The sequence below is a fragment of the Neodiprion pinetum genome, chromosome 1 (assembly GCF_021155775.2).
Source record: "Neodiprion pinetum isolate iyNeoPine1 chromosome 1, iyNeoPine1.2, whole genome shotgun sequence".
In the NCBI taxonomy this organism is placed as follows: domain Eukaryota; kingdom Metazoa; phylum Arthropoda; class Insecta; order Hymenoptera; family Diprionidae; genus Neodiprion; species Neodiprion pinetum.
In genome coordinates, this window is record NC_060232.1 from 8,767,780 (window position 1) to 8,839,868 (window position 72,089).

Here is a 72,089-nt window from a genome sequence, read left to right on the forward strand (position 1 = left end):
AATGTCGTTGCAATTGGAAAGTGAACAACCTGCAACTGCAGACTTGACTTCCCCAACGCGACGATCAATGGTGTCGCCAGAAATTTCTCTGATCATCCGGTATGCGTGCAGTTGCAACAAGAAAAAGCTTTCTTTCAATCGCTGCGCGTAATAATCGTCCGGAGACAATACGTCAAACTTGAACGATATTGATTCTGCGAGAAAAGGACCGTTCGTGTCAACGATGGGAAAGGACAGCATCGATTCGCTGAGGGAAAAAAAAAATGTTCACCCACTCAAATGACATCCGTCTTCTTGCCCACACGGCGACAAAGGATCTCCGTTATCCTGGACTGTGTTTCCGGGGGTTTGAGATATCGGCAGGTTGATCTTTGCCATCGGTTCTAATGTCAACCCCCGGCGCAACTGGCGCTTTGTTTGGCGGCTACGGAATGCCGCAGTTCTCCGACAAACTCCTCGGTCAAGGTTCTATGCTAATCGCCCGTGCAAAGTCATCCACTCTTTCTGTATCACGAGCTATCCTGCAGGCTCTTTGACCGCCGCTTGAACACGCGCATCGCCGCAATTTCCGGTGACAAATTATGCGCAGAGACGCCTCGCGTTTTTATTCTACGAAAAGGAAAATGAGTCGAATTTATTCACGTTCGATCCAACCGATCTGATTGAAGAGTTTTTAACGTGAATTTAGTCAAACTCTCAACAATTAAGAAGAATCGTTTCCAATTTCGATCGTACGAAGTGCTATCAAACTCACACCCAACGATGAACATGATTTTTGCCCGATAAAAAACGCTGAAATTTCATCAGCAATTTTAGATTAAAAAACAGCTTCTTCAACGATTCGTGTTAGTTTACGTTTACTCTCTCTATCTGGGTCAATTTGCGCGATATTCACGTGATAAAAAGAATTAGATAATACCTCGATCGACTCGGGGGTGAAACCGAGTGGCTCTAAAGATTCGCGGGCAACTTCTGACTGCTTTTTCTCTACGTTCCTTTTTTTCATTTCTTTTTTTTTTTTTTTTCTTTTGTCACTCACACCGTCTTATTTGTTTTTCCAGCCTTCATCCGCCACTCGATAGATCCTTGCAGTTCTATTCCCCGCATCGTCGGTCGGTTTTCGCAACTGCGAAGGTCCTTGAGAAACGGAGCTTGAGGGACCCCCCGAGGGGTGGGAAAATTTCGACCAGCAAAAACACGCTCGCGGTGAACAATGATCGGGAGACCTTGACTCTCGGCGTCCGAATCGAACGGTCAGGGCGACTGGTCTCCAGGTTTCCGGACGATATTTGAGAGCGAATTGTCGGATACGGGGTGAAAGCGGGGAAATATTTCCGCCCCCGCGACGCTTTCATTGCGTCCTCATAAGAGGCCGAATATATCATTCGTAAATAGGTTGCCTGTTCGCGGAGGCTGCAAGTCCAATTGTAATTGGTTTTAGCCACCGTGCTCCCGTTACCTCCCGCTCAACCAGCTGTGTCATGGCCAATTGCCTGATAATTCGAACAATTTTACTCAACGAACTGCTAGCACTTCACCCCCCTTCCTCCCCGATACAACCGTTACCTACGACACACCCACGCCTTAACGACCCGCCTGATTTTTCATACAAATTGCTTATTTTATACGTACGGTATGCTTTAAGGGGACCGGTTGTAGACTTTTTTTTTTTTTGTCTTTTAATGTCAGTCGGTATGAGAATGATGTATATTATATTAAATGATGACAATTACGATCAACGGTGGAACAAATGAAGACAACGTGTTATCGTGAATAAACGAACGAATGAATATTTTATAGAGATTTTGTAGAGATAAAAAAATTCTACGAAACTTTTGCAATGGAAACGTATCGAATGACATACAATTTTTAACGTACGTGAAAATAACACGGGTCAAAAAAAGGAATTGTTGTTTTTTTTTTTCTTTTTTTTTTTTTGTTTTTGGTTTCCTGGGTTTATATTTCAATCAATAAATTTTGGTTCTATACATCGAATAGTAATCAAAATCTTCATTTATTATTTATATTGTTTACTTTTTTCTTTTTTACGTTCATATATGAGTCTTGAAGTTTTTGGTTAATGGTATAAACAGCGGGTAGTAGCACGGTGAAATAAAAAGCATATTTTGTGCAATGAAACTGTTTTTTCTTTTATCAGTTACGTGAAAGAAATCAAAATTTGATATCTATAATCTAGATTCAAAATTCGTATTGACCGGTGTAAGTTTCTTATTAACCACGAATATTGTCTCGTTATTCCTCGATTTCATTATCGAAGAGCTATAAAGAAACGATAGAATTTAAAATGTTTATAAAGTAGCATATATGTATATGAGTGCTCAATGAATAATTGTATAAATTGATAAAATATGATGCTGACATTTTATCCTGGTACCTGAAACCCTGTACATGGTGACGAAATTCGGACACTAACATGGAGGCTTTTTAGTATTATATTCCTAAATTAAGGGTGTAGTTTTAGCGAGGAATCGATGAAAATGATCGACAATAACTGATGTATAATTTCCTGAAATTTTTTGAAAAATGATATTCAAAGGACAAGCTTCTCATTATCTTTAAGCTTCATATTTTTCACAAATCCCTTTCGACTCATCTTCGCTGTGAAATATATTACATAAATTGCTGACCTGACAAAATTAATTTTTCAATTGACAAATGAATGATGAAAAAGAAATAAAAAAATGGAGACATTTTAATTGATTATTTTTTTTTTTTTATTACAGATATATTATCGTTACGATTATTGTTTATGAAAATTTACAGATCAATATACAAATAGTATGATACATTAACAGTGACTGAATACGTATAAAACATATTATATTGTTCGAATGAAGTCTTAAATCCTATTATAATTATTACAAGTGCACGAATCGACGGGAGAACTTCTCCGCAATCTTTGCTGCTGCCGCTGCGTTTGACTTTACATAATTATTACAATCTCACTACAATTGGGTTTACGTGATTTGACGCAGAAAACAGATGAGTAACAATATACTGCAGAGTTATGATTCTAATTACAATAAATATATTACAAAAATAGATGGATGAAATTGCGCAGCATGTTTCGAAGATGAGCTCATACACAACGACGGTATGACTACATCCGTACATAACTTCATCTTTAACGGAAAGCACCTTTGAGCTTTTTCGAGTACACTTGAACCTGACTCCGTGACGCACGCACGAACGCTCGTCAAATCAGCAAACAAAGCTCTTACGCACGCGGAAGAATGATGATTTTACACGAAACGCGTATAATAAACGAGAATATTCAACGTGTAATTAGGCACGCGTATGAACACTTGTAGACTTTCGACATGGATTTTCCTACGAGTTTCACCTTTCACACGAATCGTTAACCGTGTCTAATTACACCCTGAAATTATACCTAAGCAATCGTGAGCATAAATCGACGAGATGATACCCGGAAGTTGGAGAATAATTGATGGGAAAAAAAAGAAAAAAAAAAAAGAAAAGGGAAAACAACAACATAAACAGGAAAATCAACGTCTCGTCATATTTACAAAACTGAAATTGAGGAATCGCTGACCTGGGCAGTTTTGTACGTTATCTGAGTAATTCCATGTGAGATAATCATCTTACGTTAATTCACCTCGTGTATACCGTATTATGGAGGTAATGTACTAATTTAAGTTTATCTTTCATATTCACCTGCAGATATCAGCAGCTGTACATCTTCGTGTCTTTTACGATGACGATGATTAACAGCGCAGCGAAACATTACAGACGACGCTGTTCGGCGTTTGGACTCTAATTCGATTTTCCGAAAATAAATAATTCGACAAAAACGTACTTCTGAAAAAAAAACCGAAAAGAAAAATGAAAAAAAAAAAAGAAAAAAATACGAAGGATCGTTTGAGCCGCGAGAATATTTTTCTTTCGCCAATGAAATTGAAAAAATCAACCGCTTTGACCTAAATTTCCTTCGACCTCAATTAAACTTTTGTCATCACAAGATTGACTGAACAAAAATTATCTGTCGTGACAATATATATTTTTCCACAGATCAAGACGAAATATGGTATTTTGAATCAGCAATTTTTTTTCCTCGGTGCATTAAGGATCTCCGATTATTGTCGTTATCTTTTCTGCGATCATTGAGATGATAATGAGAGATAATTTTATTTCTTATCAAAATAATTGCATATCTTTGATCTTATCTAGATGAAATTGTATGTGAGGACCCTCAAACACGGTACAAATGGATATTGATGGGACCCAGGTATGGGTTAGAGAGTTTATGCACTACGGCTTGGTTGTGGATTTTTGTATTTCTGTATTTGTTTTTTTTTTTTTTTTTTTCATAACGGTACCTGTTTCAATTTTTTTATTTTTTTCTCTCGTTCACGTATCCAATATTATTAAATATCAATAACAAACATTGCATCAGCAAGTTGCGGGGAAAAAATTGCCATGCAACGTACGATTTTTGGTACAAGTTTTTTTACAGTCTTAAAACGAGCTCTTAACGTAAGAATCAACGATTTTTTTTTCCCCCGGAACTTTCTATGCGAGAAAAAAACATTGAGGATTCGAAGAAATAATTTTTTTCAAAACGAAAAAGAAAAAACCAGAAACCAAACCGTAGTGCATAAGTCCCAGTTAGCCTGGTACTTGGGACAAATACCTCCGCCTGAGTCCCATCAAAATCCGAATTCATCCGCACACGATGACGATACTCACGATGTTGCACAATTCACTGAACCCAGATCAACGTCGGGAGCCTTCAATCGGAGAATAACTTATCTCGGTCTCGCGTACATGACGTTGAACCTTTCGCTCTGACGTCTCGTCAGCGCCGCGGCGGCTGGCGTCGATATTACGACGTTTTGGGACTTGCCGTGGAGCGTCGACGCGTTCGCCCCCGAGATCGAGGGTATCAGGCCCTCCGTACTCGGGTGCTCGTGGATCACGGTCTCTGTGATGTTGTTCTCCGCCTCCGAGGGCAGCGAGTCCGGATCCGAGCGCCTCTTTGACCTCTTGAAAGCGCTCTCCGACGCGAAATTCGAGCCTGACGAGGTCGGCCCGTTTCCTGCGGACGAGTGGAAACGGTGACGCCTCCTAGACGACGGCAAATTCGCGCGTCTGACCACCGTGCTCATCTCCTGCCCGTGGGATATCTCGTTTCCACTGTCTCGACGATTCAGCGACTTCAACGAATCTTCGTAACCGCTGAAAGTTTTCGAGGGTTACGGATTAGACATCTCAAGAACTCGTACATTCAAGGCCATCCGATACGGGCCTTTTTTTTTTTTTCTATTTTTATACATCGCAAATAGTTTCAGCTAATTCCATTTGATCGGTTTCGAGTGGGTAGATACAGAAAAGGTTCCTAATAACTTTATACTAGTTTCAAATCTGTATGGATTTGATCGAACAGATTTGCACTGAATGCTTTGGGAGAATATCAAATCTTTTTTTTTTTTTTTTCATAAAATTTTGCCAACATTTCGCGTGGTTCACTGTTTTACCGACCATAAGAGATACGCGGCAGTTGGTAGAAATGTGGATTTTCGCAGAATTCTGCGAAAATGTCAAAAACGATTTTTTCCTTTTTTATTTTCATTGTTGTGTGCGTAACTTCAGAACTCATCCCGACAATCGCGAATTTGCGAATATTTTTTTTTTTTTATCATCTCTACGGTTCTTTTGTTTTTCCTTTTTTTTTCAATTTTTACTCAGAGTTAGCCAAATGCTTGATACAGACTTCTGGAAATTTGCATTTTGAAGAGAAAAATTTTACCACAGTCTACCAGAAAGGAAAAAATAATTACGAAGGTATCGAAGTCAAAATCATGCGGTGAGAGTTTAAAAATCAGACGAGTCTGGAAAATGTTGATTGTATAAGATTTGGGCGTGAAAAATTCTTTATAATTATTATGTTCCGTTGCCCTTCTTCTTCCTCCTTATTCCGATCGTGCATGATTTTTAAGGCGCAAACTTGGTTTAAAGTTACTTTTTAGAGATCCTGTAAAAGACTGACTTGCTGCTTTCACCACTTGAAGGACTCGAGGAATGACTGCAGTGGCATGTCCTCGCTACGATCCCTGAATCGTGGCCGCTGGAGTGGAGCGAAGCTGCCGAAACCTCCAATCCCGTCATTCCCGTCAGACCTGACAATCCCCCGGGAGCCGTTCTTCCCGTGTGCTTTGCGTTGCTCGATCTGAAAAAAGGGTACTTTATTGGTTCCTTTTTTTTTCTTCTTTCTCCCAGAGTTCAACGCAGGACAAAATCTCACACGTGGAGCAGCATTCGCCTCGTATATACCGATCAAGCTTTTAAATTCGCGAAACGAATGACATGGATCGTTAACAGCGGTGAAAATCGATGCAAAGAAACTCATTATAATCTTGATAATTGTTTTATATTTCGATAAAATTCAACGTACGTTCCGAACCCCGTCAATTTGAATCGTCGTTTCTTAATTTTATGATACAAAGGAAGTTTCGACGTTTAAAAGTTTGTTCAGAACCCCAAATAAGATAACCTTGAATTGGAGACTTGAAAAAAGGAGAGTAAAAATCTTTCAAACCAAGCAAAGACTAATCCTAGTATCCAAGTCAGCGTCTTACGAATCCAGACTTCAACGTGATAGAGCTATAAAAAGCTAGTCGTCTACGGTAATAAAAATGCGTTGCTGTAAAATTCCTATGAATATACACGTCTGTAGTTCTTCGAAACGTAATTTTCGTAATCCGGTGTTTAATTTTAGTCCCATGTAGTTACAAGGCGTACCGTCACAAATTCAGGAGGAGAGATGTGAAGTATAAACAACGAAAAACGGGTTTATTAAATTCGACCCGTACAATATATATGTATACGTATTAAGAAGACGTTTCAACGCAATTAATGTATCACGCCGACCGACAAACTATGCGGTAAATTTATCACCCTAATTATTTCGCGTAGACAGTTGTGCGTTGCTGACGAAATCACAAAATATTATTCAGAGTGATAATTTATTGCCGAAGAACATTATATATAGCTGGACGAACAAAGAGGCTTGAAAATTCTTGCAAACAAAAAAAAAGTACAACCGTATAATTCGTTAGCGTCAAATATTCAGCGCTTGTCTTATTTTTTGTATAAAAAAAAAATTTTTTTCTCTCTCCAATCGATTCAGAAACTTTTACAAGACCCAGGATGACGTAATACATGTAACGGAAAACGGTAAAAGTCTGAAAAATATTTTGAAATATTTTTGTGTTGAATATTCGATTTTTGTCAAGTAACCTAAAGAGAAGAAGCCAAATAACGAATATGCGTGCTTAATAAAACGTGTTTCGCGATTGACGAAGAGGTTCTGATTTTTATTCTCTTTTATTTTTATTTTATATCACATCCAAAGCTAACCCAGCTTCTGGAATGAAAAATCTGTACAAGACATTTCGCTTTACGCTAAAACGCGTACGGGTATAAAAAGTTGATTTGAATACGCATTTAACGGTGTATGCAAATCGATATTCTTACCTGTGAAATCTCACGCAGCTTGGTTCATGCTCATAGACACCCTGGTGCCTGACATCCCTCTCGAATGATTCCGGCTCGTAATGATGAAGGCCGTCGACGAAGGTGGGGAACATTCCTGGCTTCTGCAGGGTGCCGTTTGGATCGGCAAGAGCGAAGCCGACCGGAGCTCCAGCCGCAAATATCGCGGCCTCCCGCTGCTGTCGGCTAATCAACAAATTTCATAACCGTCATAGTCTCGCCTCTGAAACTCGCGCTCGATTACCGCCTACAACTCTTTTTCGTCCCGTCTCAATGCGAACAGAGAATATCGTAGAGAAAACGATCGTCTAAACATGCGTCAATAGCGTGGATCCGAATCCCTCTTCACGGTTGATTGTATTTTTTTTTTTTTTTAATTTTGTTGTCACACTGTTGAAATAATTACAGTACGAGATTATGACTGAAAAGTGTGTAATTTGAAGAGGTATAAATAATTCACAAAATAAATTTTTCAGGACTTCAAAACCGACAGCTTGACAAAAACATTATGCATGTGGAATAAATAAGCGTTGCACCGGTTTGTCTCTTCATGAATAGCGCGAAAAGATATACATCCATCAACGGAAATGCAATTCCAAGTGACAATACACATGGGAAAATGGTTGGGAGAGGGGGGGAGAACCTGATCCATCGATCATAGACGAAGGTGGACGATATTTTTCGAAATCAACGAGCGTCGGTTGGTTTATAAGATTGTCTGGGGATAAGGGTGGATTCTAAGGAGAAATAACCAGTTTTTATTTACACACACGTGTAAATGCAAAGTGAATACACAAACTTGTTTCTTAAAGAAAATGGAGTGGGTGTGAAATTATTATTGAATTATTGTTAGGATTAATGGTAGATTTCGTCGATAGGATGAGGGTTAGGTGAAAATGGAATAATAAATTATGTCTAAGCATACATGGTACAGAAGGTCCAAAAGCAAGCAACGACAAATGTGTTAAACAAGCGTGTTAGTAATGCCTGAACAAAATTGCACATGCGTAAGTATTGCATATATGTATATTGTATACATACGTGATAAGCGAACGTGATGTGAATAATTGGAAATTGTGATTTTTTTTCTTTGTTTTGAAATGTGTGTTTCAAGATTTTGAACATACTGCACCATGTATAGCGGGTTGTTAGATCTAATTATTATTGATTTTATTCTTACACAGGCTTATTACGTATCATTTATGCAGCGCAGAGTTAGGTATGTATTATTACAGCACGAATACAGGTACATTATGTCCAAAACATATCTACTTCCATTTAAAGTACATTTTTACGTGTTACAAATGGTTTATTGTCGTAGCATTATACCGACGTTTCATAAAGATTCTATGTACATAATCGTAACTGGTACATTAATACTTTACACAAAAGACCTACTCCTACTCAGTTCATTGAGTCTCATGTAGTGTGCCGACGGAAAAATGTTCATCAGTCGACACGTAAGGTTCTGCATTATGATTTTTGCACATGGCTTAGAAATAATGATGGCTGGTTAATTTCAAGATAAATAAAAGCAATCCTCGTCAAGGTTATTTTTTCTTCGAGTACTTATTTATAGAACTTTGTGAAAAGAGGATAGAAAACACAAAGTTTTTGATAACGTGCATTGAGAATTATCTTTGAAATACTCTAGGATTTTTTTTTTTGTTCTTTATTTCACTCGCAACGTCTTCAATATTTTCAGACGTCTGTAAAAATATTTTACGAAATTTTGGGTAATAATCACGAGTATTGATCTTAACGGCACGTGATTTATTTCTGCAAAAAATTCAACGAACTGATGCATATTTTGTAATTTTTTAATACATTGAAGATAAAATCGTGAAACGAATATAATTTCTTTCCACATCCAAGCGCGCAGAGTTTAGTGGCTTCGAATAAAATCGTTGAATTCCCGAATGAATTTCTCGGCGGTATGAAGTGAAAGTGAAAGAGGGGACGCGTTCGATGGGCAGGTGAAAGCTAGGAAGAAGCAGAACCGCCTCAACAGCTATGATTAATCAAACTTCGGACACGCGTCCTTCGGATCATCCGTCCTCGCATTATCAACGTCAGAATCGAACTCGAAAAATCTATTTTATCAAGGACCCCGATCCCAGGAAACTTTCATCAGGTTCACCTTTGAATCGAGTGACCCACTCAGAAATTTACATATATACATTCTAAAGCTTGGACTTTCTCAAATGAAAACTTTTGCGAAAATCGTTCATCACCCAAGAATACGATATGAAAATGCAAAAATCACAAGAATTTGCTATTACCGATTGAGAGTATTTCTCGAGTTTTTTTCTTTTCTTTTATTCTTTTTTATTCGTTTGTTCTTTTTTTTTTTTTATTTGCAGTATGAAGAATTGCGACAAGTGAACAGGTCACAAGGTTCGCGGCACATTGCCAAGGTTGTGGCGTCCCCTACAAAAAGCAGATTAATCACGAACAATGTAAGAAGTATTAGCCACAGATGATGTACCTGATGTACAATATATTATTGACACACAGCGCAGGTTATTAGAGGCAGCAAAAAATAAAAAAGAAATAAATAAAAAAAAAAATAAAAATAAATAATATAGAGAAAATAAAACTAAGGCATGCATGAGGTGTAATTTTGCTGCGGTTACGAATCGATGATTGGTTAGATCATCGCGTCATTCAAACGACACGGAACTTGCCTCTGAATTACATCGTCATTCAAACGACGCGATCGTTAGTTCTTCTGATAAAAATAATAACGAGGAAAGATTTCTACCGTTTGTTTCTCCGTACGCACGTAACGCAGAGTGCCGTGACCAAGGCGCCGACGAAGACGACGCATCCTAGAACTACGACTCCCACTTCAAGAGTCGACAGGAGGTACCTTTGATTCGTCTTTTTCGGAGTGTTTCCGGCTATTTCAAGCACGTGGTACTTTTCAAGTTCCCGTTTTATCTCCGACTTCTTGTTGTGGAAAACGCTAAACGAGAAAAACAACCGTTAGAGTAGAGATTGATTCACCGATCTGGGCAATTAGTCGGACCCCTGAAAGGGTCAGGCAACTTTATAAATCACCCAAAAATGCCTAACCCAACCAATTTTATTCAATCGGAATTCAAGACGCCAAAGTTTTATACGGTATTTGTTTTTGCGGATAATTTAATTTATCAACGAATAACTGTATCTTTGATATACTATACTAAACACTTATTCACATATCTCTTTCAAGTAAATCATCGAGACAAGCTTGTTCAGTCATTAAGCGAGTAACTAACTTTTTCAAACTCAACGATTACGCGAATGAATTAATATATACGAGCGATGAACGATCGGTCTCTCGTTTTTTTCTTTGCAGATTTCTATGCGGCTTCATTACGGAATTCGTTTGCATGGTGTAATAAACCAGGGTCTATCGTCAGTTTAAAGGCTTCATCTATTGAAATTTCATCATCCGGTGTGCTACATATTTACGTTATTCGGATACCGTTGCAAGTAATGCATTAACTTACAATCGACTCAAGTTGCTTACTTAAATGACCTTAGCTTCTTTTTATGAAAATTCTCCGAGTTTCTTGAACCGCGCGGAGAGATTGGAGACAGATTTGTATAAAGATAACTCGATGTGGAGAAATCCATTACCTAGTTACATGATCAAATTTATGTAGCGAAAATTGTGGAAGCTATTATAAAACACTTTATGATTCGATAATCTTATCGCGATATTCTGAAAATTTCACACGACTTTCCATTAGATTTTACTCACTTGTGGAGGGTGTCCATGTCTATCATGACGTTGAGATGTGGATCGACAGCGTATAAATACATGTCGGTTCTGAAAAGGAAGGAAGAAAGATGGATATAAAACGGAGGAATTCATCCTTACGCATCGCATAGATTTTGAATATCATATTAGGTATAGAAATGTAATTTGAATTTGAATGGAACTTACGAGCCGGCATCGATCAAATTCTTCTCAATATGGGGTTCAAGTTTTCTCACTCTCACATCCAGCCCTGTCACGTTGCGCAGTACTCTGAAAATTTTACAGCATCATTTAATTAATTTTTATCTATTTGTCTACTTAACTTTTTCACTCGATTATTACTTTTTTTCCTCGATGTGAAATTGAATAATACATCTCGTTAAAATGATCTCCGAAAGTCGTTACGAAGCGCCTCAACTGCACTGCGATCCTTTCTCGTTCCCCTGATTTTCTTACCAACTCTATACAGCAGCGATTGTTTGCTACCTTGCTACGTTTCCGAGGAATAAATTTGAATACACTTATACGACTTCACCCCACTGAATTGAATCCACAAATTTAATTCCCCGGGTAACCTGCCTTGAGGGGGTTACTCGCTCTTTTCTACACTCTTCGCGTACCGTATCGACTCTGCGACTTGCAATTATTTCCGCTGTGATTTCAAGTCATTTTTCGCAAATTCCGATCACTTTTTCCTACCTTGAATAAATTCTTCCTCACTTTTATCGGTTGTTCGAATATTTTATACGTTGCAGATGTTTTAGTATCAGCTAAAAATAGCGGCGTGATGGTTTCTATTGATTATTTTCATTTGTATTTTCATATTGTATTAAAATTTTGTGAAAACCAAGGAACAACGTAATCGTTTCAACGGTCAATGATACTTCAAATCGGTTTATAGTCGTAACATTTTTTTTTAAATTTCTTTCATACTTACGAAGTGATATTTTCGATTTGTCTCTCGATGTCGCTTGGTCTGTCACCCATAACCATAACGACCTGTTTGTGATCATCCAGAACGTAGACCTGTTTGAAAGTAAATTTTCCACATCGTTTACTGATATTTTGAATTTGGTTTTTTTTTTTTTACTCCATTGAAAATTCCTACGTGTTTAATTCTGGAAATTCGCGGTTAGGATCAGCTAGGTCAACGTTTTTTATGATTCGTTAAGCTCCTCCGCGGGATATAAGATCCAGGCTGTTAACCCGATACCCACACGTTCGGTTCAAATTCCCGGAGCTCGGTTCGTGACTGAGCGTAAAGTTCCGTGTCACAGTTCACTGGTTCCTTACGATTTAAAACGGAGCGTTCACCTCTGAGTAGCAATTCGCTCTGTAATCTTTCCGAACACCTGTAGGACCCAGCCGACTCGTTTCACGAGAAGGTCTCCGAAGGTCGAGCAAAGCGAAAGTACGTCCTTGAAGTTTACTGTCCGTTTCTTTAACACGCGCAGCGAATTTTCTGCTTTTATTTTCAAATTACTCAGTCACGTTTCGCTTCTTTTATCTATTTTTAATTCTTATTCATTCTTTTTCTCTATTTTTTATAACAGCCAGTCTTTTGGGACAGAAAATTTTCGGTAACCGACTAAGGCGAGAGATTATTTTTCTACTAAACCGCCGCTGGAATTTTCTCAGCGTACGAAGGCGAGGTAACAGCCTGAGCTGAGAGCTTTAAATTTCTGGCCAAGACTGCTGTGTGGAATACTCACAAAAACGTTGGCTATGCTGCTGCGGCCATCGTCTGCACCAGCTCTGTCCGTGGCCTTGACATCGAAGCCAAAGACGCGGCCGGCGTCTCGTGAAAAACTACCAACCGAACGGACTTGACCACTGAGTGGGTCAATGGCAAATCTTGGCGCGTCCTCTCGGCCAATAATCTGGTAGCGTATATCTGCGTTTGTTCCCTCGTCCGGATCCTCTGCCTGGAACGAAATATTATCATTCTTCCTGTAATTTCTCTGTGGTTAAGACGTTGCGGTCATGGGAACTCGAATTTCTAGTCAGAGTAATTTTTCCCGGGGTTGGGTTCTTGGATTCAATATTTTACGGGATCAAAAGTTCTTTAATTTTGTTTGTTGCTTTTTGTCACAAGTAGAAGAATACAAATCAATGATATTCTACATTTTTTTCAAACAAGATCAAATCTTGGAAAATTTTTATTTTTTTCTCCTAAATGTTAAGTATATCGACATGACCGTTAAATCGTTTTAATTCACCAGAGAGTGCAAGGTCAGAATGATTTCATAAAAATTTGAGTTTGTAGGCAACAAAATCAACCGTACAACTTTTTTTCCAACGTAATTTCAAGTTGAGGGTTGAAGACAATACCCAGTAGATTTCCAATTGACTTGATCGAGACGAAGGGTATACCTCTGAAACTAGAAACCCGCACCACTCAAGCGATACAAAACGACAAAGTGATTACCTCAACCCTTATAATTTCGTATCCGTAATGCGCAGTCGTCGGAATAGCCGCGACCATCGGACGTCCGTCGGACTTGAAGCGAGGCGCGTTATCGTTTACGTCCTTAACCCTGACGACGATCTTAGCTTCGTTAAACTCAAGCCCGTTAAGCCTGTCGCCTACCACGGGATAAATCATCGCCGGCATGGCGCGTCCATTCTTAACCCTGTCCACCCTGACCTTCATTTCATAAAGCTCTCTGCTCTCTCGATCGAGGGGCGAGATGAGGAGAAGGGTGCCGTTTTGAGGGTCGATGGTGAAGCGATCCTTGATCTCCGATTCCGTCGACGCGAGAGTGTAGCGGACGTGTTGCTGGCGGAACGAGTCGGACACGTTGAGCTGTACGAGCCTGAAAGGAACGGGATAGTTCTCCAGAACTTCTACCTCGTAGTACCGGTGCTGGAAGACGGGGCGCCTCAACTCTTGGCCGTCTTCCGGATCGACGACGTTCACAACAAGCATCGCGGTAGATGTCAAACTCGGCGATCCGAGATCACTCGCCGTCACGGTCACGTTGTGAAGACCCTGAGCCTCGTAGTCGAGCTGAACAATGGTCTTTACGAGGCCTTCCTTCCCGTCTATGCTGAAGTATCGACTGACGTTCTGCCCGTGAGGAACGTCGAACAGAACCAATCCGTTCCCGTTTCCGACTAGGTCTGAATCGTTCGCGTGGAGCTTCGCGATTACCGTTCCGACCGGGCTGTTCTCCGGCACCGAGGTACGGTAGACCGGGATCGGATGCTGGTCACCTCTGCGCTTCCAGACGTCCTCGAAGCCCCAGAAGAGCGGAGGATTGTCGTTGACGTCAAGGACGTTTACCTGGACCAGAACCGTGGTTGTCAACTGCTCGGTACCGCGGTCGCTGGCCGTCACATTGAACTCGTACATGTCGAGCGACTCGCGGTCCAGCACTCCGGTCACCCTGAGGACCCCGGTTTGCTCGGAAATGAAGAAGGGCACCTGCTGTGGACCGGGGACCAGGGCGTAGGACACAACGGCGTTGCTGCCGTGATCCGCGTCATCCGCCTCGACGGTACCGATGGCGTGGTCTTGGTACGAGCCTTCGGGGACGTTGAAGAGGTACCAGGACTTCCTGAAGACCGGGGAGTGGTTGTTGACGTCGGTGATGAAGAACCTGAGTGTTACGTTGTCGAAGAGTCCACCACCGTCGACGGCGATGATTGCCAGGACGATCTCACGCCCAGCCGGAAGCGCTTGGGATACCGACACTTCACCGGTACCAGTGCTTATAACGAAATGGGCCTTCGGCGTTCGACGGAATCGGTTTTCCCCGAAGGTCTCGTTCACTATGGCGTAGGTAACCTCGCCGTTCGTACCCTCGTCCTTGTCCGAAGCTACCAGACGGATTATCGGCGTTCCGAGAGTCACGTTCTCCGGTATCGCAAGAAGGGGCGCTTCGTCGTCTTCCCCGTTGGAACCAGACCCGCGTTTTCCAGCGACAAGATGATCCTTCGTCGATTGATTGGCGACCTCGATTCCCAGATCGGGGAGTATCACCATCTGAGTGAAGTTCGGCGCGTTGTCGTTCTCATCGGTTACAGTGACCATAAGTTGGGCCTCGGAATGCAGATTGGCTGAAAGTGCAGATAATGTCATCACCGAGTCTAGCGCGTGTCGATTAGATCGTCGTTTTAACCCATATGGTGCAACTCCAAAATTAATGTCAAGTTTCCACAACCGGCACGGTGCTTTTTGCAATGGCACCGGAGGGTCGTGATCTTTCACAAGATGAGCCGGCTTTCGCTTACCCTTATCTCTCGCCACCAGGCTTAGATTGTAAAACGGCTTGACCTCCCGGTCCAGCAAGCCCTCGGCATTTCCCTTGAAGAACACGCGTCCCGAGACCTGATCAATCGTGAACAAGTCACTCCCTTCCCCGTGAACGGTTATCGCAAAGTTCTGGTTACCACCGTCGTCCGGATCCCGTGCCATAATTCGCCTCGTCAATGCCACTTCTGTGCCCACTGGACTGTTCTCTTGAATACGACCCTCGTAAATCGGAATCTCGAACATTGGCGCGTTGTCGTTCTCGTCTTCGACGATTACGGTCACCTGAGTCAATTGCTCCAAAAATTATTTCAAGGTGTACCTGGCGACCTTTGGCATTGGATTTCTCTGGTCATTCGAAGCATGCGGGACTTCGAACGTCTTGGAATTATTCAACCAATTTGAGTTTTGATAACTCAAATTCAGGACTGAAAGTACTCACCTGAAATATTCCAACGCCTCTGGCGTTGTCAGCAATTACAGTGATGCTGTAATTTTCCCGCGTTTCTCGATCCAGACCTTTTGGCGTGTAGAGAGTACCTTCAGAGGTAATGGCGATGCCTGGTACGTCCTGCTGATTCGCGATTAGGAAGCGGATATTGCGGGTCGAATTGGTGCCATTATTCGGCAACACTTGACCGATGAAGGCGCCGGGCATATTCTCCTTAACGCGAAAGACAAGCGGCATTCCGGCCGTCCTTCTGTAGTGAAAAAACGATGTTGGATAGTAAAAAATCTGACAAATCGGTCGCTAAATAGCGGCAATTAATTTCATCCTCATTCGACCTGCCTGATCGTGGGGTTGGCGTCCGTATTGCCAGACAGGAAGACCCGCAGGCAGTTTTTAAACTGTAACTAGATCGTGATATGTTGTACTAGCGTGCAGCTACGAGGAGTGAAAAATTGGAAGAGAAACTGAGTAGGTAGATGGTCGCGGAGTGATAAGCATAAAAATTAATGACCACCTTGACTGAAACAACATATAACGCCCATCGCGCTGGCGACGAAATTAAGAAGACTGTTACAATTATATTTAGATTGCGCAACGAAGCCAGCTAGCTTTCGTCTGAGAAACCGTCTTACGATGGACACGGATCGGCCTGCTTTAAGCCCTGTTTTCACTTTCTCGCGTGAAATAAACACCTAGCTACCGCTTCGAGCTCTCTTGATAAATCATCCTGTAAACGCTTGGTAGCTAAACGCGCCACTTGGCTTCCCCTTGAATTACGGTTATTAATTACCCTCACTTACTGCGTAAATATTCCCCTCTCGTCCCCGGGGTCTACTACGTGGATGGAGACGTTTGTCACGATCATTAAGTCCCGCTCGTCCGTAACCTGAGCTTCAAAGTCAAACAACGATCTGTCGTATTTCTCGATCTCATCGATCACTGTTATCGTCCCCGATCGTTCCTCCACCGCGAATGGCACTGTAACAAATTTTTCAATTTCTAATAATACTGCTAACTCAACTTTCATCATTCTTACTTATACGACTAACAATTGAGGGTCCAATTCCTACCTCCTTCGTAGTAGCTATGCAGAAGATCGTAAATCAGATCATCCTTCGGCACAGCTTCGTTCACTCGAATTTGTCCAACGCTGGTACCGATTCCAACATTTGCGCCGACCCAAAACTCGTAAGGTGCTCCGATAAAATCGGGCTCCCCAAGATTTCGCCCTAGGCAGAATCGAAGACAAGTTAATTTAAGACTATGAATTTATTCTGAAAATTTGCTTTCACTCTGACTATCCACAAACACGGCGAAATCTTTATCAACATTAAATGAACGTGAAGATTTTCACAAAGTGATGGAAACCACGACGGGTTGGTTTTGACACCTTTTTGAAAATCCCCTCGTATTTCAAGTCTTCTGACGTATGCGTCTCGCTGACCCCCTTGCATTACCAATTAAGACTTTTTGCTACCCGGATTACGAAGGGAAACCCCTGCAATTTGTCGAGTTACCCACCTAACTCACGTTCTTTTAATCCGTTTTTCACGAAAATTTGTTTCCAAGAGTTTTCAAGGTCGCTGATTTCGACCCTGAGGTAAGGAACTTATAAGTCATGCGATTATGAAAATGACACGTGAAAATAAAATATAATAGAATAACGAAAGTCGTCGATGTCACTAGGGAATTTAATCATATCAAACAATCTCGTTCGTGGGATTAGAAACTGAGGAAATAGGATGACGAAAATTACGTAAAATTGACTTACCTCCAGAGCGGAAGGCTTCCACGGTGACGACCGCCAACGAGGACCGCCTTTCGCTAGGATTCGTGGGCTGATCCACCGCCTCTACAAAGATCGCATGCCGTCCTTCGATCACAGGACTTTCAGCGACGGAAATTACTCCTGTATGAGCGTCGACACTGAACGGCGTGCGAGCCGAAGCGTTTCCCTGCTGCTGGAGATGATAGAGAACCATTCCGTTCGTGTCCAGGTCGATGTCGAGTGCCTGAACCTGGCCGACGACGGTTCCAGGCGGAGAGTCACTCGGCAGCATGAACTCGTACAGGTTACTAGGCACGAAGGTCGGATTGTTGTCGTTGGCGTCAAGCAGGGTGACTTCGACCGTGACGAATGAAGAACTGCTCGACTTCTTAACGACGCTTGGACGCCGTTCGCGCGCGAACACCTTCACCTTGAGGGAGCTCTGTCGCTCCCGGTCCAGGTGACTCTGATCGCGTACCGTCAGCCATCCGGATTTGGCTTCGAGGGCAAAGGCGCCTGAAGAGTCTTCAAGGACGTAGTCAAAGTCCGCGTTCTCACCCTGGTCCCGGTCGACGGCGACGACTTGGAGGACGCTCAAGCCGTTGGGGAGGTTCTCGAGGATGCTGATGTTGTAGGACTCGAGCTCGAACTCCGGCAGGTTGTCGTTAAGATCAAGAACCTCGACCTCGACTCGTGCCAGCGTCGTTCGCAGCGGGTTGTCCATTTGCGAAGCTTGAATCTGCATCGAGAACGTGTTTCCTGGCAAACTTCGCTCCGCGTCAAGGTCGATCTCTCGTTCCAGGAACAGCGAACCGTTGTCCGGGTTCAGATAGAAGAAACCCCGCTCGTTTCCCGCCGTCAAGTCGTAGCGGATACGGGCGTTGATGTCTCGATCCTGATCTAGCGCCAGGATTGGCGGCGTGAAATTCAGCTCCAGGTGGATCGGCCGGTCCTGAGATTGACGGGATTTGAGCCGGTGAATATCGCCGCGATTTCGATACAACGATTTGGATTATAACACCGACTGACAATGGTCACGTTAACTCGGATCGAGGTATCGTTCCTTCAATTTGTCGATTCACGTAATAGATAAACGGTTGTCCAAACCTCGAAGATTACCTTTCACCGAAAGAAAAGATTTTGTTCCACGGTCAGGTGGATGTGTCTAATCTCAAGCCACTTACACCTGCGGATTGAAATCGATTCTTCTGCTATCTGTGACTAGATACTTCCGGTAGCGACGCAGTATCGGACTTTGTTCTTTCGGTATTGCTAGATTGTGTTTATCACGGCTTTGTGCACCGTTCACTTTCACGTCGTGTCGGAATGTAGGTAATGCTAAAGTCCTTTCAGTGGATAAATTTATTTCTATACCCTGTTGTCATATTCAATACGTATCGTAATAACGAGGCAAAAGGCTGCGCCGCATTGTATTGACAGTTTATTTATGTGCAGAATTAACAGATAGCGTATTATTGAAAAGACGCAAAGTCACATGCTTGGTTACAAATTACACAATGGGACCGTTTAAATTTTATTATTTCGCAACCTAACTCTCGCCGGAAATTGAACTCATTGTCAATTGACATGATCAAACTTTGTTCATTTGTTTTTGTTACGTGTACAAATTTTTTCTACGGTAAAATTCGTACGAGGCACAGGGTTTGATGAAATTCTGCCTGCCTGACCGAGTATCTTATTTCGGGATAATTAGCTAATTAGGATTTTCAGTAGCGGATATGACAACCATAACAACCATTCAGATCAGTTCAGAGGAATCCATTTGAATAGGAATGCCTGTTAATTTACCAGTCCTTCGTTTAGAAAAAAAAAAAAAGAGAAACTTTCAAATTATTACTAGTGTCGATTTTACTTTGTGTTTTTTTTTTTTTTTTACCACTCACCAACATTGGATAAAACTCGTATATCTGAGTCCTATAAACGTCTTGGGTAAACCTTGGATTTAAATCGTCGCTATCTGAAACAAGGACGGTGACTGTGGTATTGCTGGTTCTACTGGGTATCCCTCGGTCCTGAAAGTCAAACGTATTCATCGTTAATTATCTCACTAATCATCGCTGAACTCCATCGCACTTGACCATCGCAACTTAGGGAATTCAATCTTTCATCAATTACGTTAGACGCTTCAAATGCCGGAACGAAATGTCCACGTATACTTTTCGAAGTGTATTTCAGCTGTCTAGTTTATTCCGGTTCAACTCGTCAATGTATAATCGCGCAACGTCCATGCAAGATCGTTCGAACTTACCGATGCCATAATAGTGAGAATGAATTCCCTGTCACCAGCATCGTAGTCCAGCTGTTTTGTCAGGACGAGTTCGGCCCTGTGACCGGAAGCAAGAGCAAATTTTCCCTCTTCGTTGCCCCGCACGATCGTATAGTGAACATCGCTGTTCTGGGTGTTGAGCTTGTCCCTGTCAGTCGCGTGAATTCCTCGGAATATCGTCCGACCTTAAAATGATGAAAATTTCCGTTGAAACTCTTGACGAATGACCGCGGATGCGCGTGAGATGGAATGTGGGATGTTTTTTTACTCACCGATCGGAGTCAGTTCGTCGATCGTGACGTGATAAGGAGCGTCCACGAAACTTGGAGAATGGCTGTTAACGTCTTCGACAAAAACGGTAACCGACAAGTGTGCTGATACCTAAATAATGGAAAGTGATTTCGAAAATTTTTAGTCATCGCCTTTTTCGTCCCATCAACGTGTTAGTTCCGTCAAATTTCACAGCTCAGTGAGCTACTAATGATTTGATTTCTGCGAGGAAAATTTAAGAGGGGAAAAAATGTTTCCCATCGATCTCGGGCATGCGGGTACATAGGAAATGGGCGTATTTCTCGGGCGAAATTGAATGGTTCATTGTCAATTGAGTGTGTAAGAAGGAGAATCTAGGTTGAATACCGCGGCGTGCCCCATATATTGTCGAATCAATAAACCATTTCCTACCGCTTTCTTCAAATGATCTCACGAGCCTAGCATGTGACCTAGTATTAGAGTCGGTTATTATAAACTCTGCATCCGTACAGGATGAAAATTAAAGTTGGCCAAATTGGTGTTCCGTATTCTAATTGTACGTTCGACTTGTTCTTCTTAATGCAAAAAAAATAAATAAATAAATAAAAAATTTCCGTTCCTTTTGTACATACCTGTGAATTTCCCGCCCCCATAGCGTTGCAGACGACGCGAAATTTCAGCACGTTTCGTGGTGTTTCTCCCTCTTGCTGGTCCTCCAATGAACGGGCGAGAATTATGGCCACGTGCGTTGCGTTCAGTTCCTTGTAAGAGAAATATCTCGCATCTTTTTCCTGAAAAAAAAAAATTTACCTCGTTTCGAGATTAACGCATCGAATTTTACTCCATCTCTGCATGCGATCGTTTGATTTGATTTCTTATTATACGAAAGTTGTCAGTTGTCAGACGTTAACGGGAGCCAACGCGGGCTTCTGGCGTCTAATAAATGGAGCATGGCGTGTTCGTTTTTACAATAAAACGATCAAATACCGTACCTGTTCCAGTTCGGCTGTTTCACTCTATAAAGCAACGCCTTTACTTTACGTTCGAAGTAGATTTTCCCATAGGGGAGATAAAAACTGTCTGTTAAAAATCGTCAAACTTTTACCAATCTCCATCTTACCACCAAAATCCGATGCGATCAAATAGCCAACTCTCACGGGGTGTCCGAGTTACGATAGTGAATTTACCTTGTAACTTCGCATCTCGAATCGCAACGAAACGAAATGAGACGATATCCGAGGTTTTGAAAAAAATGGAAATCTTGTTCCGCGCTTTTTTTGAACTTCTGATTCACTCGTCGCTATCACATAATGACCGAAAGGTGAGCGACGATTTTATACCGATAAGGACACCCGTTACGTGGGTTAGGTTTTTGGCCGTCGCGGCGTTGTTGATTGGGGACTTAGCGAACCTTGTCAACCGGCATTATGGCAAGATGCTTCCTGGGATGAACTTCCAAAGTGAGAACTTCGTGCTCCCTTGGCAAATTCCCCGGCAGCCTGACGAACTTCTGGTATTCCCCAGCGGGATAAAATTGACATCCTGCGAACAAAGCCGGCCCACAGGACCGTTATCTGCGATCAGTAAGTCTTAATTAATTGCCACCACCTCGAATATTTTATATCTCATTAAAAACTGACCGACACTGATCCGTTTTCTTCCGTCTATGACATAAATAAATTGCAATAAGTATTTATAGCAATTATAAATAAGGATTTAAATAAGGATTAGAAGAAGAATTGCGTAATACAATTCGTTATTCATCTGGCCAAGCCTTAATGCGTAAGTCTTTTCTCGCAGAGTCGGTTCGCAGATACGCCCATACTTTCATTTTCGTTACAATTTATTCGAGTGTATCTCAAACCGACGATTTTTTTTTTTAATCATTTTTCTATAATTTCTTATGCAAACATCTAGCATTCGATTTAACATTTAATCTTCGATCGTGCGCGTATTAGTTTCAGCCTGTGTCAACATCACGATATGCTTACACACTCCCTAAATTGGTGTGAAAAAACATTTCTCTTTCATTTACGGTAAGGTGATTAATTTTAACTCTCAAATACAGCCGTGAGTTTGTTTCAATAAATAACACTCGAATTCTCGTTTCCCCTATATTTCGCTCTCTCTCTCTCTCTCTCACTCTCTCTGACTCTCTCTCTTTGGTTACGAAAAACGAACTTAAACAAGACCATCAAACAATATAAGAAGAGAATTAGAAGACTAGAGAAGTCACGACTACGTTATGGTGACGAAGAAAAACGTAATTAATTGCATCAGGATGATCTACTTTTTTTCGATAAGCATTCTTCATTCACTCTACTTACACTTGTGCTGATTCTTACGTCAAATTATCGACGTGATTTTTGACGATCACAGATTCCAATAATATCAAATGAACGCGAAAAATCGATATCAGATTGTTCACCACTTCTGGTTTAATGGTGAAGAAAACTGTAACGGTTTGCAAGGATTCTAAAGCTTGAAGGTACAGTCGGTGGCTGCGTGTTAAGCGTTTAATTGCACTCATACACGTTCAATTACGTCGTGATTATTATACGACTACCTGCTGCAGCGCGGACGATGGTGAAAGGGACCTCGGCGTTTTACGAGTTTCAATATTTTTTTCACCACCGTGAGCGTGACACTCCTTTTACTTTCAATCATATTCTCGACCGTCGCGTTGATCGTTCAGCAAAGTTTTGTGTTTTCCCTATTTCGAGTTGAAAGATCCTGCGATGATTGTACTGTGACGAATTTGTGTAAATTCTAGTCCAGATATTTTTACGGAAATTCTCTTTGACTTTCGAATATATTCAACGATAGATCAATAACGAAATTCTACGTCGACGACAAGAAGGCCGTAAAAATTGACACTCGAACATTTGGGAAGAAAAAGCGAAAAGACTGTGAGGAAAACGTAAAAAAAATGAATTAGTCATAGTCTTTTCGAAAAATGTAGAATTTATCAGGGAAACGATTGAAAAATCTTGGAAATTTTTTCACAGATCTCTGTAGACACACATCTGTACGATTTTTTTCTCTTTTTAAAAGACTATTTTTGAACTCGTAAATGTGCAAGGCTAAAAGCACACATTATATTCAAAACAAGACACGCGCAGTGCGAACTAACAATGAATGAGTTCACGTTGAAAGTACAGCACGAATTGCAATAAATTTACTTTCGATATTAAATTTTATCATGCTGTACACATGTATGTACGAAGTTCTACGTGCATTCGATTCCTTTGTTCAAAGTTTTTCCATAAGGATTATTGCTGCGTTGAAAAAACCTTGCAAAAATAATTTCCATTACCGTCGATTAGCTCTATGGCACCATATATGATTTATTTGTACAGTATCTCTATGACTGACTTATTCTTCTCTGTTTTTTTTTTTTTTTTTGCTTTCAAATCACGCGTTGGTCAATATCAAAGTGACTGTACCTGTACATTGAGTATTGAGCGAGAACAAAATAAGTCGTCCTAATGTAAAGTCGAATATCAAATCTAAATCTACTAGGCTATTAATTAGTTTAAAGAAATTTGAAACTAAAGATCGACATCCGATCCTTTGTAGGTATGCATTTCGAGCAGTTATGATTTTTGTATTTCTAAAGAGACCTTTTCTAGCTCATTAATAATACAATAATTCGATCGATATTCTGTCTATATATATATACATATATACGCAGATCTTGTGATTAAACTAATGAGAGGTAGCGATCTTCTACGAACCAATCTTCTTCGTAAGAGAAGACATTATCTCATGCATTATTCACCCGATTCAATGGCACCGTCGCTGTCATAGATAACCCTCTGCTACTGCATGTTATACCCACCCACCACACCGAATAGCCTTAGCTTCCGGAGCGAGTGGAGCCGGTATGCCCAAGATAATTTAATGAATGCTCACTTGCATTGCTCCTTTTTCGCTTTTCCTATTTATGCCACGTTCTTGTACTTGGAATATTCAAATTTCTGAGGCGTGATGTATCGTTGGAAGAAAATTGTACCGAGTGAAATGAAATTAAAACGAGGGTTTCGACGATCAAGGATTGTATTGTTCTCTTGAAAAGACATTTAATCCTAGTGAAACGTGACGTTGATTGTTTCTGAATTTTTTAATATCTTTCACATTTTTATTCACGATCTTTGTGATCATTGAAAATATACAACTTGTCTATAGCTGTTACTTTCGTCGTAATTTCTTCTTTATGCATCTACTGTTTATAAGATAAGAAACTCGGACGTTTTTTTATTTTTATTATGGTCAGATTTATTATTGTAGAAAAATGCCGATTGCTGTCAAAAAATATATAAACGGTCATATTTTCATGCGTTTTCTCCATGGATCAATCTGTTTTCGTCATATACTCAAAGACCATGAGTGGAAAATACTACTGAGTATACATATTGAGAAATTTTTACTCGAAAAAAAAAAAAAAAAAAAAAAAACTTTTCAAAATTTAATCCAAGCTCGCAGAGACGATCGGAACTCTTGAATATGCAGAATTTTGATATAAAATTTTAGTAAAATATTGTTATTAAAAAACTACTTTTATTTTCCGAGTATCGACTAACGCAATGAAACGACATAAAGTGACATATTGTTGAACCGATTCATTTTCGACCATTCAGCGACTCGTATTTCGCATACTAAAAAGTTTCAATCATTCCATATCACGCGCGCTTGTAATAATCTGGAGCTGGATCAGTGAATTTTTGATTACATCAGACATGGTACGCGGTAATCGAACGGTGATAATCGGTGTGTGACGAGAGAATCGACGGGGCCGCAACTCTGAGGTGAAACATTTTTTCTCTAATACCTGCTCGAGAAACGTTTTATAGAAAGTCGACGGTTTTACGATAGTCCGAGCTCTCCCTCCGCCTCCGCCGCCTCCGCGTCACCAGGCCAGTCGATCGTTGATTTTACATCTGCATTCGTTGCCCAACACTCTCATCGTCTCAAAGCCGGCGGACGAGTGTTATTAAATATTTATAACTCGTCCATTCGTAATTTATACACCGGCAGCCAAACGCTTCATGACCTTATGAAACCTCCGCCGACTTACCGATTTAACGTTTCGAGTACGATCGGAACCTGCCTCTGGTTTTCAAGTATATATTTTTTTTTCTTTTTTTTTTATTTTTACCGATCAGAAACTCTGCTCTTTATACATACCATTTACAGGGATTCACTAATTGCACGAAGACAGTCGGTGATCGCTGACCCCGACTGACCACAGATCTTCAACCGATCTTACACGATCACTGGCGTCAGCCTTTAAAGCTTCCGCTGATAAATATCAAGCCGTTTTCTCCACTAGTTTAATTACACTCCGGCACGTAATAATTTGCAAGCCGCATTCGTTATCCTTACGTATCCAACACGGCTGTGAAATAACTCCTAATGCATAATTCCGCCATTTACCTAGCTTCTTGGACGTGATTAGTTTACTTTTTTTTTTCTTTTTTTTTTCAATTCTATACCTTTACTCCTTCGTGAGGAAGGAAAAAAATCCTCACGCATGTCGCGCGTTTATTTTTACCACGTATGTTCAGTTGCGCATTTGGTGAAACTGGAGGAGTAATTTAGCTGTTGTTTTACTTTTTTTTCTGCCAAAACGACCACATTCCGTTTTGTTTCGTACGTGTAATATTTCTGACTGTTTGAGGAGTCCGTATATACCTTCAGCAACGTCGGATGGCAACAATAGCGCCATGGTTCATCGCCATTGTTGTAGCAGATCTGGTTTTTCTTTACGCTATCAATGGGAAATTAGCATCCTTGACAGTGGTAATTAATGAGATAACTGTTTTATTGCCCTGACGGTATAAGGCTGCTGTAAGTGCATATTGTGGGAGGTTCGGGACCTCGATCTCACGATACCGAATGCTAATTGTGAGAACATCAAACCGGTAGGATGAACGGGTAACACACACTACGCGTAACAAGCTGCTCGCCACTTATCCGTTCAATTTGTACTTTCTTGTGCCACGCATCTTCCTCCTCGTATCTTTCCAGCAAATCTTGGTACCGAAACAATACCGCTGTCAAATATTATATTTACCCACCCAATCACCTCGGGACTAGGTTGAGATTACGAATTTGAAACGTTTCGGGAGCACCAAACTTCGAGTTTTTTGGTGGCGAAACTTAAAGTCAAGAAATCAAACTTTGACGAAACATAAAAGTGTCAAATGGTCTGAAACCCGACGCTCAAAGTTTCGAAAGGACAAAATACCGAAAAGACGTTATTCCGACAAGTCAAAATTCCGAAAGTGAGGAAATAAGAAAATTTATAAATCGTTATATCGAAATTCCGAACGATTGAAGATTTTGAGTTCCGTGGATTTCTGGCTTGGTGAAATTTCGCCACTTTGATCATTCTTTGTTTCGGATTTTCGATATTTTTACATTCGGAATCCCGGCTATTGTGATTTTTGGTATTTCTGATTCTTTACGCCCACTCGTAGTAAACTACGCAGTGTGATTATGTTTTAATTTTCAGAACTTTGCTCTATCGTAACTTAAATTTTCGGCATCCTGCATTCCGGAACTTCGACCCGTCGGGCTTCCGACTATTCGAAACTTGGTTGTTTCGTAAAAGTTTGATTTCTTCACTTCAAGTTTTGCCGCCAAGTAATTCGAAATTAGGCGCTTTCGGAACTTTACAAATTTAGAACTTCAACATCGTCCCATCATCTCGACCCGAGTCACCTACAGCTTTTAAGAAGCAAGTACAAAAATCGATGTTGATTAACCAGTGACGTAAAGATAGAGAGCGAGAGAGAGAAAGAGAAAAAGAAGATGTTCAACGTAAACTGATCATCGGCTATAAATACAGTTCGCTCCGGAATTAATCAAATTTTCCGTATTTCTTCCGGAAGACTCACCTGAAGCCCCACCAGCAAATGTCATGAAGAGGAGGAAAGCTGCTAGTCGGGTTTGCCAGAAGATGACGCACCGTGCGGCCAACATTTTGACCCGCTCTGGTCTTGAGATTTCAAGCTCGTTTTTGCGGGAACATCTCTGCAAATCGGTAAAAAGAACATCGCGGTATTAGATTTGATTTAAAAATGTTTAATGTTTATTTTATGGGTAATATAAAACGGGACACCGTAAATTACAGATTGTATCGCACTGCCTTTTTTCAGCTGAGCAAGTTCTGAGCAAATGTCGAAAGGCTGCACACGCGCTGTTTTCCGCAGTTAAATTTATCATTCAACTTTTGCCGATGTAACAATTAAGGCGTTAGAATCAGTTTTTTGTATTTTAATCAGTTCCGGGAATCGTTTATCCTCGAATAATGTAAGATCTCTGAGCTTTATTGCATTGGGAGGACGGTTGGAATATGTTACATGCAACGCGGAAGATGAATATTGCGAGTCTCCGTTGTCAGGTGCGATAATTACTTTTACGATAATGCAGTTTATTCTGTTCGCCTCGATGTCGAAAGTCGATAAAATAATGCAACATTGTTGATTTCGAAACGTTTCTAGAAACTATCCTAGTAGCTGTTAGGTGCAAGATATTATTCTCGGTTGAATGGCTATTTCACAGAGAGTTATAACAAAGCTTCTAGTTCTCGGTTGAGATCAAACTGCAAAGTGCAGGATATAGGTACACGATATTGTACATACGTATAAACATTTTGTTAAAAGATTGCTTCATCTCTAAATTTGGACAGTGTAATTACGAGCCACAGTCAAAAGTTGCAGCTATACGTGTGTGCCTGTGTGCGTGTGTACAAAAATATGCAGCATGTCTAGTCGACAATAAATTTTTATTTTTTTTTTATTAAGAAATAAAACTTCGCGTGTCGTGTGTCTCTTGAATGCCAATTTGAATTCTTTTACTTCTTTTGTGATTCGCCTCTTCGTTCGTTTCTTTTATTCATTCTCCTTTTTTTTTTCTTGCTTTCTTTCCTAAAACGTTTCGGCAAACAAGAATTTTTTTAACGGAAATTTTTACACTCATCGAAAACTGCTGTTCCGAGATCTCCCTCCGCAGCACTGACCAAAACGAATAAAATAAAATATAAAATAAAAAATAAAAATAAAACAGAACGTCGGCAGTTATCAGCAGTAATCGAGAAGTTAAATTGAAGCGATTGATCCGTAAGATCACTCTCGCGGAATCTCATCGTTGACACTCGTTCGACCTACTCCAAAATCTTGTCAAACTGACCTTGATCAAATTCCCAGGAAGTGTCCGTGAAAAATTAAATTCCAATTCCAATTAAATTCCTATCGTCGACGGCACTGATCAGCGTACAATCATTAATCACATACACAAAAACTGACTCAATCGAAAATATTCACCGTCGTCGATATTCCGTCGAAAGTCGGCAAACGGTGATTTTCACTGATTGCGAATACCTGCGACAGACGCGAGAAAATCGGCACTGATCGATGAACCGGGAATCGGTCAAGTCGACTTTTCGACTGCGGCCCAGACGAGGAAGGACTGCGGCATGCGACCAAAGACTAGCCTCGATCAGGCTGCGATATCTACCAACTGGGTTTGGTTGGGTAAAAACTTTCGACTAGTTTCACGTTTCACGAGTGACTGGTATAGGGATCGGTACCCGGAGTGGTCGACGTCGATGGCTCGCCGATCCCCACGCCCGATCGAGTATTTCATCCAATCGAGCCTCGACGTCGCTCGATTTCTTACCGATTTCACCACCCCGTCGTCGACGGTTTTTCGGAAAACTGGGTGCCGTCATCCCCTAGGTCGACGATCGGTCGACGGAGGATGAGGAATTCGAGAGAAGAGCTGCTCGGGGAAGAACCGATGATCCTTTCGCTTTCGGCGGCCATCCAGCGACCATCGCCAAGAGGTATTAAAAGAGTAAACTGTCCGTTTTGCTTTCTTTCTCGACCGTCTCTTTGGTTGCCGTGCTTATTGTCATCCTCGGCTGTTGTAGCCACGGGCTTGATGCTCATTTTCTAACCCATAACGGTCCAGGCAACGATGAGAATTCATTTTTTAGTTACATCGATCGGAGAGACCGTTGCGTGTGGGTTTTTTTTTTTTACGCTCGGTATATGTAAACACGTGATTCTGTTTAGGCAGAAACTTTCTATCGACTTTTTGTCTTTGGGAATGCTTGATCCGAATTATGCAGAATAAACAAATGGTGTTTTTTTCTGTCTCTTTCTCTGCTACTCGACTTAAAATACCTATCGTGGGTGGTTGAAATTTAACAGAATTACATCGTTTGGTCAAAGGCAGTGAATGTTTGCGAATGAAAATTGAAAAAACGAAAGATATCCATGGCCAGCTTGTTTTTCTCTCAGGTTTTATCGCAACGCGAATTCATTTTCATTCTTGCCTTAACAAAATGGTTAAAATAAAGTTTTTCTCTGCAGTTTTCTCGGCCCAGCTACGCGATAGAAAGTTTATATTTATGATATCGAAAAAGCAAAACGATATACAACCAGGCCGGTTTGTGATTCAAAAATTGTGTAGGATGGACACTAATCCATTACCATTTCAATCAGACAACAGATTCAGCCTCAACAATTGCAACACTTTTGCGTAATTCGTGATGATTTTGATAGAATTTATGTTTGCGTAGGTATACGAAGAGCCCGATCTGTTTTGACGAATCTGTGATACTCGCGGTTAAACATTTCCTGTCACGATTGCATTCGTTAAAGAAGCCAGTTTCAAAACTGTTTTGCGATATGTTACTTCATTATTCAGAGATTGGCGAACTTTGTGATAAAAAAAAAATTCGCAGCCAACTTCAGTGCTCAAGAAATGAATGTACCTGCCTAAACAGACATTAATTTGCAACGGAGAATGCATAAACCGTTCGAGTTTTAAGGATTAAATACGGTATGAAAGTTGACGAGTGAGTAAAAGTTGTTTTCATGAATTTTTTACTATTAACAGAAATTTGCAGAAGAACTTTTGCACAGGCAAAAGCCGTACGTACTTCCTTTGTCTTGGAGTGGTGTAATTTTTTTCCCACAGTTGAAAATTATCGATGTGTAACAATTCTGTATTTTACAAGGTAGTTACAAGTGTATACGCGGATACAAGTTACAACAAAATTGCACGTCGGGGCGAGGCCCGTAATTTTATCCACCTAAAACGTCAACCTTATGGGAGTTTTGATGTACCTGCCGGTTTAACTTTCAGCAACGGATAATCATTGCCGATTGTTGCTTCATGTTTTTGCTCACTCACAGTTCCGTGTTATACGATCTATTGTACATAGCGAGTTTTAACCGTAGAAAGTAAAAAACAGAAATACTGCATCTCGGGTGGAAACCTGCGATTCAAATCACTCTCAAACGCATTTATATGTGACAGCGAACACTCGTTACACACCCGTCCAACCGATTACCTTCACTCTCTTACGAAGTACCATTCCCTCCAATTTGCCTTACTTTAGAAGTAAACGAGTGATTGTGATCGTGATTACGCTGTTCGAAATAACCGTTTCCTAATTATTTTTAAACGTTGCTCCACTCGGCCTGTCTCATTTATATTCGCATTTGGTTCGCTCGGTGGTTACTCATGCAGTAAATATTTCGGGCCAAAGAGTATAGGAACCTGTTTCTAATTACCTAAACGGGGATACGATGATATAAGGCGATAGATGTCACATGATGTAACCTGCAAGAGAGCCAGATATTGCTTTAATGTCATTGGCGATATGATTTGCTGATTTTTCAGCCTCTGCGCTTGCAACATCGTTGATTTATTGGTCGGCTTTGAATTTATTGTCTTTTTGCCATTTCTATCGGCAGTATATTTCGCATTTATAATCACCGCTTCCCAAGTCGGTTCCAGCTCGGTATAATTCGTCCGAACAGTAGTCATCGTCGAATAAAACGCTCCTCGCTTTCTGCAACCGATTGATTCATGCTCTGTTCACGGTATGAAACCAATTTGCAGCACGATTTAACCATAATATTGAAAAGAAAAAAAAAAAACAAACTTCATCAGTCCAATTCGTCCGACGATTCGATATAAGTTTAAGGTACACCGGCCGATCCATCGACGATGAAAAGGCTGATTTTTTTTTTTCGAGGGAAAGTATGCAGGATTGTTAAAATCCAATTGTCAGCTGTCGATTAAAGCCAGGTTAAGACGCGAGAGGATCTACATAATCGCTAATTTCGCAACTTAATCGAGATTTTTCAGCGAAAGAAATAGATGTTTTTTTCAAGCTAAAACAGAATCTCCAACATCTCTCGAGATTACTTCACTCCATTCGGTTCGACAAACGACGAGGATGAGAGATCGCGTTAATCTAACAGCTATGCGATGATCGGCATGATTTTTCAGAATCCAACGACCAATCGATCGAGACGCAGCCTGGCTTAGATTCGCTTTCGTTCTTTAACGCTCTTCAACGGTTTCACTCTCACAGCAATTTATATATTTCAAAGGGACTGCCATGCGATCTACTGAATTGAAATTTTGATGACTGAACGTTATACGGCCGATAAGATCTTCCTGATTTTAAATTAGATGGTCGTCTCCAATCACTTTTTTTCCCGATAACCTTTCATTAGTTTTCACTTGTTACGACGAGTGTGAGAAACTCGCTTACTTCGGCCAATTAAATTTCATAATCGCACGTCAGGGTGACACTAATTTTCTGAATCCTGATTCCTTGGCTTCGTTCTCTGAATCACGAAAGTTTTCACCCATTATTTTATGTCTCAAACTCGATTTCAAGAACAAGTAATTACGGTTCTGCAAAAATGAGATTTCTTTTTCCCTCGTGCTGAGGAACGTCCGATTCTCGTTATTAATCTAATTTGCGAAAGTTAATGTCAAAGCGAAATTTCAATCTTGTTTAGAAGACTAGCCGTGAAATCAAAGAGGGAAAAATATATAGTTGTGCAATTCTCAGCGAACTTGAAGTTCTGACCCTAAATCCACATTCGACAAATCTATGGCCCGAGTTTGTTTTACCTGAAATGTCAATAAAGACTGAAGCGGGATCTTTTCTCGGTATCAACGTCTCATTTGCATTACATAATATATTTGTAGTATTGAATATTTATATAATTGGTACAATCATCGTAAATTCAATGCCGTAAGCGCGTAGAGGCGAAGCAAACGAAAACAGCGAAGAAAAGATCGAATTTTACGGGTAAACTTTGGTCTTCGGAAATCATGGCGAATTTCTCCAAGTGCACTTGGGACACAACGACGCGACGCATACACCGTGTCGTTGAATTATTACGAAGTAGGCGAAATATGAAAAGTTTCATTCCCGGACCACAGCGGGAGTTTCTGGCTCTAGTTTCAAACGATTCTTACGTACCTACGCAGAAGCTGTAGGTGTTGCCTCGCTTCCGACGTAGTTTTACGACGGAAAATGGAAAGACGACGACTTATTGCGGGATGGTTGAAAAATTCTTTACGATTTACATTTTGGCAACAATCTGTAAATAAATTCAAACGGTCCTTGAAATGTTCAAGGCATTAAAATCACTTGGAATTCATTCCTTATTATTCCGTTTACCGCTTGCTCAGGTTGTAAGGAATTGGATTTTTTGCCTCACTAAATCTTCGACTTTACTCATTTACGATTATTAAAATTGTTCGCAGAAACGAAAAACAAGATATCTCGTCGTGCAAACACTCCTGATTATCCATAAATATATTATCCTTGTTGTCATTCGAGACTTTATCCCAAGTTTTTATCGGCTCGTAAAGCCAAGTGTTCAATTTCGAAACAACCTTTTTTTCTGACAGTGTGAAAATCACAGTTGGTTACAATATTTCGTGCATACGTTACACTTGAACTGGACATTTTTATAAATATCTCAGCAGACGCGAAAAGTACATGATAAAAAAATGTCTTGAAAAATAAACAACAACCGAATACACTGAAGTACCGAAGTGATTGGAACAAGCTTCTCGCTCGATTGAATCGCGAGATACCCAAAGGTGGTAAGATATTACTGACTTCGCCAATTATTGCATAGGAATTTTACCGAAAATACATTAGTAATTTACTCGTAAAATTCTCGGACTTAAAGTAAGTATTTGAACTAACAAAAAATTAATACATCGCAGCAATAAAAACGTCTAATTGATTTGTACCAATTTTTTTCAAGTCTAACGGTATAACAATCCTGATTTACAGATGAACCGAGTTATTAACAAACCGTGTGGAAATTTCATAGATTATTTTTATCCAGGTATAGGTTACGCTTTTCGCTTAAGATCAATGCACCTGTACGATAAATATATCCACACCTACGCGTTCGGAACTCGTTTCTAAGATTAGCCAAGCTTACGAGGCAATCGAAATTTAGCATCAGTTGGGAATTGTTATTATTTGGCTAGTTGATTTTTTGTTTTCACAGAAAATTCTAGAGCTCTAATAATGTCTGGTTCGATTATTTTTACTATTTTATTTTTTTTTATTTTTCGAACAGCATGTTGTTGAGTTCATTGATCGCTGAAAAGATTCGTTGAAAATTTACAAAATGGATCTTTGATCATCCGATTCCTACAATTACTTGGGCTTTGAATTTTTCGGTAAGAATCAAGCTTCAAAATATCAGCAAAAACAACGCACTTTTCTTAGTAATCGTAATACGATAAAAATTTATTTCCGAAGGGTTCTACTTTCGTGAAATTTCTCGTGTTCTAATATTTTTGATAAAAATTTATATTAATATAGGTAATTCCAACGACCGGACGACATCGCAGTTAAAGAAATAATTTATCAATTGAGTGGAATTTGCTTTCTCCGTTCCGCAGGTGAATTTCTCAGCTATCATTACTCGCGGACCCGGGTTACGAGCCTGATAATATAACCGATTGGCTGAGTCTGGGACAAGGCTTTCTTTGATCACGTTATACTTAGACACGGTCAAGTAATGCCGAGCGAAAGGAATGGAAAATGACATTTTGACACGCACGGAAAACGATCCGGGCAAATTCCAACTGCCGTAGCCTTTATTGTGTACACAAAAGGCGGTATAATCGTGGAGAATAGCAGAAACAGGTTAATTAATGAGAATTTGGCAGATTCCTTGAGCTCAATATTCCAGACAGAATAATAAACGGTTGAATTTTCTTCTGCCAATTCATCGTTCCATACTGTATGTTGAAAGAAAAAGCGGAACTAAGGTGAACCTCGACACGTTTGTAAAAAACATCCGACTATAATTATTGCTTCATACTATGCAAAATGTTGCGACATCGTTTAATCGTCAGTTCTGATAATTATACAAGTCGCAAATTATTCGCTATTTTTTTATATTTGTTTTTTGTTTACAATTATTTGTCTCGTCACCGAGTAGCGAACAGCCAATTATTTTCTCATTCACTATGAAGAGGACATTTTATTTATCACCTTAATTTTTTTATGTAAACGATACGTAATTAAAGGATATTTAAATTGAAAGAAAGCATTCAAAACTGTGACAGGTTTTCAAAGAATACGTTTTTGATCGTCTTATTTCTTGATTCGACAGTTTCACGAAAGTCGCGCAATCATTACGATTGCGACAGTCTCATGATGGCTGTTAAAAGGTTTATTTTTTTTTTTTTTTCCGCTCCGGTAGTGAGAACTTGAACAGTAATTTGATCGCATGTGTGTTTCGCATAATATTTTTCTACGGGGCGTGGCGAATGCTGTATAATTTCATCAAATAGGAGATTCGAACGATAATATTAATTGCTTCAAGGTTTCCTACACACGGCGGTATTCTGCAATTACATTCATACAATCAAAATCGAACGATCTCTTTCAATTATTGACCAAGCCGGTTAAATGCGAAATCGGAACATTGAAAGAAATGCATCAGCGCTTTGGTATGCAGACGTACCAACGTTTTGAAATTATGAATTACTACGGAGCAAGCGAACGAGTCGCGACCCTAGATAAGCGTCACGCAATATCAAGAGGTGCACGAAGCGTGGCGAACGGCTGCAGGAATTCAACGGCGTCGGTATAAATTTCCGAGCGGATTTCAAAAGGATCGGCGAAGATGTCCCTGTTCGTAAAAAAGCAAGAAACGGGATATAAAAGTGAATGAAGTGTGAGTATAAATAATAATTAATTAACTAGGTTAATTATCACGTTCACGCACAAGTTAATTAGCAGGTGCAACTATTGCGGAACCCTGCGGTCGTATTCCTCGTTCGTAGATTAAATAATCGCGAGGATGAACGGGGGATTGCAGAAATCGTTATCAGAGTATCCTGCGATGCATCATTTCGGAATTGAATGGTAACAAGAAATGAGCAAACAACAAGCCGTGCAATCATAGTGCACTCTACATCGAATTACAAACGAAGAAAAAACCATAATCTAAGTTATACGCGATGGCCTCGGTTGTATTAAACTTCGACGTGTTGCAATATGCGGTATAAAATGAGACTAGAAATTTACAGATTAATTCAACGTTTCGTCAGTACGTGAGGATATACATATAATAACGTATGCTTACGTATCGCCGTTTCATGCAAAACCAACAACTTGTGCTGCCTAATTAACGCGTTAAGAAAAATTATAAACACCGTTAGCTGGTCATTGAATACTCTTCAGTTTAATTACCGATTCATTCAAGATATCGCGTTTCGGATCATTGGCGGCTTCAACTTCATGTAACAAGTTTTCAATTCTTATTTTTTCTACAGCTTTCATCAAAGAATCGGGTAGAAAAATTCAGGGGAGAATACAACAGACTCCTTTTATTTTCACAAAAATTCTTTTAATTTGTTCAGTAATACAGGAAGAGCCCTGTCATTTTCCAGACGATTAATTTAATAAAAAAAACAATGAACTCGTTTCTCTCTATCTCGCTCTCTCTCTCTGTTTTTACTTCAATTTCACTCGCGTTTAATTCTATTGTACCTCATTCGTTCGATGTTACATAATTATTATAACATCTTTTTCAACGAGAAAAAAAAAAGATGATAAATAATTGCAACCAATTGGTAACGCTATTGTCATCGTCTCGAAAGTCAATTCGTACGTCTTCCTTCGAACACTCAAGAAATCGTAATTTTTCATCATCCGAACATGTTTTCGTGCTGAGCAGAAACGAAGGACTTTCCAGTCGTTATGAAATATCAATTTCCTCGCCACCTGTGGCTGTCTTCTCTATCTGTGCGCTGTTTTTGAGACGCCACGTGGATTCCCTGAGGGCGTATTTCAAGATAAGACGGCGCCCTCGGCTCACCCTCACGGTTTGAACACTTTTATCTTGTCCGTTCGAAATATGGTTTCGGTTTATACGATTCAAACCCGAGATAACCCTCGATTGCCTTCGGTATTCCAAAAGGTTTTTGGTTCGAGTCTGTCCTCGATAATCGATTGTCAGTAATCAAATGTGAATTACGCGTCTGTGATTCCAGAATTACAAAATTCTCTTTATTTCGTTATTTTCAGAGAGTTATGAAATGTTATTTCGGGTGAAAATCCGATCTCAAACGATCCAATAACTATTCACATAATACAGTCTTACGATATTTCGACACTTGTCATTTTACATTTCACAAGTAATTTCAATATATTTGTATATTTTACTAATTCCAAATGGTTCCAAATAATTTCAAATGTAATTAAAAATCTCTCTGCATTGATTCGAATGCTTTCGCACAGTTTCAAACTGCGATTCTTTACAAATTTTCATATTAATACGACGTCAAGTCCCTACTCATTTAGAGTATTTCAAAGTAGAATTTTCGAAATGAATTGAAAAACGACATAATTCGTTTCTGTCAAACCATAAATCTCGGTGCTAGATATTCCATCTCATTTCTCAAATTTTCCCGTCAAACACTTTCTGGCTCCTGTTTTGCATCAGCGATTCAAAGATAAAAAGGCGGCAGAATCTATTTGGCATTGTATTGGAGCAAATTTGCGCGTGCAGCTATTTGGAGAAAACGGTTGAAAGCTCATTTGGATATTTTCGGTCGAGGAGAGAGCGAGCTATCGTTGAAGGCCAAAGGCTAGCTTTGTTTGCGTATTCTTGCGCGCTTCTGCGCTCGCTAAATTTCTGTATTCCATCCGCAAGAAACTCCGAAAACTCGAACACGCGCGAGTTGGAACACTGAATTAACTACCTGTCTTTACGGTTCCCGCGTACTTGACCTCAGCTAACCACTGTCCCCGTAATGTTTACTACTCTGACAATCTGCTCCACCTCGCCGCATAATGTCGCTCCACTCGTATTTTATCGTCGGCCTAAATCTGTCCGGCTGAGAGCCGGCCCTGCGATTTTAACGCAGGCCTCGACTTCTCCTGGATGTATAAACCGACTTACAGGCCGTTTCGACCCTGCCCCGAGAGATATTTTTACTCGAAAAAAACCGTCAGCAGAATTTTCGAATTTTGTCGAAAGGATTTTCGGTGATTTTCATCATTTTTTCGATAAACGTCACCAGGATCACTCCGACAAGGTTTCTTCTTCTTCTTTTTTTTCACCCTCTCTCGTAAAGAAGTGCAAAAATTACTCGTGAAACGGTGGAAAAAACATTTGACAAGAGGAGTGACACTGTTTTGAGAAACATATAATAAAATGTGGAAAATTTAACGCCCATCGATAATTTCACAAATCAAATATTCCCAGCATTGTTTTCTGCGGATTTTTAATTCTGTTGTACAGAGCACACAATGTTTTTCGACGAATACAATTTTCCGTTCTCATCAGACTTCTCTCGTTTATTGACAATTCTCTGTCAACGTTTGGCTATCGAGCCGTGAAGCTTGAAGTAAAAACAGCCTTTTCTCAATGTTGCTAGGAATGAATAACCGCTATTTGACCGGGCCTTTAGGCAGGTTAACTGTCAGCATCTGAGGTGCCAGGGTCAAGTCAGTGAATCAGTCGATAGTCAAATTTCACCGTTCCGCTGACTCTGATGAGAGGTTTTTTCATCTCCCATAAGGCGAGTGGATTGAAATTATGAATAATTATTTGCTTTTTTCTATCTTTTATTTCACCGTAATTTTGTATTTGATATATCAATGAATAACCGATTATCGCCCAAAGTTACTGTACATTATATTAACATTGTGGAGATGGTGTACATCAATAACGGTTGTCAGATATTTTTTAATTCATAATCATCAGGCATTGCGCAATTTTCCCGTTTATTTTTTTGTTGGTCTCCGTCAGAACAGAAAGTTTTACTAATTTCTTAGAACCTCTATCTGGCCTTTCTACCCAGCATGGCGCAGTCTTAATTACACATTAGACATACTTTCTTCCTCTCTTTATCTCCGTGCTCAAAACCGAGATAGACGTACCGCGTATAATGCTCTCGAATTTTACCTTGTCAGCTAGAGTAAACTTTTCATCGTGTCAAAGCGATCAATTTCACCCAAAACCCGTGTAAAGCGATCTTTGGTCTAAAAGTCCGCACTGTTGTGCATAATTTAATTCAACCGAGTATCATGATAGATTGATAAAAATCCGATCCAATATGCTCAGTGTACCCACAGTGAAAAATCATACCCACACGTATTTCCATTTGAACGCCGAGTCGATAATTTCAACAAATTAAACCATCACATTGAATAAAAAAAGAGATTGCATTTTTGCAAACGCGCAATTGTCACATTTCTCTTGATCCGTACTTGCGAAATAACGCAAAATTTTACTTGACACCTGACGTCTGCATCGAACGAAGAGCTTGTTATATAATTCCTCGCGTTTTCAGAACTGTTTTGCGAATATTTCGAGTTCCCTATTCGAGCATGCTTTGATTACTTGACAATAATTCCTCGTCGAATGTGACGGAAAATGGTATACAAGAAGCGGAAATTTAATTCCAGGTGTAAAGCCGAGGGCGTCGGAACGTCTCGGACGTCTGGGGTCGAATATGGGTATGAAGATCAAGGCGTTGATGTTCGAGACTCTCGCCATTTGCACGTCGCTTTTGCCAGACTGTTTGCAGTCTAGACTCGACAAGCTACGGCCCTCCAGCTCCGTGACGGGGTTGCTTTCAACTTCTCCTGCAGCAGTTTCCCGACCGTGGACGTGCTTCCATTATTCCTAATCCCGCAAATCTCGAAAATTATCACTTTGTCCGGTCTCATGGGTTTTCGACGGTTGATCCATCCCTTTTCAAGGGATACGAAAAGCCAAGAAAAATATCCCACAATTCCGCGTCAAGAGTTCTTTTCACCGAATTTTAGCCAGGAAATCTGTGTTCACGTTTCTTTTCTATTTAATCAAATTTTAACCTGGAGTGAAGAATTTTAAGTGGGATACAAAACTATTAGTAGCTTGAAAGTATTTTTAAACGAAAATTTTTACATCAACGCTGTTTTGAATTATTCTAATTTTTTTTTTTTTCAAGTCTAAAATCATGAGAACTGACACTTTGTTTAGTTTTATTATGACACACTATTGCATCCAAAAACATTAAGATATCGTTGTAATTACTATCGATGAAAACATTTCTTGAGTATTTTTAGTATGAAAAATGAAGAGAACGAAATAGCCAGAATCGCAGGTACCTGAAAATTGACTGTGAGGAGCAGAATTTCGATTATATCGATTAGCGATTGATTCAATTTATTATCAATTAGAACTTTGATTGGTTTCACAGATCCGCAAATGTTTGAAAAATTGCGTAACCGCTCTGAAACGAGTGCCTACTTAAATTTTGAGATTAACCATAAAATCTCGAACCACATGCGGGCTGAGGAGGAATCGCAGCTGAGGAGAGCTCAGACATCAAACGGAAGGTGGAGAAAAGGTCAAGAACCTCGCAATTATCTACCATAAGCAGAGTAGAACATACACGGTAAAAACTACGGTGGACAGGTTTATTCACAAGACGGGCCAGCCTCGAGAGTTCACAAATTTCTTACACGTGTACAGACGCATCTGTAGAAGATATAAACGTCGACAAGACCAGAAGAATGATTGTAAACCGCTTATGTTGCTCCACTCGTTGAATGTTGAACTTTGAAAAAATTCCTGTAAGCGTGTAAAATTGTTCTTGAATTTAATCAGACAGGGTCAAATTTGCAAGTTTACCATGAATTCCCAGGTAGACAAATTATCGCCAACCATCAGCCGTTGAAGCCGGAATTCATATACCGAACGTTTCATCATTAAAATCATAACGACATGAATTATCGCTTGGGTTAATTGACTCGCATGAACCGTGATATTTACAGGGATAAAAAGCACGTTGCGATCAAATTAGATAATTTGCCAGGTCATTTGTTGAGGATTTATTTAACGTACGCATAGTCCGGTAAAAACATTGTCGAGACGATGATAAGATGAAACTATTAGAGTTTCAAGGTGCTGTTAAATTGATCGAGTTGAACTCGGAGGTTTTATACAGGATTCAACCGCGATGCCGCGGTTATTAATAATAACTAATCGAAGGTCCTTATGCAATTGAATCAAGTCCTCAAAAGAAGCTTACGGTTCGACCTACTTCGATGGTAAACGGATGAACTTGTTCGAAACAAATTCTCCTCGAATCTCCAGCGTCAGGTTTTGTGTAACAATGACGAAGTACTTTCGACAAAAGCATTAAAATTAGCTTACAATTCCCAACCAGCGATGATTTTTCTCGTGGAAGTCTTATAATTGGTCAACTGTCACGCATCGAATGGCACAGTCGCTTAACTAAATCTTCGCTCTTTCCATGATCCTTGACCGATCTTCCGTATAATCTGCGTATCATTAATACGTATAATGAAATTTTACAGCTCTATTATCCCGTCGTAAAACTTGACGATTGTCAAAATTATTATTATTGGTTTTTTTTTTTTTGTGATATTTTTTTCAAACGTTATATCCACAATTTAGTGTTGTAAGATACATCTTTGAGTGTGTAATATAATTCGAAAAATTACGTAGCCGGGAGGCAGTTCATTAAAACTTTACTGCCACACTCCGATCGAACGCTGAGAACATTATAAATCGAGACTCGTCAATTCTGGATCGCCTCTATTTTACGGGTTTACTTGAAACCGGTGAGAATATCACGCAATCAAAGCCTCAACGGCTAACGATCATCCCCCAGATTCCTATAGATGTCGTGTATTTGAATAGATATCAGATAATACCGCTTCCGACAAAGTTCGGTCGTTATTGCCGTTCTCGCAATAATCTCTGCAGTTCTGGATTTCAGCTTCTCCAACGCTCTTCGGAATTCAATTCTCCGCATACGTATGTTCGTCTTGTCGCACAAAGACCGAAGGAGAATTCTACGAAACAAAATTATCAGCAAAGCACTTTGTCCGATGTATTTAAAGCCGTTTCTATTCAATCTCCGATAACTTTATCAACGATAAACATACGCTGTTACAGACATTTGACGCGTGAATTCTACGTTAGAGATCGATTAACTTATTAATTTTAAATCCTAATACCGTGACGATGTTAGAATTTCTGTAGAACAAGTTGAACCTGCCTCACGAACAAGGTGATGGAAAATATTGTTTAGAAATGAAGGTGCAGCAGGTGACGCCTGAGTCCTGGTCGAACGGACAATATCTGAGTGGTAATAAATCACGGTTTTCCTGTCGTTTCCTTTTTCTCTTTTTTTTTTTCTTTACTCTCTCTCCGTGTCCGTCGGTAGCGAGCACCTGGTAGAAAATACCAATTTCCAACACAGTATCTGAAGGGGGGAGGGGGTGGAGGGTAAAAATGACCTAGCTCCGAATTCCACCGAAGTTGGAAACCAATAAGATCGCGACCTTGAAGCCGTCTCCACCTACGACTGGATCCATTGAGGAACTCGGGAACTCGGAGGTCCAAAGCATGGTCGGCAAGACCTTCCGAGGACGCTAATGGAATACCGTTTCAGACCTTGGCCTTTGACGTCACATATCCTAAGAGCAATTGAATAGGTAATGCGAGCTTTCGGATCCTCGATGAACGGATATGTTACATTATACGTACATGCAACGAGCCAGTTTCACATACCGAAATGAAAATCGACGAACGGGGTGAGCGAAATCAAGTGTTTTTTTTTTTGTCTTCTTCTCACCGCGGGAATATAAAAGCTCCGCATAAATTTTTAGATAACTTACTTCCAGTATATATATACTCAAGGATACGTATACCGGGACATTTTAATTTTCGTTATTTAAGTCAGTCGACATATTTTCGCGAGGTTGCAATTAACTGTTTCTCTCTCTCTCTCTCTCTCTCTCTCCCCCTCTCTCTCTCTCTCTCATTTCTCTGTAACTTTCTTGTATTTTTCCAGCATTGTCATAGACATAATGAATTACTATTCTATTCTATTCTCTTTATCTCCAGCTTTTGCTCCGCACGTTACAACGTCACTTGTAGGGGCAGTTTGATATTTTACCAACGAGACGGTAAGGTTTGAAAAATTTCGCCCGTACTGTGGATCCAATTCGCTGCACGCAAGAGTCGCGGGAAGAAAGAAACGAATCGGCGAAATAGGAGGTGGAAAAAAAACGGGAACACTTCTTTTCGCTCAAAGTCTGGGGAATAAATTTGTGCGCTTTGCAGACTCCTCGCCGGCCGGCCGGCCTATAATCGAGCTGCTCGGACGTGACCGTCTGAGTATTCGCGTTGAGAGTGTAGAAATTACGTGGGCAATAGAAAGCTGTCAAGTAGATCGTCCCTCCCGCCTTTGGCGCGATTCACGGTGCGAATTTCTGCAGCCTTGAAGGACGCGGAGACGCCTTGCCCGCGTATTCTCAGCGAATTCTCTTCCTTCTCTGCCCTCCTTTTATTTCCCTCTCTGCAATACTGTCATGTCCCTGAGTGTTTCATTTCCGCTTACACTAAGGTATGCTGCACTGTTTCACGTGATTTAGAGACCAGCTATTCGACTCCACCGACTAACTCTCCTACATCTCCTTGCAAATTTCCCAACCTCCGTACATGCGCGTATATACATACATGCCGAAACACCCGCGTCTCAAGATCCGTTCGCATGTAGAGACAGATTATCGATCCCTCCGATCGATATCTTTTTTCGATTTCATTTCAATCCGGTCTTTCGGTTTTTCTTCGTTTTCTGTTCTTTCTCTACCTGACGGGTTTTAATTTAATCTTTTTTTACGCCGCCTTCGTCTTTTTCTCATTTCGTTGACATCGATCAGATGAATTATTCATGGGAGAAACGGCACGGACATGTGATTTTACATTGATAATTTCAATATTATTGCAAGGATTCGGTTACATACAAATTCTTATCGATCAGCAATCGATCACGGTCATGTATAGTAACGAATATCTTGTCACCGTTGTTTGGAAATGTTTTTTTTTTTTCTTTTATTTTTTTCGTCACAAATGAGCCAATTTTAGTGGGAAATATTCGATAATATCAATAAAACAATGCCAAACATTGACGATGAATCGATCACGAAAGTGACGATCCTATTTCTCTTTGATTCTGCAATACGTGTCGACTTTGCGCTCTTGAAAGCATCACTTTTCTCAGGTAAAAAAAAAAAAAAACAATAAGAAAATAAAATTTCACTTGTACCTTAATATTCTTACGTATTATATCGACAGACACTTATTTATCAGATATTTGACGATGCTGATTAAAAGTTTTTGATTTCACAGGAATTCACAGCATCCGGAATTAATTTTTTTTAAGCAGTTGCCAATCGTTCCAAAAATTATTCACCTGGCAATAAGGCGAAGTCGTAAATCGATATCTACTTTGGTCACTATGATTTAATATTCAGGAATCAGCGATCTTGTCCGAAGTCGGCAAGTCGACTTTGGTATCTGGAACAGCGATTATTCCGGCCTATTTGTCGCGATCGAGAGATCAGGAAGATCTAAGACACACGTTGCATCGGTCGAACTCGCGATTATCGGAGAGGTAGAAACGATATTTTGTTGAAATGTTTCCCCGCTCGGTGCAGCGGCCTTATTTCGAGCCATCCGTCGACCTATGAAAAATACATGTATCGGGGTGAAATTTTTTTTTTTTTTTTTTCCACCGGTTTTTCCAGCCGTGCGGTCGAGTCGTCGTCAATCCTCGTTAGACGAGCCAGACGGAGTGAATCGCCGTATGGAATTGATGCGCATATAAGAAGGTCCTTACGGCGTTGACAACACGGATTTATCTCCACTAACAACAAAAGGTTCTTTTCTCGCACGTTTAAGCTCGGATATAAACGCCCCCAAGTTTTTCTGGGTCTCATCAATCCCCGAAATCCTACTTCGCCGCGATGATAATGGGGCCAGAGTCAACTTAGTCGAGGAGGGAAAAATTTTCTCGTTGTGTACCAGAAATTGCTATAATCATCCTGCGGTTGAAATATGATTCTGAGAAACTTCCTAACTGTGGGAGAAATTCGGTAAGAGGGTGAGAAAAACAAATGTTGGAATTCAAACAGCTGGAACGATGTTGAAATTTCTTTAAAAAAAAAAAAAATAATTTCAAAAACTTGCGTGGCTCTCAGAATTTTCACTTGAAACTTCCACCCAAGTTACTTTTGTACAATGTTCTCGACAGCGAGAATTATAATCGCAAAAACTGCTTGAGCAATTGCTGCCTTTTAAACTTGTTGTTTTTTTTTGTTTTTTTTTTTTTTCATCCAACCCTGCACCCCAAAAATATTTGGAATACGATAATGCAAATTCAAAATGCATTATACAATATTCTTTACGTATACAGACTGGAAAATTTATAGTCTACTTTAAGCTCATAACCGTTTACCAAACGAAAAGACAAGTGTTGATAATGCGATCGAGGATAGAAAAACGTCGGTTAGCGCAAAAAAATCTTCGCACTTTCCGCGGCTGATGGTAAAACGGAGGCGTGTTTTTTTTTTTTTTCTTTTTTTTTTTTTTGTTTTCCTGCAGGCAAAGTGAGATACCGTTGTGTGTGCGGCTTTCTAGGACGTCGCAGTGCAGGATCATCGAGCTTTTTATTGTTTCCCATCCAAAGCCCCGGAGTTTAAACGGTGGAAAAACCGGGCCGGATAAACCTGGTGTTATTTTATACGGTTAATGACTATAATGGTATCGCGGATATCAAAGCGACAAAATAGAGCGGCGTCGGCAAGGCCAACTGCAAAATATATGCAGATCAAGTTCAAGGCTAATACGAAAGCCATTTCGCTCGAGCTCCGCCTCTGCCGACCGAGCTTTCAAAAGCCACGGAAGAATGTCTATATTCATGCACGTAGGTATATATTTCCCCGCATGCATTAGACTATTAAAGACACGAACGCGGGAAATCTTGCTCGGATATTTTCACCGGCATCCTTAATCCGTCGTTATATCCACTCCTCGCTTTCAGCCGGCGCCAATATCTCCGTGCCAGAACCGAACTCGTTCCTTAATTTAATGTCGCGCGAGATGATTGATATTTGGTTCAACGCTGAGAAATCTAGTCGCAATTATTTTATCGAAAATTGAGAAGAAAAAAAAAAAAATAGAAAAAGGTGAACGGTTAGAAGAATGGCAGAGGATCAAAGACCTTGATCAGGAAACTTCAGGCTTTCTAAATTTTATTTCAGGTCAATTGTCATCGGCAACTAATTGTGATTCTGTTGCTGTAAGTGAATCTTGAAAAAACAACAAATGAATAGATAAGTATATTTTTACAGTCTGCAACTCTTCGGGCAAGAAACTTTTATCACGTGAACGAAAGAAATCAGTTTAAAAAGATTTCAGAATTAATTTACACACTCGACAATCTCTTTTGAATGAGTGTGATTTTTCTTTGGGAACTAAAACCTGATACGAAGAAATATTGACAAAAAAAAAAAATAATCGGCGGTTTACGAAACTGCAGAGATTTCTTTTCTGACTCTAAGCGTAATGTAAATCAGACGAGTCAATTTTCATTTCCAGGTAACTATATCACGCAGTTTCTGACAGGCAATAAAATTCACTAAGCTTCGAAAAGCCCGAATTGTCATAATAATTTTGCTCCGAATTATTATTTTTTTTTTTCTTTCGTTTTTTTTCCCCGCAACGCGAATAAATCCGTACTCTTTCCGTTTAGCAAAGTTATAACGCTGACCGATCCGTTGCTTATAGAAACGACCGCACCGCTCGCGTTTCTTGCTCTGAAACCCGCAGCGACGAATAAAATATATGTTCTCAGATAAACCCAGTCTCTGTATTACAATACAACCACATAAATGCAGTTAATTCTTCTTTTTGCGAACGTATATTTCCTTACGATGTATATATCACGGTACAAGTACTTCTTATTCCGCAGCTTCTTTATCCCGAAGTAAACGGATGTGAAAATAATGGATGTATAGTTTTTTGTTCCTATTATTTCTCAGTCTCCTTCTCATCGTTCAGAAGCTTCTGCTCTTCGGTATATCGTGTAAATTAGTTATTATACATTTATCACCGTGGCTGGGAACAAATTCGCAATATAACCGAGAGGCGATTTATCGAGTTACATTTCTTCTCGAGGCGTTTATCGAAGTCTAAATACCTTCGTGACAGCATTTACTCAATCGCAAAACCGCATCGCCTTACATTACATCGCCACGTGTAAATTTACACCGACCGAGTGCGTACGAGCGATTTAAATTGGAGTTAAGTATTCGATGACGACACGATCATTGAAAAGTGAATGTCTGGCCGAAATATCGCTTCCAACCGGCGTAACAGGTTTCGATAAACACTGGCGTACGCTGTAACGCAAATAACTAACTGACAGTTAACGAACAGAAAAATGATAGGTAAAAACAAATGACAAAGAAAAAGAACCTGACAAGTATTAACCTTAACTTGTGCAACATCGGTTCGAATTTCAGATGTAGGATGAAAATTAAATAAACGGCACTTTGGCATAGAAAAATCCGTAACCACTGGAATTTTTTTTTTTTTTTTATTCTCAAGTTTATGCGAAAATTTTTGCATCATCGTTCGATGTATACGCACTGAAATTTAGGACAGCTATAACTTTACTCGTGCCGTTGCGACGGCGTAAATGGATGCACTTTCCGTAATGCAGTCGATTGTTGCAAATGATAAGGAAACGCGGTACGCGAGAGTGTCTTTACTGGATTACAGTTTAATCTAGAAAGGTAGAATCGCGGGAGGCGGGAAAACTATATTAGACAATAGCGAACTGCTGCTGCGCATCCTCGATTAACTGTAGAAAAGCTCACTTACAATTATTGTAATTACCCAGCAACCGTTAACACACGTGCGTAATGAATAAATGTTTTTCAGACACGTATTCTCATGAATCAACTTTCTTCGTACGGGTGATGAAAACACAACCTTCGTGTTCATCGTCAATTATAAACATCTCTCTCTTTCACATTTCCGCAACGAAAAATTCAACCGAACACGTCAATGTACTTCTGAATCTAGTTAGTCCATTCAGCATGAGTTTGAATTAATAATATTCGGGATATGGCTGCATTTTTGTGTGCGGGAGTTTTTCACCCCTCAGAAACTCAGATCTGAAGTCATTTTTGAGCTGTATAGCCGGCGCTTTGAGAAAACGATAAAATTTTACGTTCTTTGCATTTTTCTCAAAAACCGCTAACGATAAATGAAAAATTACTTCATCATCATGTGTAAAGCGGAAAATTCTACATCGAGTTGTATCCTCATGTGGCGGAAACGGAGTCGGATTAACAAATCGAGAAAATAAAATTCTACTTATCGACGGCATCTGGGGAATGTTTGTGAAATAATGCCTTTTTTTTTAATTTGTTACTCCGACTCCGTTACTGACATATGAGGACCTAACTCGATGTAGAATCTTCCGCTCCACACGGTGGTCAAGTCATTTTTCATCTCTCGATAACGGTTTTTGAGGAAAACGCAAAAAACAAAATATTTATACAATAATATAATATATAAAATAGTGTAATGTATACAAAAATGCAACTATATGTTCCGAATATTTTTAATTCAGACCTATTTTGACCGGACTATAGTATTTTAACGAACGATTACAGCGTTGCGTTGGTCTGTCTGACCCTGAACAGCAGTAGTAACAACCACGATTTTTCAGACAAAAATTACAATATTACGAACGGAAGAATGAACCAGCGAGAAAGAAGAAGCGGCAAGCAGAGGATGGAAATCGGGGCAGCAGTTTTAATGAAATTCGTATCTAACTGTACAGCCGGGGTGAGCACGATGCGCAACGCTGGCCATTGTGCGCTGGTCATCGAAAGCGTGAACAGCTGCTTGATTCCATCTGATCAAAGACTGAAAAAACCCGAGTCCGCTGCGAGGCTGGGTCCGGATTAAAAGCCACGAGTCTTACATGCTATTCCTCCAGGTTTTATAGCCGCTGCACGCAGCTACGAATTCTACACGATACGAATCCCCTTGCAAAGGGGATCGCGTATCTGTTCTTCTCTGCAGACATTGTTCCGAAAGCTTTTGCAAACAACGGAGCCTTTGATGCGGTTTAGTTGAAAAACCGACAAAGACTCGAACTTACGATTAGGTGCTTGCGATGCGCGTTACGGATGCTGCATTCAAACTTAACATCGTCAGATATTATGGCTGGCGAGAACGCAAGACTTGGACGTCGAATTTTTTAAACGGTTGTATCTATCGATCGGCTTCTGCGTTGCCGTAAGGTGTGACAGAACGAAGAAGGAATCAAAAATTGTAGAATAGTCGTAATGTCGAATTATAAAAAATGCGAATATCCAGCTTATTGAGTTTTCGAATGCAGAGTGTCGAACTGTAGAAAAACCAAAATCTAGAAGTATAAAGTATAGAAAATCAAGAACCGGAATTTTGACGATTCTATATTCTGACTTTCGGGGAATAAGGATTCGTAAGTGTGATTTTTAATGCTAGATCTATAAATCATGGATTGTCGGATCAGATTAGACAGAAATAAAATTTTCATGTAATTAAATTTAGAATTTTTTTTCTACTTAGTATATTTTTAGTCGTTCCGACGATTCCGTATTTGGCTTTCAATACTTTAACCATAATTCTAACCGTTCTACTAAATGACTTTTCTGTACTTAAATTTTCAATATTTTGAAGTTTTATAAAATAAATTTTTGCGTCTTTGAAAATCTGATTACTACAACTTTTCTAATTATCCGATTCTTCTACGTTTTTATCACCACTTATACTTTCTCAGATTGGTTGTTTTTGTATTCAGTTTTGATTTGATCAAAAGTTGATGGGATCAGTCGAGGAATGAGGTTTTAGTTTGCAGACAATTTTGAGAAAACTAGAAAAAGTCGAAAATTAACTAACGTCAAAATCGTTTTATAGAAGTTTCAACCTTGATATTTACCGAAATAATATCATAGCAGTGTAATAAATCAGGAGTTTTGATTAATTCAATTTCAATTTAACGATCGTCACCCATTGACAAATCAATATGCAAAATTTCAAAACAGTTTAATAAAAAAAGGTGTATACACTAATGAGAAAATTAGGTACGACGCGAGAGTGTTAAATTTAGCACGGTTCGGTATAATGATTCAAGTACACAAGTCGGTGAATACATCTTAGTTGAGAACACTCGTCTTCTATTTTAGCCTCGTTTCTCATTAATAAAGTAAAAAATAATTGAAAAATACCATTGACCAAAACGAGTACGTGTATTGTAAATTTGGAATGTGATACGGGATTCATAATTTGGTTGAATTGGCATAAAAATAAAAAGCTCGAATCAGTGGTAACAGATTTGAAAAAATCATTCCTTACAAACATGCCTTAGAACTTGGTTACATTCAAAGAATCGGGACGACAATGCGAGTTCATTTTACTCCATTCTAGACCTGGGTTAATCGATCAAAGGTGTGTACGCGTATATTTGATTAATTACAAAAGTTTATACGGCATAATTTTAGGGCTGGCTAATTGTAAGATACCTTAATTACCTCGACTTCAATGCACATGGTACGGGCATAGAAGCTGGTAGCGGTTGAAATAATTGAATCCATTCTCACGTGTTAGACGACGGCGGCACAACGGCAGCGTCGCGTGAACTTTTGATAAAGGATCTGCAGGATTCGCGCCGATGAAATCCTGCTGTTAGCGAAATTAAACCGAAGTAAAAAAAAAAGAAACGGTGCTTCTCAAAATCGTGACAAGGAATTACAAGGAGCGAAGACTACGCCTCCGGTATCTCGACGAACAAAGTACAACCAGCCTTGTGGCCCAGATCCGTGACCCTGATGGAGATCCGGAAACACACATGTGCGAGCGAGAAAACAGCGCGGTAAGTGTATGAAAATTCACCCGCGGGATGATCAATTCATCGCTCAACCGTGTATCGCGTTCGGAATATAAGATCTCATCGAAAGCAGCATAAAGCCGATGAATGTATTCATCGCGCACGCTCGGCGATCGGCCGACAAACGCAAGCTAATCGTGGTCTGGATGCTTCAGAAATATACCGCAAAAGGCTTTCGCGCTTACCTCAAATTTCCGAACGATTCCTTGGAGCCAAGATTTTTCATCCCACCAAGTGTCACAAGAATTTACATCTCGGTGTACGACTTACCATCCACTATTTTTTTTTATCCCTCTCTTACGCCAATCCGCATCGTTTCACACCACGAGTATCGGATGTATCGATAAGCGCGCGAAAATTCGAATCTCGAGCACGTGCGCGTGTACGGTTTGTCTTTTTCTTTATTTTTTTTTTTTACTTTCGTTTGGTTGAAAAGATTCGAACGTACTTGCCAAGCTGACGGCCAGCGATCTACTGCATGGAGCTGGAAATGGACAGTTCGTTTCAGGCAGTCGGATAGTACTGGTTGTTGGGACTGGTCGACTTGCTTGAGTTACCAGCGGCTTCAGCCTGCCTCTTACCTGTTATTTCACCTGGGCTAGGTGCAGCCTCAAGTCCAGATACCGGTGAGGCAAAAATCTTCCGGGTCGTTCTGCGGCTGCCGGTGGCATGGCAAGGCTAGAAAGGCGCGCAAAACGAAAGTGCAGGACATCGCTTAATTGCAGCTATGTAACAGGTCCGATCATAACTTACTGACGCGTAATTCACGCATGCGATCTGCTGAGTGCGTTTCCTTAGTATTCACGTATCTAGTATTCGAAATTCTTAGCTGTCGAAGAGGTTCGATTCCTTTGACAAATTAAGTTCCGTCGACCAGCTGATTGGCTATAAATAATGAATATTTTTTTTTTGGTAATTTTTCTTACGAGATAGTGGCACGATGGGTATTTAATAAATTGTTGTATAAGTAGAGTATCAGATCTGTTTGAAAATAACAAAAATATATTGCGAAAAAATATAGCTTATGTATCGACGCTGCTTTTTTAATCGCATAAGTACTGTTGACAATCTAGTGGATTCGTTTGATTTCGGTCTAATATGGTTTGTTTTGTCTAGAGGATTGAGGAAAATTGTCTCCAGTAATTGAAAACAACAAATTTCCGAATAAAATGATCGTCATCGTTGAGTTAAATCGAATGAATTTGATAAATTTGTAATCAATATAAACCGATTTGAAATTAAGCATCGATTATGTTCGATAATTCGTTTCGAATTTCATTGTTTCCTGCATTTTAATTTTCAAAAAATTTCATTTGTGTAGAACACGGTAAGGATTTTGAGATTATTCAGTCTACGAAAAACATTCGCTATGCCTGTATGGTAAAGCCATGACACATTTTTCAAGTGTAACGATTGATGGTTTATCGACGAATTACCAACTTAATTGCTAACAGCTTGAGCTGCAGCTTCTGAACCGTTATTTTATAATTTTTTTAGTCGTGACACTGTTTTGACTGGAGTTGCACGGCTGCATACATCCTGAATAAGTTACATCCACACGGTGGCCATAAGTTACGTCGATACGTCGAATAAAGTTATATTTAGCGAGGAAGATATCTCTCCCTCCCAAACCAGTTTTTTTTTCTATGAGTATAAAAAATTTACCGCAGGATCACACATTTGATATTCAATTTTTTTTTCCACACGACGAAATAACATTATATTACAATAATTAGGTAAGAAAAGCTGTCGTTGATTTACATTCCAGAAATCCTTTCCAGTTATTAGATCATGGTTGTATTACTGAACCAAATGACGAAATCGGTAAGTTATGGCGCAAATTTAATGAAAAAATAAGACCCCAAAATTTAAAGATCATGTGCATTTGTCAAACATCGTTTAAAATATTCAAATAAAATTTGTACACGGTGGCTGAAAATGGCATATTTTTCCTGTTTTCTGTACTGGTTAACCTCAGACTGATAGATAACAGACATTTTGACGGGAACGAAAATATGAATGCAAAACGTTTGAATGTCGATAATTTCCTTAACTAACGGTAATTTTTTCTCAAGTACTTATTAACAGCTGTCTTTAGATAATTAATTTATGCGAGATTGATACGTAGGTACGTTATAGTCGGAAACAGAATGTGAGATTAGTCGTAAGTCAACGATCGGTATACAATAATTTGAACGGAGAGAAAAAAAATTTAGGAACAGGCAATATTACTTATTCAGTAACCAACAATTAGCCACGTGGCCAGAATTTTTTTTATAAAATTAAAAAAAAAAAAAAAAAAAAAAAACTCCAAGATCAGGTAATAAATGTAAGCAGTGTCCGTGTTTTCGTAAACTTGTAAAACCGGCTTCCCGCATGCCCTGAATAGTCTCTATGTCGTATATAAAATTCCACCGTTCGCTTATATCTTTCGACAAGTTGTCCTTGATATTCATCCCGGTATTTTGTTTTTTTTTTTTTAGTACTTTTTTAAGTTAGGAAGCTGCAGAAATGAAGCAGGCTCTCGATCTGCAGTTCAGTTTCGATCGGACATGGTGAAACCATTCTTTTTTTCCGTAACGAAACGACGAAATATCAGCACGATTTTAAAACGTTAATCGACGCCATCTGACAGATGTTGAATTAAGATTTATTCACACCCATAGGCGATGACGAAGTTCCACGCGTCAATGGAATTTACTCAGTTATAACGATTACCGCTCGTTGCACGATGTTCATCAAATTTATCGACTGACATTTAAACCTGTGCGGTAAGCATAGAGGCGTAAGAATGAATAAAATCTTCTTTAAAATCAACGTTTCCGAAGACTGGTCCGAGTCACCGAGTCGGCGTTTTATCCTACGAGTGTGTGTATGAAAACTATGACGAATAATTCGAATACGCATCCCAGTTTCTGTTTCTTGTTTTATCCCGTTACCCTACAACCCGAGAACATAACGTCGTTCTAACTCTAACCGTCGTTCGAAACGTAGGTACCTTGAAATTTACATAATATATAGATAGATATGCCGGCCTTATTAGGCGTATCTTTGCCTCACGCGTAAACCATACAAACTTGAATACTACAACCACTTACGGAAAATTTGACGAATTTTTACCGCTGAAAACAAAGAGGATGAGACATTTTTTACAATCTTTATATTTTCCACTGTTTTTTTTTTTTTTGTTTTTTTTTCATACATGAGGAACTTCTGAGTTGGATTGATGAGGTCGTAAACTGCGGCTGATACTTTGCCACGATAGGATAAGAAAACTCTCCGTTAATAAAGCATTCTGTAAAATTCTACTCAGGATCGTATTTTTTGCTGTCTGTATAACTTTATGTATTTTCCTTGAATAATTCTCTCTTCGTTCGTTGGTTAGTTTTATTTTTTAAGCAATCGGTGATCGTACTTCCCGAATCGGTCAGGCATTATGCAATATCAAACGGGTTGAAATCTGCGATTAACATTTATGGATGAAATCCCGGACTGTCTGAGCAAGAAATTCGATAAAATTGGATACGATAGCAAAATGATTCTGTCGAATCAAGGAATAAACTTTAAAACCCCTGTAACTTGGACAAATCAAATCCGATCATCAATCAATTTCGAGTAATAACATTATTGTGTCGTATTTAGAATGAAAGAATCGTGCTCGTTTACCAATTTCAATAAGCTTTTTCGCATCTATTTTTTAACAGAACAAACAACCTGCATATCGATAAATTTATTTCCTCAGTGGATTACAAAACTACAAATTACAAAGTGTTAACAGGTTGAAATCAATAAACTTGTACTTGATTCGAAAAACTGCATACTTGTAGATTGTAATTTCACTTCAATGAAATTTATAGAAAATCAAAATATTATGATAGTTGATCGACAAAGAGAAGAAACACCGTCCGTATTTCGGACAAGATTTTAGTAACAGCAGCGGATCAGCACGTCCAGAATGAAAAGCTCAATTTTCCTGCTTTTCGGTTTTTCGATTGACGTACAAATCCCGGTCAAACCCGACCCAGTTTGATGCCTAATTAAATTGGGTGATTTACGAGCAGAGGGTTGGCAGGTATCCATTACGTGAGTTACACACCCATTATAGTGATATTAATTAACTGTATGGCTCGAGGAACTCGTATAACGTTGGAAGAATAACAAGAAAAATTTACAAACATTTTTCTGTATTTTCACGACGAGCCACGTTTTGTTCGAGCTATAAGCTCACCGCCAGAAGCGCAAATTACAAAAGGAACTATTCCGGTGGGTCAATTTCAACCATGTAGCTGTAAGTAGAGATTTCCTTCTGCAAACGGTCCTGAGGGCACATATGTATATATAATATATAGATCGTAAATCTCCATCTGAGAAATTTCGATGAATGAAAGGGGAAAAAAAAAATAATGAGGGGGAAATATTCAAAAGGTCAATTCCTCTCGTTCGATGATGTAACTCGGCGGAAAAATATACCGCCGAGGCCGGATTCGAACGACTGGTTTGGTAATAAAATATATTAGGTTCACTTCTGACCAGCTCTGATTTTTTTTTTATTCTTCTATTTTTATCTTCGCATTTACTGGCCTGAACACTTTCTCCTCGCGAATAGAACGAATGAAAAAAAAAGGGTGAAATGAAAAAATGCAAACGCACGCCATGCATCTTCCTATATAACACTCTTACTCCGAGTGAAATTTTTTTATCGATTAAATATCAACACTCGCCGGCCTTGGTGGGTAAAATAATAATCGATTCAAAGTCATTCGATTTCTTCATACTTGGTTTTGTAGAGATTTGTAAGTTTTATTTTTTTTCAATTCGTTTAGTCACAGGTAGAAACTGTAATTTTTTAAATTTCAATCGCAACACAATTGATGTTCAATAATTTACAGTTAATCGATGTATACTGATTCACGATGATCGAATCAAATTGTTTTTGGAAACCTGCATTCGATAATCGGCAAATACATAAACTACAGTAGTCGGAATTTTATACACAAAACGTTCCCGCTTGATTGCCGAAAATTGACCATCAGGATAAAAGAAACTTGAAAGTTGACAATAAATCTTCGCAGAACATGTGATGAATTTTTCCAGGAGAGGAAGATAACTCCGGTTGTCGTTTTGTACCAGCTTTCTCGTGACATTCGAATGCTTTCTTTGGAACAAGAATAACCGTCTAACAAACACTCGCTCCCTCTCATTACCATCTTAGCAATAATAATTAATAAGTCGCTAGCGAAAGTGCGTTACATTTCGATATCCACGCCTTAAATTCTGTCAATCGCTAAACCTGTACTGTCTAACATGTTATTTTTTATGCCTGAAAGTAAGTGGCGCAAGTTTGTATAACGAATTGCATAAATCTGTATTAGCGTGTGTTGTTTGCCTCGAGTCAATTCTGCTCCGCAATTTTTTTTTTTTTTTTTTTTTTCATTTTCTTATTTTATTCAGATCATTTGTTCGGTTAATTTTCTTCTCTTTTTCCAATTGAACGGGGATTAACATGCGAATTAATAGAACGAGGAAGCGTGGCTCCGCAAATGTCCATAACGCATTATTTGACATACTTTTTGTCAATCTGTTCCGGGCGGTTCCCCCTGATCTTTTGCGAATCGATGGTTATAACTGCTCTGGGTCGTATCCTTGGAAGTATGGCCATAAAATTGAAAGAAGTCGAATTGTTATGTACTACAAGGCGAAACTCGTAGAGTGAAAAATGTATTTTTCTACTCGACCGCATGCTACGACCGGCGTATATATGCACCCTGACCGCACTCACCACTGTATCGTCGATGAAACCTTGGGCTCTTTTCCACACTGTGCAGTCGCCCTGCAGGCTGCTGCGGGAGATAAGCCTTCCACTTCACAGCGTTTACCAATCAATTCGATCAATGAACGATATTGTTTCCGCACGCTGTTTCGAAAATTAGTTTTTCGGAGAAGAACAATAGAAAACGCACGTATCATCGTCCGAAATGTTGGATGAATTTAAAAACATCGAACCATGCACTGCGAGTGAATCGATTTGACAGATGAGAAATCCTAGCAATTGCATTGAAAAATAATTGGATTCGTATTTTTCAGCGTAGGCAATCTTTGAAAGTTGAACAGATTGGATAAATGTTTTGACAACGTCGGTAATTTTCTCCCAGATTCTTCATCCGATAAATTCATTCGTTGGGTCGCTCGCGATTAGGTGATGGATCCGAATGAGATACATAAAATCAGGGATCTACCGGAGCGCCGAATTGACTGCGCGAGGGTCTGGAATTCGGTTCTAGAATTATCATGCGGTGATTACTGCTACGTCCAACTCTGCTCGCGTTGGTTTTACGAGTTTTACTATCCCGACTGTCGATGGAGTCTGTTTCATAAAGTGAAAGTAGGATTCGTCGGTACGAACGTGATGCGCGCAATCTATTTCAAAGTTAACAGAATGATGTCTGTGAACTGAAATTAACAAATAACTAAATTTCTTGAAATTGGGTGGATAAGCGAATGGAAGACGACTGATTTTTTTCATTGCAACCAACTCAAATCAAGAATGATTAAGCAAGTAGAATTGGGAGATTTATTTTGGTTACAGATGAAACGGTAGACTCGACGAAACTCATCCAACTGCCAACAATAGTGTTGAAAGGTAAATTCAGAGTCCCGCAAGCTCGCGAAAAGCGACACAACTGTTGTCAGTTATCAGCGCTGGAAACTGAATGATCTACCGTTGGTAACCAAATACCTTCCGCTGGTAACATTCCTAATTGACCATCGGAAGGTAAGACGACCTTGCTTCTGTAAGCGGGTTAATGAATTTCATCAACGACAGATATCACGGAGAACATTGCGCCTGCTTTGACAGACTTTACGCAAAGATTAGAGAAAAGTTCTTACCTTCAAATGCGAATCGTGTATCCCAGTGAAACTTGCCGAGCGATGGGTATAAACGCGATTGCGGAAATAGCTGTTGATGCATCGCGCATGTATTGTGAAGTGTAAAAAGAAAGTGTTATCCGGTAAAGGATGAGCATTGAGGTTTTGAAACGACTAAACACGACTTTGCCATTAAGACCCGATGTAGCCTGACTTTATATAAACGAGCGCAAGGGACGTTGTCGTTTAGTTATATACCTGCACCTTCTCGAGCTTCGCGTGGCGAAAATATGTACATCGTTGCTAAAATCAGTTACACGTTACTGGTAAGAAACAAATTACACCGCTGGCACTAATTGCCGTTAACATCCTTCATTTTTCATGTACAAAGGGTCGATTGCATGCTCGTAAAAATTTTTTTAACGGGTGGGTGAATTTACACATCATTAACAGGTTGAAAGTGTTGTGAGTTCTGTTCACTTACATTTACCATTATAGTAGAATGTCTTATACTCGATCTAAGAAGGAGAATATCGCAATTGCACACCTGCTTCTATAGACCTTTTCCTTTGATTTATGGAGTGTTGAGAGGCACGATGAACAGAAATCTGATGAAGATTTATTGAAATCTGTTACACACGATATAGAAACGATGTTACACCCGGGATCTCATGGCGGTATAAAGTGAGTAACAAACTTGAAGCAAGCCTATCGCATCCCACCTTTTATCCCACCGAGGCTTTTTATCCAGCTGATGTAACGCGACTTTGGCCAAATTCCTTTTCGTCTCGTAAAAATGAAATAAAATAGGAACGAAGCGGTGGGAGTCAATTCCGGAGGTGGCGGGACATAAAATTGCAATAAATGAAGAAGATCCCTCAAGAATTTTTTTTCGGAACTTCCGTCTCGGTTAAATCTGAAGCTTCTCAAGAGGTTATAGGAAACCTTTACTCTTGCTCTGCCTCACGCTGAGAACTCCGACGTTCTTAATTAAAGCAATGCAAATTAGAGAAGGTGAAGAAACAGGGAATGGAAAATGAATGGGAAACATCCACACTTGTGACGTTTCAGCAAACTTCACAGTATATTTGTTAAAATATTCATTCGTTATTCACAAACTTGCAATCTTGGTTTTGTTCAATTTACTCATTTTTCTTCATCGTGTTGTATCAAACTCTTCGTCTTTGGTTATTCTTTTTCCTTTTTTACTGTAATTCGTATCCTCTTGGAGAGAACAACTTATTGCCATCAACATTTTTCATAAGAGGCGAAATGCAATCACCATCAAGACTTTTCTTGTTACAGACTCACGATTCACGAGTCCCACGTATTAATTAATTTCTGACAGTTTTCAACAATCGTGTATGGATTTATGAGAAAGTTCGCTATAAAATATGATTCTCTACATTACGAAGGAACTTTAGTCCACCGATTTTGTCAAAATTTAACCAAAGTATCGAGTATTTGGTGGCGAATTTTTAACACACTCGTCAATGGGCTTTTGATTTAAATTATTTCTCCTTGAAAATGAAACAAGAAGAAGAAAAAAAAAATACGTGTTCAATTAGCAGCAAGACTTTTTTATTAGATTAATTTTCGTCATATGTCTCGCGGGTGCAAGAGCGAAGCTTTTTCGTAAATCTCACCAGCATCTCATTAGTCATATCCGTTTCAGATGGCACAGAGCTTTCTGCGAGCGGATTGTGGCAGGATTCCGAGTCTCGCTAATCCTCCACTAACACACAGGGTGAATTTTCCGTCCCGACTGTACCTCCCGGGTCGTGAAAATCTTGGTGAAAAGAATCGCGTCGTAGGAAGAGAAAGAGACCAAGGAATAAAAGCGTCAAACGATACCGGCGGAGTTCGAGAAAACGATCTGCAAGTCATACCCTTGGCGGTTTACCGCGATCAGCGAAATGGGTTCCAATATCAGCCAATAATCTCGCGGCAGTTTTACCCGAGTTTCTTCGAATATCCGAGGCATTTGCAATCTGCGGTCCCAAACTCGAGGCGTCCGTTTTCCCGGGGACCAAAATCGGGACGGCCAATAATCAGCGTGGCGAACGAGCCGAAACCAATAACAAATTCGAAGTTGCCACAGCTGTTCCGGATCGCCGACGATCTCGGTTACGGGGCGGAAATTCCGGGCGCGGAAAAGCTCGTCCTGGAATTGACTCCTCCCGCGGTCGATGGCTCAGGGATTCCGGGAATTTCGGGGGACGTCAGGCCCGTATTCGAGGACTCGGATAATTGCGAGGAGGATCATGACCGCCCGGATTGTCAATTAGCGACGGGCGGCGTTCAATCGGCATTCAATCGGTCCGTTGATCCGCATCCTGCGTTCTCCGGAAGTCCAAGAACCGTCACCGAACGTATCGAGATGAAGATGGAGGCTTTACCCCGGGCTTTTGACGCCGGATATTGCAATTATCCGCACCGTAGTCGTCTAGATATTAACAGGAATCCTACCTCGAGTCTCACCTTCCGGAAACACGGAGCTTACGAACAATTGGCTGCGAACAATGCTCACAACAACAAACCTTTTGGTAGCTACAAGTTGGCGCGAGATGAAGAGCCAAGATCCTCAGGCAAAGGAGGATCTTCTTCGAATGACAGAAGAGTGTTGGAGTCTAATTTTAAGGACACAAGAAGTTATTTTACAGACATTAAGTAACGGAATGTTTTTTTTCTATCTCCATGGATGGTCCGTTTTCAGAAGAATTATTTTTACGCGAATTAAGTACTTCAGATATCGATTATACAAAATTGGTATTGAGGTTTTGAATTCGGTAGACTGTGATACGATAGAAAATTGATACATCTGGAAAAAAAGGAATAAAGAAGGATACGGTGATTCAAAAAATACAATTAATCGAAATATATATTTCAAGAGTAAGAAATTTGAATACAGATATGTACAAACTGTACGAAAGAACTCGAAACTGAATATTCGTCTCATCGATTTGGTAACAAACTCGTATAACATATAATCTTTGAAATGTCAAAAATTGTAATACAGCGATTGAATTTGTCGCAAGATTTTATTATCTTATCATATTGTTCAGCTTTGAATCATATTCCATCATTACAGTTTAAAATTTGACTTCGCAATCGTTCCGATCATTCAACCGTCGATTTCAAAGTCAACATTTTTGACTTTCTAATTTACACTCCATCGATCAAATCCCTTCGAATCGATGAAATTTTTGATTGTTCAAATCTTCGGGCATCGACGATTTAGTCTATTGTACAATTTTCATTGTTTGCGAAAAAAAAAGTTTCGTCAGTTTCATTTCTTAATAGTTGTAGTATTGATCGCACGAAATCCTGAAACAGCGATTCGTCCTACATACCGCCGAGAATTTCGCTAATTTCCATGCGGAGAAATCGCGTGCCGCGGCATCTCGTTCGTGCCGATTTAAATCGGGCGATTGCAAGACGGCTCTTGACGTCGGTTTGACCGTGTCTCAAACTGCAGGATGGGGTGAAAAACCGAAAACCATAATTGACAAAAAGCGAGGTTGTAATGGCCGGTTTGTCGGACGGTGGGCACAGCTGAATACCAACCGCGGTAAAAGTTTAGTGGGGAATTGCACGAGCCGCAGGTAAGAAACGCTTGTTCCGAACTACCTGCTTTCAGATCTTCTCATGCCGCCGGTGCGGCACTAAAACTTGAGCGTAAACGGACAGTCGTAAGAAACGGAGACTAATTGTAAGTGCGGATGTAGTCACGAGGCATAGATGAGCGCCAATTATGCCAGTCTACGCTGGGTGAACGTTATTGCTAATCACCTGAAGCAAACAACTTAATTAATTTCCTTGCGTTGAAAATTAATTCCTCCACAAGTAGGTACAGTGCCGGGTTCTTGATGCAAATTTCCCACCGTCGACGGATGCTGAACTCCAATTTCATTTACAGATATAGTGACATTTAACGTTCTCTAAATGTTGATGTATAATTATTAGGCACGATAAATCTTTTTCTTAAGAAGTCTTTTTCAGAATAATGACTTCCCTACAAATTGGCTGAAATTAATAATTTCTTCCCCGAGCTTCTTGGTATCCTCAATTTTCGTTCAACCCGAGTCAGTGACACTAAGTTAAAACAGAAAAAAAAAAGAGAGAAAATCAAGGCGATCTGCCGGCGAACCGATTCGGATAAAATTCAAGTCACGCCTTACGGCACGCAACTGAGCATTCTCTCGCGTGCTTGAATTCGTGTTTTGTATGCGGATGACGGCTCGGCTACGGCTCGCTTTGACTGAACTGATAAAGCTAGTTTTTGAACGAGGTTCGATCACCCGACGCGGTTGCAAATCGAACCGAATCAGTATTTCGAGCCGAAGGGTGGACACCGCGGCAATTCCACGGAATAATTGCAATCAGGGTTTGCAAAACGAGGGTAAACACTTCCCGTGAATTCTGATTACTTCATTGTTTACACGCTGAAAGCTCAGCTCAGCGTGTCCATCTCCGCTTTCGTATCACTCGCGGCGGTTTGGCCGCCGGTATTCTCCTGCGAAAAGTTATCCGAGCGTATCTCAATTCGCGGAAAATTTGCAACATTGCACCGTCGGTCTTGTTATTGCATTGAAATGATTGCGACGCGCCGTTACAGCGAAAACTCTGAGACTTGAGCTTTTGGCAGCGCGATAACGGTAGTAAAATTGAACGCTGATGAACACGGAAGTAGATAAATTGCGAATCGTTCTACGACAAAATTTCATTCGCTTTATATTACGATTCCCCGACGACAAGGTCAATTAATTTCAACCCGTTGCTGCATTCAAAGCCAATTTTATCACCGTTCATTTCTCGATATCTCTCTCTCTCTCTCTCTCCCTCTCGAGAAATACAACTGAAATATGAATTACGAAGTCTCCTGTGCTTAAGAAAAAGCAACGACGTAACAGACGGGTATAAATCTGAATTCTCCACGTTCTGTTTGTCGGTCAATTATTTTCAAAGTAGGTTCAAAGTCATTCGTGAAGTTTAGATACAGAGATGAAGGATTCATCGAACTTAGAGCTCGCTGAATTATGCGGCTTCAAAATTAATCGAATCAATATTTGCGAATTCCTGTGCGAAAATTAACCGCAACAATAATGAGGTAAATTTTCTAAATTCCTTTCTCCGATTGTAGTTAGCAATATTTAGTTTAGTGCTGGGTTATCAGATATTTTGACAATGAAATTAGGTGAAATTGATTCTGTAATAAATTCAAATATCTTTACCGCTTCTTCAATACGGCTAAGTCACATTTTTTTCCGGATGAAACGAAGATAGATTTTTCAGGCAAGTCGTTGCAGCCCCAGCTCACAAATAGTGGGCTTAAAACTCGTAGATAACGAGGTTCGTCGAGCGTTAGAGTCTGTTAAACTTTAGAGACGATTCGAACTCGAAATTTGTTGAAACGAAATCTCCATAAGTACTTATGCAAAGAGAAGCCATGTTCTCATTGTGCCGCCTGAAACAATAAACGAAGCGTCTCGAAGTAATTATAACACCGTAATTAACCGAGAGCAATTAACAACTCGGTTTCATGTTCGGAAGATAATACCGCTGCAGTTTCTCGAAGCATCTTCAAACCGGAATCTTAACTCCGTCTCGACTCCTCCGGAATATGCGTTACATCCTTAAAAAGTAACGCCGCGATATCACGATACCCGTAGTAATTAGCTTGTAATTAAAATTGTCTTCATAACCTGGAAGCGTGGCCCGGAATAAATGGACGCAAACTTTTCCTCGGGCCGTAATATGACTCCAAATTTCCTCGGCATATTTTTTACCCCTCGGTCCCACGTCTGAAGCCTCGAGCAACCATTTCAGGAGATTTGTTCGCCAAAAATCGATACCGCTTAGTGATGATTTTTATTTTTACGATATAATAGCACATTCGGCATTTAACGAATCTTTGTACTAGGGAGGTACGAAGATCTCTGAAAACGGGTGAATAGAAAATAATGGAACCGTGAACACAAGCTTGGATGACGACACTTAACTTCGCAACGCTTCAAGATGGTTGAAAATTTAACGAATACGTTCGATTTCACTCTACGATCTCTCGTTTTCTCATCCAATACTGCAACGAAGTACAAGAATGAGAGTCTCCGTAAAATCGTCGACTGGATTCAGTTCGAGCCTCTTTCGAAACGAATCTTCGCACTGGTTGAGAGAATTTCCTTCCTCCCTTAATTCTTAGCACCCTGCAGGACACTCCGAGTTCCCCGACTTCTTTGACTCTCATCTATTTTCACCCCTTGGTTCGGAACGAAGCACTAAAATTGCGAGGCTGCAGTCAAGTTAAATTGCAATAAGAGGGTGGGATAAAGAATCGCTTTTTCTTCGCCAGGACACCCTCTCCGAATCCTGCTTCAGTAATCGCGCTGCAAGTCGAGTTCGACGCTGACGGTGACAATTATCGAACATCGGTGCCTCGGGTTGTCCGAAACTCGCCGGGCTTCTTCATCGATCATCTCTGCAGCTTGTAAACGCCATTCTGACCGAACTCTATAGCGTCCCTTCCTTTTTCAAAATTGATAAATTAATACCTAGTTGATACATTATACCTGTCTTGACGTGACGATTTTTCTTACAATTAGCCAAGCCGGCTCAGTTGCTCCTGTAATAAATTGCGACAGCTAAGTTAGGCAATCGTAATCAGCAACGACACGTAATCTCATGCGTGACGTATTATAACTGGAAAATATTTATATGTCTACTCTTTATTTCCGAGATGAAAATATCCGGATAACTGATACGCGTGGCTCGAGCTTAAAGTACGTATATAGCTCCGTTCTTAAACCGGGTTCAGAAAAGTTTCAAACTCTTCAAGACCTTTCTTTTGTCAAGTGAGAACTTTGTTCAGGTGCGGCACGGGTAAAATTTTTAACAACGACCGTTCGAGTGTTATTTCACAACCGCCATTCGGTACTTGACTACTCTTTTCTCAGGAGTTTTATGCATCAACTTATTTATTTGACGATCTAAAGAATGATAAGTCGTGGAATTTTTCAATGGTGAAAGTGATTTTAGGCGTTAACGTGTTTTATAAGAAAATTCATAAGTTATTTTTCGAATATTTTATGAAAAACTGTAGACAAAATCTACCTATAGCAATTTTTCCAATTTTTTCACAATAATTTTGGGGACTAAATACTGAGCCCAATGTTGAAAAATTGAACAAAACTTAGAATCTATTAAAAAAAAAAAAAAAATGTGGAACGATTCATAAACACTTCCCTGAAATTCTTCTATGCAAAGTCTCTATTCACGGGTTTGTACAAATGTATTTCAGAAAGCAATATGCGTACAGAAATTTTCTCAAACAAATTTCTGCAAGGACATTAATCATTCAGCATTCGTTCGTAACGTCATTTTTCCACACTGTAATAATTCAAGTATCCAAACGCGGCTGTCAAAGTGAGCCAAGATTTACTTTTGACTGCGATATATTATGTACTTTTTACACGTACGATGCAGATGTATTTTCTTTTTTCTTCTCTCATTCCGGGGGAAAAAATTCACCGCGTAAGATATAACGTTGATGTAGTGCGTACATTTATCTCGTATTTCCACGCCATTACCTGGCACGATTGATTGCTCTGCTATACTGCCGAAAATAAGCATCGATAAGATTCGGAAGAAGATGCGGGGCAGTAAACCAGAACTTAAAACCGACACGTGCGGGAGGCCTGAGATAAACGGAAATATATCGTTTTCGATAAAAAAATTTCGAGAACCCATTCCGATACTGGAATATTGATCATGTTCTTTTCTGGTGCGGATCAATCACGCGTCGAATAAATTGAACAATTGTACAAAATTCAAACAAAGAATAAACCACACTTTGAAACTAAATATTCTACAAACGTATGATACTACAGGTACGATGAATTGTTTACGACGTTTTTCGAATCGACAATATTTTTCAAACTCGATGCGAATAAACGATTCAACTTATACAAATGAAATCACAACGAAGCTGAAAATGAATGGTAGTTGTTTCTTTTTTTTTTAATTTTTTGTGAGGCGCGTTTCCTGTATTTTCAACACTGACGATAAAAAGTCTTAGCGCTATTTGCATCGGTTAAAAAACTTCTTATGTCTTCTACAACTCTATTAATTTATCACACGGAATCCGCTCTCTTTATCATACTGGCGGAAAAGTTTGAATTAATTTTAAGTAGTACCTCGAAGCCAATAATTAACTTCTTTTCATGCCTGATCCTATTTTTCATTTTTCTTTTTTTTCTTCAAATTTGTTTCTGCGGGTTTTTGCTCGGAGCAGTTCGGCTTGTTTTACATCCTTTTATCAAAGCTCCGGTTCAGAGAACGTATAACTTGAATGGTTGGTCTTTGGCAGCCTTACAGCTCCTTTTACAACCGAGAAAGAAGTGCGCGCTTGGATTTCTCAAGCCAATTAAATATTTAGACCATTCGACTTGAGCTCGGGGCTGAAAGGGAGGAAAGAGAGGCAAAGGGGGAAAAGAATACGAAGGGTAAAGAATAACAGACAGTGAAAAAAATATTGTACATTCAAGAAGGTGTATAATTTGCGAAGAAACATTGTTATATTTGCATTCAATTCTTTTCGTATTCCGGCGAAAATATCATCACGTCGAGGGAACTTTCTCTGATTCTCATTCTCGCCGAAAGATAAAACAGTCCGTTACAAAGTCGAACGAAGAGCGAGACATGCTGCAAGCTTCAACCTATATCAAAGGGATTCGCAACTCAGTTTTTTCCATCGTGCTTTCACTTTTTTTCGTTCCAAGAGACTTTATTTGCAGCTCTGTAATCTACGACACGTATTCACTCAGTTTTCATACCCTGAAAAATTCAAATAAAATTCAAATTCTCCATTGCACTCTAGTTTCGACGTTTGATTTCGAAGGGAATGCCTGTGACTAATTGTTCGAATTGAAAATCACATTAGTCGATCTTTGAGAAGTGATTCAGTCCAGAAAAATATCTGTCGATAAGATAGGATGATATTAAATCGATGTGACAAATATGTGACGCTTATTTTCAATCATCAAAAAGTAACGAAAGCAAAGTAAAGTTGGAGAAAGAAATGAAACTGTACGAGGCTCGTTAAATCCATGTTCATTCTTCTCACAATACATCCGTATAAAAAATCAAATCATCGTGGATAAGAGGCAGCGTTGAATCGATATATAAAGAAAAAAAAAAAATCCGTGTAGTAGTTACGCATAATGTGTCAAGCGTCTTGAGTGCCAACGCAGGTAGATTATCAATGAAAAATCCGAAGCACGTAGGCAATATCCATAGAGACGATACGCGCGACGTTGATCTCGGTGTCTCTTTAGGCTAATACCAGCCGTTGTATCGTTTATAATAATTATGCCGAGTATAAGATAGGCAGCGAGCCAGAGGCGGTCTCTACGCGTGCAGTAAAGGCGTGAGGCACAAGTGTGTATGTAACGTGAATTACGAACGTCATGCAGGGACGCGACAAGGTTTGAACCCAGAGTGACCCCGCATTCCTAATTTCTGTCCCGGCTGCGAGTGCGAGGCGGACAAACGCGACGACTTTATGCCTACTGGTCCATAGAGGCGGACACGTAACCGTGTAATTCCCCCCGGCTCTTCGGAGGGATCACATCATGCCTCCGAGTCTATAGGCGCCACCATTACGCGGCGGATGGGCCGCAGGACCCACGACTGTAACGCACCTTACGTACATGCTCCGCACATTAGTGTCTGGGATCGAAATCGGGACGAAAATTGGTCCGTATTAACGGCAGGACGTGACAGGACTTGCCACTCGTACCCCAGGGTTGATGCCTGCTTTATGCCGCTGTTCCTTCTCGCCTGTCAAACCTCCCACACGGCCATTCGACAACCCGCTTCTTGAACCTTCGACCCAACCGGCGTGTCGATCAGCTTTCGATTTACGAGATCGGAGAGACGAACGATTCTTGGCTCACCCTGTGACCATGCCAACCTTTCCAAGCTGGTCCGCCAGAAATTGAAGGATGAACGAAACAACTGCGGTCGTGCTTTGCACTTGTTCACTTTGCTGTGGTTGGCCAAAGATTTCCGGTCAATATTTGGAAGCAATTATTAATTTTCGACAAATTTTGAACGTTCGGTATTTGGTGAAAAATTTTGATTTTTACGGAAGAAATTTCATTAGAGTTTACAGAATTAACGAAGGAGAAATTCATGTTTATAATCAATAACGAAAATGTGAAACTTACTAAAAATTCAACGATCGAGGATATGAGGAGACTCGTTGTTAACGGGTCTATGCCAATGGCAAATATTATTCTAACACGAATAACTATGTTTGTAGATATTTAATGAAAACGAATAAAATTTAATTCCAATATAAATATAACGAAAAACATGACCATTCACCGTTACGGAAGTTGTGTACTATGTTAAATACACGTTTTAAATTCATGTGCTTGCACAGCTGCTGGAAACTTGTACACTCAAAGTATAACGCCTGGTCGTAAATTCTGGAGAACATCGAGCACGTGGTTACAATGAGGTATAATATTATAAAATATCTTTGATGAAATTTGTAAAATCATTACTCTTTTCAGAAAGTGTTCGTTCGATTTCAATCCGATGACAAGACATCGTGCCCTAGGAAGAGTATCAACGCGTTTCTATTCTTCTCACCTTTTTTAGTTTCTTCCCCCGTTTCCAGGAAAACCTTTCACGCTCTGAATAGATCTGCACGTTTGATTCCAGCCGCATGTATTCTCTGAGGTTTCGAACTCCTCCGACCATTTTCCGGAAAGAAATATTACAGACTTTGTCAGCCGCATTCGACATGAGACAGCGTGCTTCTAAGCCCGACCTCATTCGTGAGAGATCTCGAAGTAGACCGTGAGTGCTGAGCTCGAAGGTGGAGTAAACTTGATAGAGTACGAAGCCGCTTGCAGTTCGCACACCCTTTGACTCGCGAAGCTTTAGAAAATTACCTGCAATTGCTTCTAGACCCACACCGTGTCTGACCGAGTTGTGCCAGTGCGAGTTTCCAGTTATCTTACAACCTGGAAACGATGTTTCACAAACCTACATCTATGACAGACGCTTCAGGACCGTTGTTGTCGTGGCGATTCAGGAGATGGAGAAACCACTTGCCACTAAAAGGCTCCAAGATCGAACTTCACAGCGACGTGTATCAACCCAGTTAGCAAACTGTAACTGCCCTGATCTACGGACTACGATTCGACTGATTGAAGAGGATTCGTGATCGACAAGCTAAATTTTATTGCAGCGTTTTCAAACGCCCGTCGGAAAATTTGAGGAATCACCACGTACTCTGTAAAAATATAACGATGCTGATGTTGACGTTGTGTCTTTGTTCAGCGAAGTGACAATTGAGGTCAAAACAATCCATTGTTCAGTCATCGTCACAGCTCATCGCGAAATGACAAGAAACAAACGAAGGGTGTCACTACGGAGAGCGATCATTATCGAAAGCTCAAATATGAGTTCGACTTGTTTTGGAAGACTCCAAATCGCACGGTGAATGACGAAAACGCGAAGGACTTCAACGTGACATTTCTCACCAGTCATATTCCACCGATAATGCGTAAATCATGCAAATTTTTTTCATTATCTCCTAGACACTTGGCGGTGCAGACTGTACGCGGGTGTCGTAGACATTGGAGTGCGTGCGTACGTGAGCTCGTAATAAATAACCCGATACACAACGAGCTTTGCTATATTCGTTCTTGGTTCCTCGACGTGGTTGTAGTACCTGCACTGGGTTGTGGGCGGCAGCCAACTACACATGCACTAGGGCCCAGGGGGAAACGTTACACATAATCTCGTGGATGAGTTAGAGGTTCTGGAAAGGTGAGAAACTTGGCGAGGGACTGAGTTATGATCTTGGCTCGTGGCTTTTACGTGTGGCCCGCGTCTTCCGTCCTCGGTCCATGCCGACGGGACGATTAGCTTGGCCAAGGAAAACGTGTTCGTTCGTTAGAGTTCGTTAGAATACTGCCTCGGACTCTGTGGAGTTCGTTCATATTAGATTGCATCTTGGCTTATCTACCATTTTCATTTCCCAAACTTCCTCTGGCTCAGTAGCCTGGTGCAGTCCGCTTTCTTTTCGATACAGTCGCCGGAATGCTTCCTCGGAACTCGCTTGATCCCTTCCAGCTGGATCCTTAGCTCTTCATAAAAGAAGCCTCTATCGTTTCACGAGAGAGAATTTTCTTACTATTAAATGGTATTGAGTACAGATATTTCAACGTCAGGAAACGGTAGAAGCTTTCATTCCGACGGGGTAGAATCCCCGACAAAAATCACCAGAGGAACGTTTGTTCATTTTTGCGGAACGATTCAACATTCCTTCGCAGCGAAATTACCAATTTTTCAAAACGATGCCTGCCATCATTTTAATATATAATGGATGGTGTCATTAGTACGTCATTTGGATAAGCTTCGTGTAATGCTTGCGTTACTGTTACTAAACTATGATGAAACAATTTCCGATGCTATAACCGCTGCGCAAACACATAATCATTAAATTATTGTCCTCTAAAATGACATGAGCGTTGCAATTGGTATCTAACGTGCACTGAAGGGTAATATTTGAAATAGTTTCATTGAAGATAGACATTTAAAATGTAAATTGCATTTTGCATTTAACATTTTAAATGTCTTGAAAGTAACCATTTACATTTACCCATTTAAAATACGTTTTCGAAAGCATTTCACCCAGCAGTGCCAGTGCTGACGGTATACATGCAAGCTCGACCGTGCACGTACAAGATCGAATATTGGAGGTGAATATTTCATCCAGGAAAATGGCCGTGCGTGGACGTAATGCAATGAGGGACGTTCACTGTGCAGGCGGAAAGTTGGAGCGAAGGCTGAAAGCAGGAACGCGTCCGACGGTCGTCTAGTTCGCTGCTCTGGGTACCTAAATCCTTCGACGTTGCTGTTCTGAGGGGAGCCGTCGATTGGCTTGTTGATGAAGTTATTCCGTCCTCCCCCAGGACGTGACGTCATATCTATCCACTCGTAATACATACAAATACAAGCAGCCAGTTACGCTGCTCCCAGCGTCATTCCATGTGCGTCGACGTCAACGCGAACAAATCAAAATTGTCACTCCTTTAATTCAGTCGTCGAGAGTTTCGCTAACGATCAGAGGAATGTTGGCAGTTGTTCTTGGTAAAAATTTTATGATAAATAGTTATTGCTTTTCAAGATGCTGATTAATGGTCCGGTAATTCAGAGAAATGACGGAGGTGTTCAGAAAATTGTCAGTCCTCGTTAATGCCGAGTTCAGGAACTGTTTATAGAATGTTAATAACAAACTGTAATACTATATTCCGCAGAGTTCAGAACTGCCGGCTACCAGGAATCATTACATTATGTAGGTATAACGTAACTATCTATCAGATATGAAAGTAAGCGCAAAATGTCAGCTGCACGCCTCAGCTAATATCATATTTCGTACTTTACATACTGCCAAGGATTGTTATTACACAGTCAGTAGGGATTGGTATACTGCCGTGGGAATAGTTTTGAGCAATATTTTATTAGAACTAACGCCATGCATACTTGATAAATTATTTCTAGCCTTGTGCAAGATGGTTTGAAATAGATTTTAATTTCAATCGTTTTCTACGATTAAGACACTGTGTCAAAATGCCAATCTGTCCAACTAAATTATTCGTGAGTTCATGAATTCATGAATGTGAAGAATTTTTGCCGTCTTCAATTATCATTATTTAATCAGCACGAAAAATCCAGGAAATTGGGAGGTTATTTACATATCAAAAGTGAAGATCATTTTCATATCAAGAGTAAGAAACAAGATTACATAAATTTTGTCACACATCTAAATCACTGATAAATCATTTGGCATTATCCATTTATCGAAATCCATTGAATCACTTCTCCGGCATTAAAGTGATAAAAATGTTTTCAAGTCTGCTGCACACTTACACAAGTCCATCAAAAGTTTAAAGAAAGCACTAAAGAGACTGTTTATCAGAAAAGACACTCAGTTGAAAATGCACTGCTAGTATTTATTCGCCGTGTCCTGATATCGACTATGTGAAGCTAGTGAATTATTGTGACTGCGTCCATTACCGGACAGCATGGAGTGTGAGAGATCGCAGTCGAGTAACGCAAAAGGTCGGAGATAGTGCAGTACGGCACACCTGCATTCAGAAAGTGCATTTTAATTAAACCGAAAGAGCCGTTGTATACCTATTGTCATTTTACAAGAGGGCGGAGATGAGGAGCGGCATGACAAGGGGATGCTGGGAAGAGGCGCTGCTTCCTCTGCCTCGGGCGCAACCCATTAGGTACGAAAGCTGAAACGTGCTTTCACAGAAATTCGCGTCATTTCGTTTCGTTGCCAGACTCTAGAATCCACCGTATCTCAAGGACCGCTCGACCCGAGTAAGTGCGAATACAACAGAAACCACGGAAAAAAATCAACGCGACTTATGTCGGTTTTGTTCGTGTAATAATTGCTTCGTTACCCCGTCGCGTCGGGAAAACAGAGATATTGAAATTCGAGTCGATATCGAGCTTTATCGGGAAGAACGAGGAACGAATACTCCTCCCTTTTCATCAACCACGCGTCCTTCTGTAACGGATACCCGTGGCTCATGAACGGACCACTGTGGTAGATGGAAGATCGGCAATTAGCTTGAGAGCAGCTTTCATTTCACCCAGTGAGCCCGGAGAACCTTTGACGAGGCGGATTTACCCTGGGAGGTTTTGGTCGAGGTGCAGGCCACCCATGATCCTCCGGATTAGCATATAAGATCGGAGGAT

At 40.1% G+C, this 72,089-nt stretch overlaps 1 protein-coding gene across 7 annotated transcripts; it reads right to left on the reverse strand.

The window, feature by feature from the left end:
• Positions 1-2,081: 2,081 nt before the first annotated feature.
• Cad89D (cadherin 89D) lies at positions 2,082-50,931 on the reverse strand. Of its 7 annotated transcripts, XR_011177005.1 has the most exons (22): positions 28,491-28,853; positions 27,197-27,332; positions 21,706-21,836; positions 20,927-21,085; positions 20,318-20,426; positions 20,028-20,230; positions 19,663-19,791; positions 17,762-18,710; positions 17,061-17,219; positions 16,791-16,968; positions 15,982-16,240; positions 15,521-15,824; positions 13,713-15,346; positions 12,997-13,209; positions 12,222-12,310; positions 11,471-11,554; positions 11,285-11,353; positions 10,298-10,501; positions 7,516-7,719; positions 6,002-6,208; positions 4,729-5,217; positions 2,082-3,840 (listed from the first exon to the last, which is right to left on the reverse strand). XR_011177005.1 is itself a non-coding variant. In XM_046622930.2 (21 exons), exons 2-21 carry the CDS (start codon positions 27,279-27,281, stop codon positions 4,788-4,790), a joined length of 5,799 nt encoding a protein of 1,932 aa, XP_046478886.1. In that variant the 5' UTR covers positions 27,282-27,332; positions 50,878-50,931; the 3' UTR covers positions 4,268-4,787. The 7 variants fall into 7 exon arrangements, 6 of the variants coding, with proteins under 6 accessions (XP_046478886.1, XP_046478876.1, XP_068991756.1 ...); XM_046622930.2 differs by lacking the exons at positions 2,082-3,840; positions 28,491-28,853 and adding an exon at positions 50,878-50,931 and having other exon boundaries at positions 4,268-5,217; XM_046622920.2 differs by lacking the exons at positions 2,082-3,840; positions 28,491-28,853 and adding an exon at positions 50,615-50,869 and having other exon boundaries at positions 4,268-5,217.
• Positions 50,932-72,089: the final 21,158 nt, after the last annotated feature.

Coding starts and splice junctions, on each gene's coding strand:
- Cad89D (XM_046622930.2), bottom strand. CDS start 27,281: ATGTTGGCCGCACGGTGCGTCATCTTCTGGCAAACCCGACTAGCAGCT. Junction 18,711..19,662: donor ACGAGTTTTATCCAATGTTG/GTGAGTGGTAAA, acceptor CGTCAATCTCAG/GACCGGCCGATCCACCTGGA. Junction 15,347..15,520: donor CCTGGTGGCGAGAGATAAGG/GTAAGCGAAAGC, acceptor CTGCACTTTCAG/CCAATCTGCATTCCGAGGCC.